Source organism: Cibotium barometz, chromosome 21 (genome assembly GCF_041138505.1).
Source record: "Cibotium barometz isolate CiBa-2024 chromosome 21, ASM4113850v1, whole genome shotgun sequence".
In the NCBI taxonomy this organism is placed as follows: domain Eukaryota; kingdom Viridiplantae; phylum Streptophyta; class Polypodiopsida; order Cyatheales; family Cibotiaceae; genus Cibotium; species Cibotium barometz.
In genome coordinates this window covers 29,366,283-29,438,371 of record NC_141066.1, presented here as the reverse complement: position 1 = coordinate 29,438,371, position 72,089 = coordinate 29,366,283, and the positions used below count along the sequence as shown (strand labels likewise).

At 42.3% G+C, this 72,089-nt stretch overlaps 1 protein-coding gene across 4 annotated transcripts; it reads left to right on the top strand.

The window, feature by feature from the left end:
* The first annotated feature begins 34,358 nt into the window (after nt 1–34,358).
* On the top strand, nt 34,359–67,940 carry LOC147627038 (Putative lysine decarboxylase family protein). 4 transcript variants are annotated; one of them, XM_086815619.1, is made up of 6 exons: nt 34,361–34,597; nt 34,698–35,086; nt 52,238–52,366; nt 52,506–52,690; nt 67,174–67,329; nt 67,904–67,940. In XM_086815619.1, exons 2-6 carry the CDS (start codon nt 34,784–34,786, stop codon nt 67,923–67,925), a joined length of 795 nt encoding a protein of 264 aa, XP_086671745.1. In that variant the 5' UTR covers nt 34,361–34,597; nt 34,698–34,783; the 3' UTR covers nt 67,926–67,940. The 4 variants fall into 4 exon arrangements, with proteins under 4 accessions (XP_086671747.1, XP_086671745.1, XP_086671746.1 ...); XM_086815620.1 differs by lacking the exon at nt 67,904–67,940 and adding an exon at nt 67,491–67,856; XM_086815617.1 differs by lacking the exon at nt 67,904–67,940 and adding an exon at nt 67,406–67,856.
* Nucleotides 67,941–72,089: the final 4,149 nt, after the last annotated feature.

Here is a 72,089-nt window from a genome sequence, read left to right as displayed (position 1 = left end):
GTGCAGACAGGGTTTGCACATGTATTGTTGATACTGGGTGTATGTACATGTACTCTGGTCACATTTGGTGACACACAGGGTGTGCTAAAGTACACTGTTGCAGCAATTACAGGAGATACTATTGTATTACAGGTTGCATATAGACGTTGTCTATTTGCAGGTTATTTGATTGCTGCAGGAAAACATGTCTATGGAATTAATCAGATTGTTAGTGAGAAGCTGGATAAGAATAACTTCCATGCCTGGAAGTTCCATGCCTGGAAGTTCAGAATGACCAATTTCCTAATGGGTAAAGGATTTTGGGATTATGTAGAAGGAGACAATGAGGAGCCTCCAGAGTTATCTATGGAGAATGCCACTCCATAAAGGCATTCCAAGGATTGGAATCAGGGTGCAAGAAAAGTCATGTACTGGCTTTCAATTAGTGTCGCAGACACTATGATAGGACACATACAGGATACAAACACTCCAGCAGTTGTATGGCAGAATCTGGTTTAGATGTTCTAGACTAACACAAGGGCAAGGAAGTTGCAATTAAAGCAAGAGTTGCATATTGTGGAAAAGAAAAGCATGTCCATCAATGAATATGCCATAAAGATCAAGGGCATTGTTGAATCCCTTGGGTCTATCAATGTATTAGTGGAGGATGATGATTTGGTGAGTGTCTGTCTGAATGGGCTTCGCAAAGAGTACCCATTCAAGACCTCCATTGCAGTTAGGGAGAATGTTCCCAACTTTTGGGACTTGATATCTATGCTGATCATAGAAGAAAAGGCTTTAGGTGAGGATTCTTCTTCACAAAGCAAGAACACATCGGAAAAGGCCTTCTACTCTAATTCAGGTAGAGGCAGAGGTAAAGGTCGTGGTTGAGGCCAAGGTAGTGGCCGACAAGGAAATCAGAATTCTAGACACAACAACAGTCCAATGATACATAGCAGCAATCATACAGAGGTGGAAGAGGCCAATTTAGAGGCAGGGGGAGCCAAACAGGCCGAGGTGGTTGTTTGGTAAAGAAATCAAAATGCAAATAGCATAGAGTGCTATTACTGTGGCAAACCACCAGGACACATGGCAAAGGACTGCTACAAAAAGCAGAATGACATTAAAAGTGGAAAGTTGTAGGCAAGGTAACTATGCATCATCTAGTAAACATGGAGGTGATGACAGAAGTGAGCAGCTGTTTATGATGTAGGCAAGGTAACTATGCATCATCTGCTGCTTATGATGTAGCACATGCTTAGTTCCATAACATGGGATGTGTCAGGATCTCAAGATATATGGTATGTGGATTCTGACGCCTCTAACCACATGACCAATCATGCTGAGTGCTTTAGAGATATGTAGAAAATGGAAAAGCAAAGTTATGTAGAAACAAGTGAATACTACGCATCCCATTGTGCATGTTGGTAAAGTGCCATTGTCTATGTGCAGGATGGCAAAATGAAGTACTTTGCTGATGTACTTCATGTTCCAAATATTACAAAGAACTTGGTTTTTGTTGGATAGATGGTTGAGCAGGGTCTGTAAGTGAGGTTTAATCCTCAAGGATGTTTTGTGGAAGACTTCAAAAATAAGTGTCGCTTGGTTGCAAAGGGTAATAGAAATGGCAAGATGTTTACTTTGGATGTGAACATGCCTGACATAAAGGTAGCCATGTTTGTGCATGGAACAGGTGTCATTGCAGATATTGACATATGGCACAAGCGCATTAGTCATGTGAATGTGTAGTGATCGAAGTCTATGCAAGCCCAAAATATTGTTGCCAAAGTTTAAGGTTGACGGTATGCATAAGGTATGTGAAGCATGCCAAACATGCTTTCCCACATGAAAAGCATGTCAGTACAAGGCAAATGGATGTCATACATTCAGATGTAAGGGGACCGACCAAGACTACAACAATTTGCAGGTTGCAGGTACTATGTTACATTCATTGATGACCATACTAGGAAAGTGTGGGTTTATTTCATGAAGAAGAAAAGTGCGGTGTTTGCTCACTTTCAGAGATTTAAAGCCGTGGTCGAGAAGGAAAAAGGCATGCAAACAAAATGCCTAAGATCAAATGGTGGGGGAGAATATTTCTCCAATGAGTTCAGCGATTTCCTGAGAAAGCAGGGAATGAAGAGGCAGTTTATGTGTAGGTACACTCCGTAACAGAATGGTGCTACACAAAAGGAAAAACAGGCACATTACAAAAGTGGCACGTGCCTTAATGTGGCTAAAAAGAATATGCCACATTACTTTTGGGCAAAAGCATTAGCAGCTGTTGTGTACATTATGAATAGGACACTCAGTAGAGCTGTTCATGGTATGACTCTCCTGAACAGAAGTTTATAGGCATAAGACCGGATGTGTCTCACTTGAAAGTGTTTGGGTGTATTGCATATGTACATGTTCCTAATGAAGTGAGAATAAATTTGGATCCAAAGATAGAGAAATGCATCTTCATTGGTTATGCTATGGAGCAAAAAGGTTATAGATGCTATAACCCTACCACTCGTGAGATGCGAGTAAGTAGAGATGTCTTCGATGAGATGAGTAGCTGGTATGCATAAGTAGTGAAGGCAACAGAAGATGCAGATGTAAGAAGTGTTGATGTTGCATCACATGTAGAGTAGCAATCAACAGGTGGTGCTGAGTGGACCTGGGGAGTCCTCGAGCAGTGGATCCAATGTTAGCCCATGGTCAGGCAGGTTGAGGAATGATGCAGGTACACATATATCACAGAAAGGGAAAGAAAAGGTAGATTAACCTTTTGTGCCTGATCTGTCAATGGCTTTGAGCAGAGCCTTGATGAGGAGCTTGGCATTCCGTTTGTGGTTACTCCTGGTGTAAGGAGAACCAGGGCTGTTTTGAGGCTGCTTGGCAGTGATCCAAGTGTATGTAGGTCTACGAGGGTTAGATAGCCTATTGAGACAGATTGAGATATGATGGATATACAACCCATCATTATGCTTACATGGTAAAAGCAATACAAGAGGTTGAGCCCACTTGCTTTGAGCAGGCAATTGGAAATAAGAAATGGGAAGATGCCATGGATGAGGAGATGGCAGCATTGGATGCAAATGCAACATGGGAGTTAGTGCCTTTGCTTAAGGAAAAGAAGGCAATTGGATGTAAGTGGGTGTATAAAGTCAAGCACAATGCTGATGGTTTAGTGAGCAGGTACAAGACAAGATTGGTTGCCAAGGGCTATGCGCAGACTTATGGCATAGACTATGAGGAGACATTCAACCCGGTTGCAAGAATGGCAACCGTGAGAGATGTCATTGCTATGGTTACAGAGCGACGGGTTGGTATTTACATTAAATGGATATAAAGAATGATTTCTTGCATGGTGATTTGCAAGAAGAAGTGTACATGATGTAGCCACGAGGTTATGAAAGTGATGCACATCGAGATTTTATATGCAGGTTATGCAAAGCCTTGTATGGATTGAAGCACACACCCACAACATGGTCAAACAAGATCGGGGAGTATCTTATTACCATTGGATTTCAGATATCCAATGTAGATTTTTCACTATTTATGAAAAAGATAGATAGAGGGATTATGCAGTTAGTCATCTATGTGGATGACTTGACTATCACTGGTGATAGTGATGACTTGATTATCACTGGTGATAGTGATAGTGATGCAGAGATACATGATGCCAAGATGTTTTTGAAGAAGAAGTTTGATGAAGGATTTGGGTGAGCTGCAGTATTTCTTGGGCATAGAGGTGGTGAGATCACCTCATGGCATTTTGCTATTTGTAGAGGCAATATGGCTTGGACATGTTGTCCAAGTATAGTATGATATGCTGTAAGCCTATTTCAGTGCCATTGGAGCAAAACACAAAGCTTTCCACAGATACAGGTGAGCTTTTGGGGAGGACCCCACTACATATAGGCGCATAGTGGGTAGTTTGATCTACATGACCATTACAAGGCTAGACTTGCACTATTGTGTTGGACTTGTGAGTCAATTTATGCAGGCCCCTAGGAAGCCACACTTGGATACAGCTAGACGGATCCTTAGGTACATAAAGTCCACAGTTGATTATGGACTTTTCTATGAGGCTTGTACTACAGAGATACAGTTGCATGGGTACACAGATGCTGATTGGGCTAGTAGTATTGCAGACAGGAGATCTACCAGTAGTTTTATGTTCTCATTTGGGAGTGCTGCTATGAGTTGTAGTAAGAAGTAGCCAACAGTTTCCTTATCGAGTACAGAGATAGAGTACAGGGGTGCTGCTATGGCAGCTTGTGAGGTAGCTTGCATTCAGAAGCTACTCAGTGACATGGGAGAGCCCGCGGATAGGGCAGTTGTCATATATTGTCACAACATGAGCAGCATACGATTGGCTAGTAACCCAGTATATCATGCTAGAATGAAGCACATTGAGGTGCATTATCACTTTGTGAGGGAGAAGGTTCTAGCAGGAGATGTAGATTTGGTATATGTCAGCACATAGGATTAGGTGACATCTTCACGAAGGCATTGGGTCACAGAGAAGCTCCACAAGTTTAGGAGCTTACTTGGAGTGTAGTGTGTGGAGTTGAGCTCGAAGGGGAGTGTCGAGATATCAAGCTCAACTAGTGCTATGAGATGGACATTGATGACCCGCTTGGGTGATAGCTTCCGCATCTACACCACTGGCATGGTTGGTGAGATTATGGGTGATATGCGGCTAGAGGGATGACAGGCTATGTGACAACCATTTTGGATTACTAGAGACTGGCATAGTTATAGCGCCAGCTCATTTAGTCGGGTTCACATTATGGAATGACCCTTGTATGTTGTAGTAGTTGTGTAGTAGTTGAGTACTAACCCATATAGTGTGTACTCTTACCTTTATGTTATGTTGGTTGAGTAGAGAAGAAGAAGATAGAAGAAAATTCAGCTATCCATCTCTCTCTTGTGTATTGCTCTCTTGTTTGTGTGTGTTTGCTTGCTAGGGTTTGAAGCTCTTTCTCTCCCCCACATTATCTTTAGACAAGGTAAATTCCTATGCTATAATGGAAATTAGATGGTCACAATTACAATGCAATACCACTATAAGTCTTGGAGGAATCATCACCTTCCATGGAGTAGAGGAAGATACATCCACAAAGGTTCCTACCTTATGGTCATCTCAAAAGAGGCTATGGGATTACAACTAGAGTGCAAGATCCCATACTCATAGGATCTAAAGTACCAAGAAGTCTACTTTGACTCACCATACCCCAAACACATTGATCCAACTTACATTCCCATTTGTAGAAGGTGGTTTGGAAAGAATTCCATGCCAAAATCAAAAGGAAGATCCACCAATTTTCTACAACTTTATCTATTTTCAAATTTTAGCCACCACCATTCTCTCAATGGACAAGGTACACCAGATGTAAGAATTCATTGATATCCAATATAATTTAATGTGCCAAATCTATATATCATTGCCACATGTAGATTTTTAAAGCTGGTGGTTGTGCTCATCATGCTCATTCTTCCTTGTATTAGTTGATCCACTACTATCCCACTATTATAGGCAAGTCATGTTTCTCCAAGGCCATTACATTAGCACATTTGAAGACATGGCATATACATCATTTGAAGACATGGCATATACATCATGCTAGCACTCCCATTCACTCTTATGGTAGATAATCAAGCAACTCTGCCACCATCAATAAACCTCTACTTCAACTCATGAGGTAGACGTTCATTCACTCTTATGGTAGACAAGCAAGAAACTCTCCTAAAATCCATTAATGACCCTCTACCTCAACTAATAAGGAGCCTACCCTAAGGATCACCAACAAATTCAAGGATTGAATCTAAATTAGGGAAAGGCCATGTCAACCCATTCCATGATTAACATGATTTTGTAATGCACCCATAGCTCTTATTTTGTTTTGGCAAAATGCACTCAATGATAAATTGTAACAATGGGAGGTTGAGCTTAAAAAGCTAGAGCACAATCTGTATTTGTTTGAGGACATTCATGTGAGGATGTTGTTAAGAGGATGAACTAGATGTAGTGCTGAAGTTCTTGAATAGATAGGTTCCAATCATAATGAACCATTGTTGCCCCCCAAGGAGGCTAAGATGAGAAAGGTGCAATACCCCAAGGGCAAGGTCCTCGTAGCAACAAAGAATACTTTCAACCCCTTGTGGCTCCACTAACTCCCACTAATTCCATCCAACCTCCTCCTCCTACTCTTTTTTTTTATCTTTTCCAATTTTTGTATTGATAGAACTTTGAATCCTTCTTCTACCACTCCTTGTACTCCCCTTTTTCTCTCTTTTGAACTTTTTATGGATAACTCTCTCAATCCTTTTGCTACTACTTAAAAATTTCTACTATATGAGGCTAAACCTATAATACCTTATCAAGATCAAAAGTATAAAACATGCTTCAAAGCTTTGGTACAACAACTGCTACCTCTTATCAATGAACTAATGCCTTCAATAAAGAAATCTATGTGGTGGTCTCAACTAAAATGTAATGCCACTATGAGTCATGGAAAAATTAACACACTTGAGACAAAGTAGCCCACAAAGTAGAGGATGATACATCCATAAAGATTGCTACCTTTATGGTCATGTAAGACAAGGCTATGGGATTAAAGCTACAGTGGTGGATATCATACCTTAGGGATACCTTAATAGCCTATTTTGACATGCCATGCCCTCAACACATTGTTTCAACCTATAGCCCATTTGCAGAAGGTGGCTTTGGAAAAAATGCTCATTTTCAAGTTTAAACAGTGTGAAATAAAGAGTTAATGGTAAATGAACACATTTGGTGCATCATGATTTAAATAGATACACTCCAAACAATACATAGATAGAACACAATGAGCAAAATAGACTAAACCATCAAGTAAAAGACAACATTAAGCTTTAAAATACTCAATCCAATTCTCACTAAGCAACATTAGATTCCTGACTCCATCGTTTGGTGAGACTAGCTGTCACCATATAGCAAGACTAATCTCTCACAAGATTAGAGTAATAGATATACATTGGTACTTAGTACAATCATGCCTATGCTTCCACACTATTCTCAACCTTTTTTTTGTCTATATTAGCTCTTATCTAGGTACTACCCATTACAATGTCTTACATAAATTCTTAGAGGTCTTCATTGACAACCTCTATGTGTGAACTCAAAGTTGACACGAGCTTAAAGTTGACACGAGAGCACAATGTCCTGATATAATTGAGAGGCAAAGGCCTCTCTCATTTCATCTTTGAGGCATACCAAGTTGGAATGTCATAGACTTGAGATTGTAGGTTCCTCCACCAAGCATGGGTATATCCCTCAACATGCAAAGTAGCAAAGTAAAAATTTTCTTTCTCACTTCTTGGATTCATCTCAAAGTAGAAGTCTAGTTTGTTCACCCACTCTTCAAGCTCCTCATTTGAAGTGGTTTCACCATTCAAGTTTGCCAAAAAAAACTTTGTCCTTTAATCCATTGAACTCGTTTCTCCCCATCATGTGTAGTGCCCTCATGCATCATCACACGATCATTCCAACGAGCTTATGGGATAAATATTTTGTGTTTACTGTCATTAAATGCCATTCTTGGTGGAGGTAGATTCACTATTATAGGCAAGTCATATATCTTCATGGAAATTGCATCATCACATTTGAAGACATAGCAGATACGTCCTTTTAGCCCTCACACTCACTCTTATGGAAGACAAGCAAGAACTATCTCAAAAACCATCAATGAATCTCTACTTGAACTCATGAAGAGCAGCCTACTCTTAGGATCACCAAAAAACCCAAGGAAATCTACATTAAGGAGGGGAAGGTTAACCCCTTCCATCATGAATAACATGATTTTTAATGCATGGAGTGCGCTGATAGCTCTTGTTTTGCTATTCACAATGCATTTAATGATAAATTGTAACAATGGGTCATCGAGTATAAAAAGATAGAGCATAATGTGTTTATTTTGAGGACACCCCATTGATATTGAGGAACTAGATGTGGTGTTGAAGTTATTTGATAGGATGGGGATTAAAAATCCTCCCCAAGGAGGCCAATATTACAAAGGTAAGTTTAGAAAGGTGCAATATCCCAAGAGCAATATCCTCGCACACCAACAAAGAAGACCTTCATGCCTATATGCCTTTACCAACTCCCACTACCTCCACCGAACCTCCTTGTTCTACTTTTCTCTTTGTATCTTCAAAATTTCCAATTGATAACTCTTTTAATCCTTATTTTTTACTTTTATACTATTGAAAATAACCCTATAGACCCTTATTAAGCTTGCGAGCATGAAACATGCTTCAAGACTTCACTACAACAACTTCTACCTCTTGTAAATGAGCTAGTGCCTTCAATAAACAAAGTGTACAAGAAGACCAAGAGATACATCCACTACCACCTATCCCCACCATATCTTTTGAGGACCTAGGTGAACACCCACCGATTTCCCACATATATGCCATTCATGGGGGGCAACTCATGGGAAACTCACCACATTGAATTATATGTGCCTCTCATGGACACATTCACATATATGGCTTAGCATGGGCATTTACATACTTTTTAGGCTCTATCATGGCCAAAGCATTGCACCTTCATACTATGAACATTACAATTGAGTCTAAACATAGACTTTCACACATAAAGTGTGACACACAAGGCCACACAAATACATATTCCTTAACACAATGCGGGCTTCACATGGCCCCATTGTGGTTTGACATGAACACCAAAAGCAACACATGCCTCATTCTGGGCATTTTCACATGAATATAGAATACCAAGGAAATCCCATGATAATAAATAGCCCAATTGTGTTGACATGACCACCAAAATTAACACATGCCTCATTTTGGGAATTTTCACACGAATATAGCATAACAAGGAAATCCAATTTATAAATGCACCGTTCCCAAATCCATGTGAACAACTTCCTAATACATGTGACCAACCCCTCAATAAGGATAATTTAAACCAAAACTAACTGTTAGGGTTTTCTCATTGCCATACAAAAAGAGGATAATAAGTGTCATGTGGTAGGGAAGATGCATATGAATTTGTTGGGAAGGGTGCCACTTACATACAGCTACATTCTGTTGAGAAGATGCCAAGGTATTGAAGCTATTTGTGAGCATTACACTTCTACTTCAGGGTAAGAGATGTTGGCTAGTGTGTGGAGACAGTCACAAGGAGAAGGTTGCAAGGACTATCTCTATCTTACAATAGGAGATAATGCTAGCATCAAAGATAGATCTCTCTCTCTCTCTCTCTCTCTCTCTCTCTCTCTCTCTCTCTCTCCACACCATATTGCAATAGAAGATAATGTTAGGGTCAAAGATGATGCTGTTGTGATGTTCTCTCTCTCTTAACCTCTTTCTGTACACTCTAGCTTAGCACTACATAATTCTTCTCCACATGATAGTGCATACACACTTGTATTTGCATATCACTTTGGTGCACTTATCCTATAATTTTGACATATGATACTTGGGTAGCATTGAGCTTCATTGAACTCACCTATACTCACCATGTGGTACTTATGCATATAGGATGGCCCTACATTTTACTATATATAGAGAGCATGGGTGAGGGAGAGGTCACTTTCCCTAGGCCAAGTAGTCTATCTTGTGTTCTTTCCCTTTGTGTAGGATTAATCTTGTTCTCCCCTCTCTTATCTTAGAGGTTGAGGTATCTCTTTTTAGGGTTTGCTAAGGGTTGAGTGAGGTCTTCTTTTGTTCATGAGAGAACTAGGGTGTGTTGTTTTGAGCATGGCTTACTCACTCTTGAGCACTCTCCTTATGTGAAAGGATTTTGGGAGAGCTTGTGTGTGGGTTTTCCATTTAATCATTGTGGTCATTTGCTTAAGCAGTGATATGTTGAGATATCGAGCTCAACTAGTGCTACAAACATTGATGACCCACTTGGGTGATAGGTTTCACACTCAATCCACTAGCATAGTTGGTGAGATTATGGTTGATATGCCACCAATGGACGACATGCTATGTTACAACACCCACTTTGGAGTACTAGAGTTATGGCATAGTTATAGCACCGGCTCATATAGTCGGGTTCATAGTATGGATCGACTACTATATGTTAAAGTAGGAGAGTAATTTCTCTTACAATATGTACTCTTATCTCTTTAGGTTATGGTTGTAGATAAGACAAGAAAATAGAAGAAAATTTAGCTATCCATCTCTCTCTTGTGTATGTGTGTTTGCTTGGAACTCAAGCTCTCCCTCTCCCCCACCGCATTCTCTTTATGGTATCAGAGATCTAGTTCGTGTGAGAGCTGAGGCAAGTAAGAGGCAAGAATAAGGAAATCAAGGAAGTGGCACATGGATAAGGGTTTTCCCTCTTTGATTTTAGAGCAACACCTTCTGTAGTTGTAAGAGCTACTACAAGTGGATAGGGAAGTCATTGTCTCAGATTTAAGGCATCCACCTAGGTGAAGGAAGAAGATCATATTGTGTGTAGGAAGAAGACCATATTGTGGGCATCCTCATTGAGTTTTGCATGTTTTGACATGATTCGAGTATATTTCTAGGCCCTGTTTTGTTGAGATGTTAAGCTCAACAACATGAGCTGACACTCTTGAGGCGCCTACATGATTGTTCAACATTTACATCACTGGTGGGTTTAGTAGCTGGCACCGACATATCTTCGCTAGAGATTTTACAGTTGGACTACATTGACTAGTCCACACCTACACACTCCACTTAGCATGTTCACATTATGGACCGCTTGTATATAGTCTATTATGTGTGTTAGTCACTTTATCTTCTTTGTAGACCTCTTTTGTTGCGTGAAGAAGAACAAGAATTTTGAGCCTCTCACCTTGTGTGTTCTCTTCTAGGGTTTGTGTGAGTGTGTGTGTGCTTGCTGCAAGAACTCAAAATCTCTTCTCCCCTGCATCTTTTCATGGTATTGGAGCCTGATTCATGTTAAGAGCTGAGCGGCAAGCAAGAGAAGCACAGGAAGTGGTACGAGGGTAAGAGCTTCATCTACTCTTCCTCCTTTGTGTTGGCTACTACACCCTTGTCCGAGAGCCCTTTGGGAGGCACCGGCAAACAAAATCCAATTGAGGAGCTTTCTTCATGGGGGAGAAGAGCTACAAGAAAACTATTTGAAAATATGTTTCAGGCACGTATGGACCTCCATTTTTCAATTCGTAGGCATTCACAGGCACTACGGGTAAGTTTCGATTCTTTGAAGAACTTATTTTTGGAATTGCAGGAAGAGCGATTGGTTGTGCAGACACTGTGTGTACTGAAAAGAGGTCTTAAAGTTGCCATTGGGTGTATGTATGCAAATTCAGGTAACTGGTTATGACAATTTGGTGTGCAGTATAGTACTGTTGTCTGTTGTGCAAAGAATACAACAATTTGTGTAGGTCAAACAAGAGTGTTATTTTTGGTAGATTTGTGTTGCAGACAAGATGTCGAATGATAGAATAAACCAGATTATTGTAAAGAATCTTGACAAGAACAACTGCCATGCTTGGAGGTCCAGATTAATAAATTTTCTGATGGGAAAAGGTTACTGGGACTACATTGAAGGTGAATATGAGGAGGCACTAGAGATACTGGAGATTAATCCAACTGCCAGATGTAAAAGAATTCAAGGATTAGAATCAAGGAACAAGGAAAGTCATGTATTGGCTTTCTATTAGTATATAGAACACCATGATTGGGCATATACAAGATGCCAAGTCACCTAAGGAGGCATGGGACACCTTGGTGAAGCTTTATAAAACCACAAAAGAATGAGCTTTATATTGTGGAGAAGAAAAATATGTCTGTGAATGATTATGCATTGAAGATCAAGGAAATTGTGGAATCCCTTGCATATCAATTTGTGTTTCTGATGAGATGATAAGGTGGAAGTGTGTCTACATGGTCTCGGGCCACAATACAAGGCATTCAAGATGTCTATTTAGACTTGGGAGAACATTCCCAACTTCACAGATTTAGTGTCAGTGCTGATGATTGAAGAGACAAATTTGGGTAAAGATCAATAGTCTTCACAAAACAAAAATAGTTCAGAGCAGCAAGCCTTCTACACAAGTTCAGGTAAAGGAATAGGTAGAGGTCGTAGATGTGGCCAAGGTGGTGGCCAAACAGGTAATCAAAATTATGGTTAGCAATATCAACAATGCCAGAATTCGCAACAACAACACACAGGTGGATGAGAATAGTTTAGAGCCAGGGGGAGTCAATGAGGTCGTGGTAATTGGCAAAGAAAACATAATGATACATGAGGCTATTTTATTGTGGTAAGCCTGGACATGTGCACGTAGATTGCTAAGAAGCAAAGTGACATGTGAAATGGAAAAGTGCAGCAAAACAACTACGCGTACTTTAGCAGAAATAATGAGAATAATGAGAGGTTGTTTGTTATGCAATATGTAGTTAATGTTGTGTCTGGAAATGATATAGCATGTAAGGATGATGTATGGTATGTTGATTCAAGTGCTTCAAACCACATGAAAAGTCATGGGGAGTGGTTCAAGGAAATGAAGAAAGACCATATCAAGGAGTTTGGAAAAATCTCATTACTTTGGAAATTTTCTTTTCAATATAATTCTTGGTGTATCTTCACCATACCAAATTGAAAGCTATCCAACAATAATGCCAGAGGAGAAGTTTACTGGCAAGAAACCTCATTCGTCTCACTTGAAAGTTTTTAGATGTATTACATATGTGCATGTGCCAGATGAGTTGCGTACTAAGTTGGATCCAAAGGTAGAAAAATGTGTGTTTATTGGGTATTCCCTTGAGCAAAAGGGATATAGATGCTATAATCCTGCTACACATGAAATGAGGGTAAGCAGGGATGTTTTATTTGATGAGATGAGTAGCTGACCGATGCTGCTAAAAAAGATGCTATTGGGGGGGATGATGTAAGTGGAAACGTGGTTGCATAGAATGCAAGTCAGCAAAAATCACAGTCATTGAGTGGACTAGGAGAGTCCTCATCCATCGGTTTTGTTGATAGACCATGAAGTGGTAGGCTATGTCATAATACCAGTCCTAGAAATGTAGTCAATATATCGCATAAAGGCAATGAGAAAGTGGTTGAGCCCCTTGGTATGCCTGATATTTCTACAGGGCATTCTCTTGTTGATGGAGAGTCTAGTGGCTCGGAGATGAGCCTTGGTGAGGAGAATCTTGGGATTCCAACAATGAGGACACCTAGTGTGAAGAAGCTATGGAAGTCATGAATGCAAAGTTATGAAGATCTGGAAGAGTCAAAAACCCTGTGCAAAGGTTGACTTATGAAGGTTATGTGGCACATCATTATGCTTATATGGAAAAAATTATGCAGGTTGTAGAACCCACATGTTTTGATGAGGCTATTGGATATGTGTGTTGGGAGAAAGCTATGGATGAGGAGATAGATGCATTGTAGGGAAATGAGACTTGGGATTTGGTGCCATTGCCAGGCAAGAAAGCTATTGGTTGTAAGTGGGAGTATAAGGTGAAACATAATAGTGATGGTAGCATAAGCATGTACGAGGCTAGATTGGTACCCAAAGGATACGCGCATACACATGGGATTGAGGGATGAGGAGACATTTACCCCAGAGCCGTGATCGGTGGCTATAGCTAAAGGCTCGTTTTTACATCAAATGGATGTAAAAAATAGGTTCTTGCATGGTAACTTGCAAGATGAGGTGTATATGGATCAGCCATTGGGCTTTGACGATACAGGTCACCCAGAGTATGTATGTAAGCTTTGTAAGGCCTTGTATATGGGCTGAAGCAAGCTCCACAAGAATGGCACAACAAGATTGCTGAGTATCTTGTCCCTATTGGTTTTCATATGGCAGATGGTAGATCACTCTTTGTATGTGCGCAAGAGTGATAAGGGTATTGTGATCATCACCATTTATGTAGATGATCTTATTATTGGGGGTGACAACTTGGATAAGATTGAGCATGTGTAAGGTCCCTTCCAAGTCATGTATGTGTCTCTTTTAATATAGATTTCAAGAAGGAAAGAGAGTGCACTTAGAGAAGAGTGAGACGATAAGGCTAGAAACATTAGGAAAGTGATAGAATAAAAATATTAGCTCCAAAAATCCTAAAAGAAATAAGAAGACAAGAATAGTTCTATGAGAGATAAGTATCTCCAAAAATAGAAATTTGAATTTAGGTGATAGGAGGTTGTATTTAGAGTACTTTTACATATTTAGAGTCCATGCATATGAAAAATGTGGAAAAGCAATGCATTTCTAAAGATGACGCGTTCGCGGCTATATACAGATGTTTTTGCCTATTCTACTTGCACGTAGGCTTGTAGACCAAATGCATTCCAGTTCTTTTGACTGGTTATATGACAATATTTTGAGTTTTTATCAGAGAATTATGGCCAAAAAAAAATTGTTAATTTTGTCAGGGTCTCTACATAGGGAAAACTGTAAGAAGGCAACAAGTAGCCTCAAGGTAATCCTAGAGCTAGAGATGTATATATCTCTTCATGGTTATCTAATCTCTGAGAAGAGAAGGTTAGATTGCTATGGTCTTTCAGGGAAGAGACCAAAACTCCATAGCTTTTCTTTTAAAGAAAGAAAAGGCAGAGTACGAGTAAGAGGAGATAAATCTTGGGGATGATCGGATGATTTTAATCCGTAGGAGGAGGTATTAGAAGACTCTCTATTCTCATATATCAAGTTGTGAAACTCTTATTAATGAGCAAAGACAACGATAAATGATAAATTTCTATAAGGTATATATATATATTTTGTTTTTCAATTATATATCCTTCTTGGGGGTTGAGGTATGGCCCTGGCTTCTCTATTAATTGTTACTAGTGATTTATTTGATTGATTTACTAGTTAAAGAATAAGAGAGCCGATTTGGCTTGTATGGAATTGATTCTTGTATAAACTTTTTTTCTATAAATCTTGTCTTTGGCATTATTATATTGTGGAAAGAGGCTATTTTAACGAACCTTGTGAAATGGTCTTAATTAAGGAACGTGTTTATTTATGTCAAACAGTGTGGTAGGATTAATTAGAAAATAAATTGACACGTGAGGAGGGTGGAAAGTGGGAGGATGGAATACCCTGACGGCATCATCCTACGGATGGGTGGACCCGATCGGGTAGCTTTTTAACAGATTAAGTGAAAGCCCTAAAGAGATTCTCGGGCAACTCTATTCTAGAAGACTAGGTCACTGACTGTGCTGCCTTGCATGGATGAGGAAAAAAGCATTCTCTAGAAAATCAAGATTAGTAGTTGCCCAAATTATGATCATTTACCCTATGGGTGATTTGATTTTTAGAAGACCACACTCCCTTTACGGGATAGGACTAGGTCTTACCTATGAAATGTATCCTTGAATCTATGCATGGTCAAGGTGTCGATGAGTACAAATTTTTCTCCAAGTTAAGACTTAGTGGACTATCTTAAGTGTTTTCCCTATTTTGGAAGGGGAGAACCTTACAGCATGTGAAAAGTCGTCTTAAAATGAAGTTTTGAGATGAAAGATTTGGGAGATCTGTGCTACTTTTTGGGAATTGAGGTCATTCGCACACCTGATGGTTTTTGGCTAGTACAGACATTATGTATTGGACATGTTGTGCAATTATGGGATGGTTGATTGTATTGGACATGTTGTGCAATTATGGGATGGTTGATTGTAAGTCAATCTCGATGCCATTAGATCAAAATGGCAAGCTTAGTACAGATACACTTTATGTGTTAGAGGATCCCATTATGTATAGGAAGATTGTGGGGAGTTTGATCTATGCTTTCAAGAAAAGGCAGAACACAGGTTTGCAGAATTTTGTTCTTTTTCATCTCTTGCATTAGCTACTTCACCTATAGCACAAGTTCTCCGGGGCTCATTTATGCCCTCGCGGTTTTCTTCTTTTTGTCCTTTCTTTTCTTTATTGCCATTGGAGTGTCTTGTGAGGTTTCACTTGAATCATCCTCCTCAGTTGTGACACTTTTCTTGTGCTTTCTCTTTTATCTTCTTTCTTAACTTCTTTTTTCTGCCATTTTGGCTAGCTTGACTAGTTCTTCGAACTCCTCTTTAGTTTCAGCTTGCCTTGTGATGACTGTTGCATGGATGTACGACTTAAGCCCTTGGATAAACTAATCTGCAACTATTTGCATTGAGGGTCAGGTTTGTTCCGCCACTCTTTGTCTCAAGCTCAGTAGTTTTATTGCATAGGCCACTACATCCATGTTTTCTTATTGGACTTCTCTCATTTGATCGCAGAGCTGAGTTGTAGACTTTATCTTGCGGAATCTCCCCAGAAAAGCAGTCATGACCTCTTCATAAGTCTGGAAATGGTTGTTTTGGTATCTTGACACGCACTTCATGGCTGTGTCTTTGAAGATGTTCATGAAAGCATCTCTGCAGATTTCACTCAGCTCTGGTTCTTCCACATCCCAAGGTCTGGCCACTTTCTAGTATTGCTCAAACCTCCTTATATGCAAATCTGTATCTTCCCCTTTCTCTCTCCTGAGAACACCCGAAAATTTTTGGCTAATGATGCCATGGCTCCCTTAAACCTTTTCTGGGGGTTTTATTGTTGTGGTTGTTCTTCCTTAAACCTTTTCTCTGGGTTTTATTGTTGTGGTTGTTCTTCCTGGTTTTGTTGCTCCACCCTTCTTGGACTTTCTAAACCTAGACTATGCACATCTTCTAGCTCTTGGCACTCCTTTTCTTGGTCCAAATTGTGCTTGAAATTTGATTTACCTTTGCGCAAGAAGAACACCAAATGCCATTGCAAATACAATTGCAATGGGATTGCCTAGAATAACCCCAAAAGTGTTTTCCTTTGCGAGAAGAACCCCAAATTCTGTTGCAAATACAATCGTTTCTACCCAGAATTTGGACCAGAGAAGGATTCTTCTTCATGGTAACTTCATTGAAACTAGACTTCAATTCAATACCATCATAGAGAATACCTAGAATTTGGACTAGAGAAGAATACTTCATGGTAACTTCATTGAATGTACTATAAATGCAAGAGCACATCGGATGCATGGTAAGCATTCAGGAACATGCCAAATAGAGATGTCGTCTCATGGAATGCCATTTTTCTACTTTTATATGTAGTCAAGCCTCTTGAGGAGCTCATCAAATCTTTTTGGAAAATGCAGAATGAAGGCATGAAGATGGAAGGGGTAACCTATGTGTGTGCTCTGAATGTATGTGCTAGTAAATCTAGGTAATTTGACCCATGCACATGTGCTTGAGGGGGGAATTGACTATGACATATTGTTGGGAATGGTCTTATTGATATGTATACCAGAGTTGGGAGTATAGAGTGTGCACAACAGGTTAGTGGTGTTAGTCTCACGCCTGAAGAAGAGAAGCCCCAGGAAAATAGGAAGGTTAATGAGGTGCTGTGAACTGATGTGAAATATGATGATATAGGGAGTTTTCGGGCTTCTGACTTGCTGCACTCGGTTTCTTTTCGTGGTATAAAGCTTTTCTACATGTTTGTCCCGGTTACCTTTTCTATCTGTGGTATATCACTTCTGCTACATGCCAGTCCATGGAAAATTCAGGCAAAGGGCACTGCGCTGTGTGTGTGTGTGTGTGTAAGAGAGAGAGAGCAAAGCACCATGCTGCAATTATTTGGGTCGTTCTCTTAACATAGAGTTTTGACTCTCACTCTTGTAAAGCTTGGTTCTTAACATAGAGTTTTGACTCTCACCCTTGTAAAGCATGGAAGAGAGAGAGAGAGAGAGAGAGAGAGAGAGTTGTTTCAAGTTGGGCTTGTGCTTATGATGCCATGACAATCAAGAGAATTTATGCCTTTCTTGCTTGCAAAGCCCCCTTGCAGTGCCGAAAGCACAAAATACATGAGCACAAGCCCCTAGCATGTATTTTGTGCAGAAAGCACAAAATACCTGTGCACAAGCCTCTAGCATGTAGAAAAGCTAATTATTAAGTGCTCTAGAAGCTTCAGGTCCACTAATTCCTATCGTTTACGACATAATATACTGTCTATAGCTTAATCGATTAAAAGATTTTACCAATTGATATGCACATAATTACTATATTTTTGTAAGTCTAGTTTATAAAGGTCCTTTCTCCACATTCAACTCGCACAAATAGTAAGAAGCAATATATATATATATATATATGAGGGAGTCTCCAATTGTGACAGGGTTGGTTGTTTGGCCTTGCCCGTATCCAAAAATCTCATAGGGCCAGTTGAAACTAGGTTCACTCCCTTATTCTGCCTCTCGAATTGGATAATTCTATGAATAACCTCACATATCATTTGTTGTTGTTCATCTAGAATGGTGGCACTAGATGTAGATCATATGACTTCTAACCAACCTACATGGTATGTGTAACCCGTGTATAGGTCGGTCAGAGTCCGTGTGTAGATCATATTCCCAATTTTCATTGAGAAATATCCCATCTAAACTTGGCGTGCCAAACGATTCTCTTGAAGTAGACGCAATGTCACTTCTTATGGATTGACTTCTAGGGACCTCTACTTTAGGAAGAGCGTTAGAAGGTGGGAGATCAGTAGGGCCTTCATTAAACGAAGTGGGTAGAATATCCACATGGACACTCTTTGGGAGGGTAGGGTCTACATGAGATGTGACTGGCGAATCTACTTCCCCTCCCCCTTCGTTTACTTCACTTGTCGCATATTCAGAGCGTGTAGCTCTACTAAAGGTCTCTATTAGACGACTAAACATGCTAGATCCGGGTTGTGGGGCCCAAACTAGCACATTTTGGCTTGCTTCCTCAGAGTTCTTGGTAGGGTGCCCTTCCATGACTTCAGAGTCACTAGCCGCTATTCGTGGATCTTGGGTTGCACTTCCTTGAAGGCCAAGATGCTAACGTGGAGGGATGGTGTGAGCCTGCGTAAACTGAAACGCTTTCTAGTTGCTGAGACTCTAGCACCCAACCAGAGCATAGATGCATGTGACGTGGGTACCCTACGGGCATTGGTAACTACCCTTAAAGCCCACACAAGTGGTTTCTTAGGTGTTTCTTACCTCGTTTTTACTTGTTTTTATATTGTTTTCAACCCGTTTTTTACCCCCTTCTTATGGTCGAACCTGGACTAGGGCGTGTGATAGCTCAGGACGAGCGTATCGTTCAAAGGATCCTAGCATGCTTTACAGCACAGTGTTCGCCTATTTAGAGCTCTCGTGGTCCTCAGAACACTCAATTTGCTTGTGGGGGGAAAGGTGAAGGCTTTATCCCACATGCCCACTCCACTCCTTGGGGGGTAGACTACATATAGAGCTCCACTCCCCTTAGGCTTTCACTTGAAAGAAAGCTATGGAGGCTCACTCTCCTTGAAAGAAAGCTATGGAGGCTCACTCTCCTATATATATATATCAAAAGATTGAGGCCGGGGCCAATGGGGGGTTTTTTCTTTTCAATTTTTTTTTCTCCAAATAAAAAATTTCTTTCCTCTCCATGCGGGTTTCGTTTTTCGTTTTTTTTATTTGTTTTTTTTTCAAAAAGAATATTTTCTAGGGTTTGGACTTGGCCGCGGTGCCTTGCTACTCGCACACACACGCAGCGCATACCTGACTAAGAAATCCCCTCACGCACACGCACACAGCACAGAAAACAGGGCGCGCACACACTTCTCGCGGAACAGAGAAATAACCGGGTAAAACCGAATTACAGAAAATGAAAATGTCAACACCATACACACAATCACACCTCTCTATGCCTTTCCTACAGTATAAATTTCGCTTCATGCAGCAGCCCGAGCTGCATTTGGAGCTTGGTGCAGGGCATTTCCCCGGTAGCGGCGCCTAAAATGTGCGCTTTTGCCGCACGAGTCGAAGCTAGGGACTTGCCGGGCACTGTAAGCCAGCCACGAATGGCTGCAAGCATACAACCAGAAACTAGCAAGCTCAACAGGGAGCAGAGGTGTGTCACTCACCGCTCAGACCGCCGTCGTGAAGGATTCTCGCACCGCAGTGAAGAAGGAGCCGCCGCCGCCGCCGCTCTGCCACCTCGCTGCCGTCGTGCCGCCATGCAGTGCTCGACCGCTACCTCTCTCTCTCTCTCTCTCACACACACACACACGCAGGAGAATGGGATGGAGAAGATAAGGCAAGAGCACTCCTTGTATTCAACACATTGAGATTGAGAGGTTTTAGGGTTACATTTGACTCTTATAGGTGACCTAGCCGTTCACACATGGCCGGCCGATCCTAACCCTTATCCTAATGACATTCGAGGTGCGCCTCTCATCGGCAATCACCCAATCCCTTTATCCTTTACATGTGGTACCAACAAGCCCGGCCCATGACTCAGAATACTTAAATTAATTACATGACGTAAAAAGTAGTACATCTCAATGTCCGTCATCATAGGTTAACAATCACCACCTGGCTACACAAGCATAGGAACGTGGTTAGCATCAAGGCGGGGAGAAGATGTACCTGTACTTTAATTTAGCAAGATAGTAACATAATAGTTTAATCCAACCGTATAAGATACAAGAAACCACATTATCTTTTTGAGAAAGTAACAATTCTACATGAGATTTGATATTTTCAAAACTAGGAAAAACAAATAGCATCCTTTATCTTTCTTAATTAATGCTAACATCAAGGATTAATCCAAAAACCCCTTTTAAATGACTTTTAAGCTAACCTGGCCATTTCCTCCATGAGAGACTCCCAACGGGAAGAATTGGGGCCGCGTTTGGAGCATTCCCTCTTGCGTCGTTGTCTCATGAACGCTTCCCAAGGTAACATTTTGGTGTCTTCGAGGAGGAGCCATACTATCAACCCTCTTGTAGCTCTCGCGCAATCGCGCAAACTCAACGCTCCAGACAAATTGATTTGGAGTTTGTTTGCTCACTTTATGAGCAAAATACTTTTCCGTAGAAACCACCTCTTTGGTTGATTCTCTTTATATGGGGGCAAAAAGTAGAGTGTCCTTAAGTTGGGAACAAGGGCTGGCTAGAAATTGAACCAGAGGGTTGGGGGGAGGAGAAGGGAGAGAGAGAGAGAGAGAGAGAGAGAGAGAGAGAGAGAGAGAGAGAGAGAAAGCAGTGTAGAACACCCCCTCCATGAAACTAGAGGGTTGGCTATGAGAGCATGGCTGGAGAGGGTTGTTGGACAGAGCTTGGCTGTATGGGGGCAAAAAGTAGAGTGTCCTTAAGTTGGGAACAAGGGCTGGCTAGAAATTGAACTAGAGGGTTGGGGGGAGGAGAAGGGAGAGAGAGAGAGAGAGAGAGAGAGAGAGAGAGAGAGCAGTGTAGAACACCCCCTCCATGAAACTAGAGGGTTGGCTATGAGAGCATGGCTGGAGAGGGTTGTTGGACAGAGCTTGGCTGTAGAGAGCCTTCGAGGAGAGCCTACACACACAGAGGTGGGCTGTGGGGCATAGGGGGTGCTGAGGGGGTTTATATAGGGGCTGGTATAGGCATGGGTAAGGAGTGAGCAAAGAGGGGTGCAAAGGATGGTGTATGGTGAAAGTACGTCAGTCTGTGGTGGCTGCATGAGTTTGAGAAAAGGGGTGGTGCCAGTACGCGGGCCAAAGGTGGGGTACGCATATACCTTCCAGGGTAGTGGTCGCATGGGTGTCCATGTGGCGGTCATACGCTAGGGCAGCCGGCCTTTGATCCATCGTTATGCATGCCCTGGTATGTGTACGTGCCAAGGAGGTATCTTTTTGGGGTGGACACCCCTTTTTTGGGACGTCAGCCTCGATATGCGTGCTGACGCATTTGACGACGATAGAATTTTTTTCGATGAAATTATCCAGGGTGTTTTCTTGGTCACAGGGGTGCAATCCGTTCGTCAATTAGACACTCGGACAAGCATTTATTAAGGTTGGAAGTTTACCATAAGTTAACTAAAAATTTACATAGAGGCTTATTTCGATGTCCGTTTTGAGTGCTGTAAAATCTACTAGGGTAAAATCGCGCGTAGATTTCAAATTTGGACTTAGAATTTTAAAATTCCAAGTAGAAATAGCTCAATTATTTAAAATGTTGATTTTTACACTATAAAAAGGACCATTCTATTAAATGGACATATATTATAATTGAAGATGGGCATGTTACATCCTTCCCCCCTTAAAGAAATCGAGATATCCTCATCTCGTCAAATTCGGGTTAATCTCTTAAGAGTGTAGCTTCATCTTTCCAAGTTGCATCCACTTTAGGATAGTTTTTCCATTGCACTAGATGTTCTATAAGAGTTCGATTTCGGAGTTGCCTTTCTCTAGAAACTATGATCCTACTAGGCTACACCTCAAGGACTCCTTGAGTTAGGATTCAATTTGCTCATCATCAAGAATATGATCGAGACTTGATACATAAGGCTTCAACAAGCTTATATGAAATACATTGTGGATCGTAACATGGGCTGGGAGCTATAGCTTCTAGGCACTTCTACCCAAATACTTGATAACTATATAGGGTCCACAATATCTTGGGCTAAGCTTCTATTATTTCCCAAGTGATAGAGAGCTATGCTTGGGTTGCACCTGTAGAGAAGAACTTTGAACCCTTTCTTAAAGATCCTTTCAGACCTCCTTATGTTGATGTAATGTTTCACTGATCTTGAGCACCTTTAATATCTTTCTGGATAGAGAGCTATGCTTGGGTTGCACCTATAGAGAAGAACTTTGAACCCTTTCTTAAAGATCATTTCAGACCTCCTTGTGTCGATGTAATGTTTCACTGATCTTGAGCACCTTTAATATCTTTCTGGATAGCCTTAGTTTGCTCTTCCACCTCCTTGAGCATTTTTCTAGAGGCTTCGACTCTTAAGGTTGGATCAAAGAAATTTAGAGGAGATAAGCATTCCTGCCCATAGAGTGTCTTAAATGGTGACGTCTCTATGCTTTGGTGATACATAAAATATATTATAGGTAAATTCTACTAAAGAAAGGTATTGAATCTATCTTTTTGGCTCCCGCCCACACTATGCTTTGAGAATGTCTTCAATTACTTGGCTGAGTCTCTCATTCTAGCCATTGGTCTCTAGATGGTAAGATGTACTAAAGCAAAGTTGAGTACCCAGGCTTGAAATAAGGACTTCCAGAACTTTGAAGCGAAGTCAAAGTCCCGATTTTGTTGACTATCCTTTTCAATAAACCATGAAGCTTGAAGACCTCCTTGATGAATAAAGAGACAATATCAGAAGCTTTTAAGGTTTTCTTTGCCGGTATAAGATGAGCTACTTTGGTGCGCAAGTCCACCACTACCAAAATAGAATCAAATCCTCTTGCACAGTAGGGAGACGTGACAAAATCCATACTAATACATTTCCACTTCATTTGAGGGTTAAAGCTTTCCAGGCATCTTTACTCTTTTAGCTTTGATCCTTTGACATAAAAGACATTGCTTGAAGTATCAATTACATCATTTTTCAAGCTTGGCCCAATGATAGCTCCTCCTTAGAGCATTCAAGGTCTTTGCATAGCTTGGGTGCCCTCCGCAAACGGGGCTATCATAAGCTCTTCATGGAGGATTAACTTCTTTAGGGAAGGGTCATTATGAATACATAGCCTGTGATGATTAAAGTAGAGACACCCATCATAGGTGAATTAATCCTAGATTAGATTTTTCTCTTTATCTAAAGTTTTCCCTTCTTCAACTAAGTTCACCATCCTTTGGTAGTCAGGATCATGAATTGAGACTTCTTTCACCTTGACCACTATGGGATCATTTGGCATGAAAATTTCACTCAAGAAAGATTTGCAGCAGCTAAGTGCATCTGCCACCCACATTATCCCCTCCAGGGTGGAATTCGATGTTGAAGTGATACTCCTGTAGGATTTCAACCCATCTTCTCTACCTCATATTGAGGTTAGGTTCGGTGAAATCCACTTTATACTCTTGTGGTCGGTTACAAGTTGGAACTCTTGTGGTCGGTTACAAGCTGGAACTCTTGTGGTCGGTTACAAGCTGGAACTTGAGGTAATGTCTCCATTACAACTGATAAAAGTTCCAAATCATGGGTGGCATAGTTGGCCTCATATTGCTTCATCTTACGAGAAGTATAAGCCACCAGCCTTCCTTCTTGGGCTAAGACACCACTAAGTGCTAGACTACTCAGATCAGTAATTAACCACCTCAAATTCCTTGGTGAAATCAGGAAGCTTTAGGACTGGTGCTGAGGTAATGATGCTTTGAGCTGATCAAAGTTGACTTAATGGATTGGCAACCACACTATTTTTCAACCTTCTTAAGAAGATCGAGAAGTTTTAGGACTTGTGCTAAGGTAGTGATGGCTTTGAGCTGATTAAAGCTGACTTGATGGATTGGCAACCACCCTATTTTGCAGTCCTTCTTAAGAAGATCGGTCAAGGATGCAGCTACCAGCAGGTAGCAAACTTCATGAACTGAATTAGGGGGTGGCCATTCTAGTATATCCTTGACGTTGGCGGGATCTACTAAGATACCATCTTGGGAGATAATGAATCCAAGATACTCAATCTAGTAAGTAAAGAAGGTGCACTTACTTTTCTTAGCATAGAGTTTATGCCTACAGTAATTGTCGAACTCTATACACATGCTCCTTATGCTCTTCCATCGACTTGGAGTAGACTAGAATGTCGTCAAAAAAGATAAGCACAAATTCATCCAAGTAGGGACGAAATATATCTTGCATTAGGCAGTTGAAAGTTGCAGGAGCATTGGTTAACCCAAACGACATCATAGTAAATTCATAGTGGCCATATATCAGGTGTTGATCGCTTTCTTGGATATATTTGTTTTCTTGACTCTGATTTGATAGTAGCTAGACTTTAAATCTATCTTAGAGAAAACATTGGCCCCATGAAGCTTGTCTGAAAGATCCCTACCCCCACTGCGCATCGAATTCGGGGGTGCTAGCAGCAAAAGTAGCACTTCTTGCGCAGGGCAGAGCCTCTCACTCGGGGCCTCACCGACGGATATCCGGCCAAGAGACTAATCCCTCGGTTCTTCCAAAACCGAACCCGATAAAAAACTTCCCTCACCCACAAAGCACGGGCGATTCCTCCAAGAAAATTTATTTTAACGTAGTCAAGAGCCTTAAATTTACCCATTGACATTCCAACCAAACTCACAGGTCACATGGCCAGGTCAAGGGAAGAACTTGCACTTGGATCATAGAGACCAACGCTTTTTTCCTCATCAAGAGGCACATCCGTTGATTCTTTTCCATAGAATAAGGATTATCTATAAGTTACTTCAACTATCCAAGGATTATCTGTAAGTTACTTCAACTATCCTAACATAACAAAATTGAGTCTTATTTTAGGGATCCATTAGTCCACCCTAACCCCATCCAATCCCATGGGTTAGCCAACCGCTCAACCACTGTATTGAGAGGATCCATTTAGAAATTTGGTTATGTTTTGCCCCGGGTACCGGGGAAGAAAGTTCCCAGGTCCCCCGGCACTTTAAGCAAAATTTAAGATAGTCACACCACTTACACACCCAATATGGAATTTAAGATAGTCACACCACTTACACACCCAATATGGAATTGCCTTTTTCACAGATTCAGCTGTCTTTAAAACAATCTTTTAATGAAACCATAATATCACTAATCATAATCCTCCAAAATATCTAGCTTGAATTCCAATTTCCAATCATTCCTTCATCAGTGTACCTATGGCATCATTTCCAATCATTCCTTCATCGGTGTACCTATGGCATCATTGGCAACTAGAATGCTCACCACCTGCTCACTCAGGGGCCTGTTCAATAGTTCCTAGCTCATAGTACCCGGAAATATAATCATATAAGAAAAATCCAAATGGACTCTCCGTTGAAGATTAACAAGATCAACCAATAGATCCATATAAAAAATCCATGGACTCATCCGTTGAGGACCAGCAAGGCCAATCAACCAGATCTATGCCCGTGTTCAGAAAACAACTCCAACTAATTGTTTCATTTTCTTCCTCAATGCACACATGGGTATCTTCGGTGACCTAGAGCCCGAGCACCGTATGGTCAGTACCCTCTAGGCTCCATCAGGTCACCTAGCTCTTCACTCATAGGCTGCTTCCTTGGTCTCTCATCCACCATATCGTAAGCTCACCATTTAAATCGAACCGAAGATGGTCAAGACCTCGGCCAACCTTGCCACGCGAGACATCCTCCATTGACTCTCCGTCTCAGCTGTTGCAACTTTTTCACTTAGGTCTCCACGACCTCATCATTCACAAGATGGTCAAAATGCTTCCCTAGCATTCTTGACATAAAACAGTCTTTTAAAGACAGGTTTCATAAATACAGTTTCTAACGAACTCTCATCTTTCCACATTGTCCACATCATTTCTCGTTATTCCACATTCTTCTACATTAATTCACATTGCTTATTCCACATCCAGTCATATCTATTCCCATCGTCCTTCATCCATTCTCATCCATTCTCATCCAATCACATCATATTACATCTCATCACATCTATCCACATCACATCACATCACGTCACATCCATCCTCATCACATCTCATCCATTCACATCTACCCAGATCCACATCACATCACATCACATCCATTCACATCTACCCAAATCCACATCATATCACATCACATCCATTCACATCACATCTCATCCATTCACATCTACCTAGATCCACATCACATCTATCCACATCGCATCTCATCCATTCACATCTACCTAGATCCACATCACATCACATTACATCTATCCACATCGCATTACATCTATCCACATCACATTACATCTATCCACATCGCATCTCATCCATTCACATCTACCCAGATCCACATCACATCTATCCACATCGCATCTCATCCATTCACATCTACCCAGATCCACATCACATCACATCTATCCACATCGCATCTCATCTATTCATATCTACCCAGATCCACATCACATCACATCACATCACATCCATCCATATTGTATCTCATCCACATATCATCATATCACATTCACATCCATTTACATCGTATCACATCCATTCACATCTCGTCTCACATCCATTCACATCTCATCACATCCACTCACATCTCATCACATCCATTCACATATCATCACATCCATTCACATCTCATCACATCCACTCACATATCATCACATCCACTCACATCTCATCACATCCATTCACATATCATCACATCTCATTCTCATCCATTCACATATCATCACATCTCATTCTCATCCATTTACATCACATCACATCCATTCACATATCATCACATCCATTCACATATCATCACATCCATTCATATATCATCACATCTCATTCTCATCCATTTACATCACATCTCATTCTCATCCATTTACATCACATCACATCCATTTACATCACATCACATCCATTCACATCTCATCACATCCATTCACATATGGTCACATCCATTCACATCTCATCACATCCATTCACATATTGTCACATCCATTCACATCTCATCACATCCATTCACATATCATCACATCTCATTCTCATCCATTTACATCACATCACATCCATTCACATATCATCACATCCGTTCACATATTGTCACATCCATTCACATCTCATCATATCCATTCACATGTCATCACATCCATTCACATCTCATCACATCCATTCACATATCATCACATCTCATTCTCATCCATTTACATCACATCACATCCATTCACATATCATCACATCTCATTCTCATCCATTTATATTACATCACATCCATTCACATCTCATCACGTCCATTCACATATCGTCACATCCATTCACATCACATCACATCTATTCATATCTCATCACATCCATTCACATATCGTCACATCCATTCACATCTCATCACATCCATTCACATATCATCACATCTCATTCTCATCCATATACATCACATCATGTCCATTCACATATCATCACATCTCATTCTCATCCATTTACATCCATTCACATATCATCACATCTCATTCTCATCCATTTACATCCATTCACATCCATTCACATATCATCACATCTCATTCTCATCTCATCCATTTACATCACATCACCATTCACATCCATTCACATATCATCACATCTTATTCTCATCTCATCCATTTACATCACATCACATCCATTCAGGTACGGTTACTCTACTTTCGATACTAATAGAACTTTTCTAAGTTTCTGTCAATTGCTTGGCTTAGTTAAAGGTAACTTTTTCTCGATCCCATCAAATCTAAGTATCAGAGTGTTGTTGAAGGTTTAAACAGGGAAAATAAACCTTATCAGAATTTTATAGTAAAAACTCAGAAAGAGCATCTAGGTATCGTGTTTTCATTCCTTAAGCTTCATTAATGAGGATTAAATCTAAACTTCCATCTTCTTATTGGATCCTTGATCCTCCCAGGGATTCCAGATTCCCTTTTCTGATTAAGAAATTATCCAAATTTTCTTGATGGATATTTTCACATTCTTTCTCAAATTTCTCAAATAAGATATATTCAATATTCTTCTTTTTGAATAAAAGATTCATGGGATTTACAGAAATCAGTTCTACCCATATTTCTCAATAAAAATAATAATACTCAAAATTTTACTTTTTATAAATACTCATATTTTGAATTATGCCAAAAAATCCTCTTTTAACATTTAATTGTTTGGATCTCGAATATCATGGGAATTCCTCTTTTTGCATAAAAATAAATTTATCAAAAATTACTCTTTTCTCTTAATTAAATATTTATACATAAAAAAGTATTCTTTCATGAATATGATGAAAATCATTCTTTTTGCATGCATAAGATCTCTAATCCTAGAATATGGTAGGAATTCCTCTTTTAGCATTATGCATAAAATAAGATATGTATTATTTTTTGAAAACTTTACCATATCTTCCCTCCTATTATTACTGATAATTCTCATTTTTTCTAAAAGAATAAAAGCTTATAATGAAAATATGATAGAAACTCTTCTTTTAAGCTTAAAATCAAACTACGTATATATATATCATAATTTTAACCATAATCATAAGCGTAATTATGATTATTCCCTTTGATTAGGCTAACTTAAACATTCATCTTTTCCCAATTTGTTGGGATAATCCTTTTCTCATTTAGAATGAGCTAAAGTAACTTTTTATCTACTCATAAACAATCTAAAAAGAAATAACCATATTTTTACTAACTCAAAATCATGAAAATATCAATTCTTATTCTCTAGAGCTCATTGAGCCTAGAGTTTAGATTTGAAATAAGAGACTATCATTGAGAAGCATCCTTTTTTCCAAAGATTTAGCCATAAAGATGACTACTCTTTTTAAGAGAGAGATTTACTTAAGGAAAGCATTAAAAATAAGCATAAAGATTAACTTAATTCTAATTAGACATTAAGAATCTTAGGGAAAGCTTGATTTGAATAAAAACCATCATTTTGAAAGCTTCTCAAGCTTAGGAGGGGTTGAGAAGAAGAAAGTCATTGAGATAATTGAAAAACCATAAAAATTAGTTTTATCTCCCAGTTTGGCTTGATTCTTAATTAGCAGTGAAGCCCCCAACCAATCAATTGGTCCACCAAGAGGAGAAGAGAAAACTTATCTCTTAATTTTTAACTAATAGACCTTGTACTCAGTCAACTCTTCATCTTATGTGAGCATTTACTCATTTTTGGGTACTATTTTCTTTTATTCTTTGGATTTCTCTCATCCCAACACTTAGATTAATCCAATTGGCCCATTGGAACCTTAATTGGACCATAATGTAATTTTTTTTGAAAATGTAGACCCTTAGGCTAAGGTCCCTTATACCATTTTCAATTAATTCCTAATGCACATTGGAAAGTTCATTTTGAACTTCTGTTTCAAGGGAATCCATTTTAGACACTAGGAAAATTTTTGTATCCAAAGATATCTCAATTTTTAATTCTCTCTCTCTCTAGGCCAAAACAGGGTAAAACAAGATCTTTCTTCCATTTCAGAGAGGGGATGATTACAAGAACAGAAGGGGAGGTTCTTACACCTTTACATCTGAAAAGCTGGAGGGAGGAATCTTACACTGTAAAGAAGCTTGTCGAGGCAAGGGATAGGGTACTTGTTCTTGAAAGTGACTTGATTTAGCCCCCGATAATCTATGCAGAGATGAAGAGTGCCGTTCTTCTTCTTTTGGAAAAGAACAGGTGCTCCCCAAGGAGAGCGACTAGGGTGTACAAATCCTTGCTCAATGAGTTGGCGAAGTTGCTCCTTGAGCTCGGTGGCTTTAGGGAGAGACATCTTATAGGGTCTTTTGGAGACAGGTTGAGCACGAGGAATTAGCTCGATCTCATGGTCAACTTCTCGAGGGGGTGGTAGTCCTGTAAGCTCATCAAGAAAGATATCAAAAAATTCTTGGAACCAAGAGGGTTTTGATGTTGAGCTTGACAAGGAAAACTTGTTGTCCCTTACATGCTCCCTTGAGAAGATGTTTTGCGACTACCCTAGACTTAGGTTTACCTGTCTTCCCTTGAACTAGGACTACTTGGTCGTGCTCATTTTTAAAAGTGATACTCCCCTGGTTACGGTGAATACTAGCATTGTTTGCGAGACTAACCAATCCATCCCAAGGATCCCATCATAAATGCCTAATGGCAGGACTCTAAAATGGCCATGAGATTGTTCACTACCCAATTCAAAATCAAGGTTTTCTACAGAGTGGTGAGATACTACTTCCTTTCCATTAGCTAGCTCTACAAACATTTTCCTAGTTGATTTTTAATCTAGGTTTAATTTTTGTAAACACCTTGGAGAAAGAAATGAATGGGTATTGCTGCAATCAATTAAAAGTTGGAATGGCTTACCATGATGAGCAACTAGGGTTTGAATAACACCGAATTGCTCATTTAGGACCTTGATGCTCTATTGCTGCATGGATGGTGGCACACTCTTCTTTGGCCATTTCCAAAGTTGGTTCTTCATTTATAACATAGGTGCGGGCAACTGTCCTACTGCAACCTCTACCATGTCCCCACTACCTCTTGCACCTTGGCGGATGGGGGTTCCATGACCCTGATTTGCTCTACCACTTTGAGGAAAAGATGTTGCAAGATTGGGGCAGTTGGCTTTAAAGTGTTTGAGCTCATTGCAATGGAAAACACACAAGGGTCTCCCTAGTAGTAGAAGTAATATATGTGCGGGGAACAAAGAGGTTGGTTGGCCGACCTCGACTGTAGTTGGGAGAATTTGGATGGGGCTTGTTATACCATGGCTTCCACCAGAGCTTTTCATCCCCCCAGTGAGGTGAAACCGTGCAAGCATGGATTGGTTCACAACTCTAGTACTAGCAGCTAAGAAGTAATCATCCATTGTTTCAATCCATACCTCGGCATCCTTCTCAATTTTTGAACCTTTCCCATTAAAGGAGGGAGGTTGCATCTGTTTGATTAGGAGCTTCTTCTCCTGTGTGTCTGTGTATAGCGCATTGGGGGGAGGAAACTAATCGTCCTGGCCATCATTCTGCAAGATCAAATTAAGGATCACAAGACTTATACTTTACAATACGCTCATGATATAAAAGTAAAATCTTAAAATCATTTTATTTCTCAATTCAAATATTTACAAGGACAAGATTGATTACAAGGATTTGAGACTAATGTATTTAGTCTTATTCATCATAAAAGAGACTTTTAGGCTTAACTAGGGCATAAGACTTGAGTGGTTCACATAGGTAAAATATGGGGGTTTCGTCGTGGTTTATAGGATACGAAAAATTGATGGTAGGGGAGGTAGACTATGGATTGTATTACGTTCCATAAAATGGCTACTCGTCCGGCGGGTAAGACTTGCATTACTTGGTCATACACCCAATGGTTTTGTGGTATATGGTTCCCTTCTATAGTCACATAACTGTTTGGTCTAGAGGTACCCATAAACTAGAATAAGCAAACCATCTTCAGCTTCTCAATCCAATGAACCCGCTTTGAATCGATGGTGAGATTCCCAATTTAGTTTGCTCGGATGGTGAGATTCCTAATTTAGTTTGCTCGGATGATAAAGTATCTCGGCCCCCACGATTCCAAAAATGGTCTCTTTCCCACCCTCTTTGGATATGAGAAGGGATGAGAGAGGGACAACTTCTCGTGTATTTGCATAATCGTATTGCGAAATTCAAAATTCGGGGAATGACAAGCTATCTCGAAGGTGCATTGGAAGACTAGGAAGTCTTCCTCCTCCTACAATCATTCATTCACCAATCAAGTTGTACTAGTAAGGTATTTTATAAAGCAACACCTAATTGAGGTAAAACATATACTTCAAAACAATCCTAAATAACAAATCCTAGGAACTAAAACTCTGCTCTGATACCAATTGTAAGGTGGTCCCCCAACCTAAAAGGTGGAATCCTTAAATAGTCTACTAAGTCTAAAAAATTTCCTATTCGTCGACACCTTGACTGTATAGAGATACAAGGATACGACTACTAGGTAAGATCATGCTTCTCCTGTGGGATAGAACTAGGTCATACCTGGTAGTCATATCCTCATATCTCTATACGGTTGAGGTGTCGACGAGACGAATAGGAATTTTTTTAAGACTTAGTAGACTATCTAAGGATTCCCCCTTTTAGGTTGGGGGACCTTAGTTAGGGCATAGGTGGGGGACAGTTTTATTATTGGCTTGGCATCTAATGCATTTTCCATTGCCAACTCCAAGTTCAATTGTTCTCGTATTGGTGGTATAAAAAACCTTATGCATGATAAGCTAAAGAAGAAATGACTTTTTACAAGGAGTATAGGGGGTCCAAATAGCTTTAAGTTTATCTCATAGAATCTTTCATTTAGCTCAACATGTAAGCCTTTCAAATCCTTATGTAGTTTATGAAAAGGTAAAAGAGGAGAATAATTTCCCCAAGTGAAGAAACTAGTTTCAATTTCAATTCTAGCATGTAAGACATGGATTTTATCTTGAGGTCATAGGGCTAGAGTGCCATGATTGAAAACATCATGTAGAGAAAGTATGTAGTCTTTCTTTAAGATTTCCACTGGAATCCAAGAATCGGTTTGGTTGTTAAAATGATTAGCCCAGCAATATGTTTTAAATTTGAAAGCATCCTTAAAGAAAGTATGTAGTCTTTCTTTAAGATTTCCACTGGAATCCAAGAATCGGTTTGGTTGTTAAAATGATTAGCCCAGCAATATGTTTTAAATTTGAAAGCATCCTTAAGATAGACACATGTCACACAAATAAAGTCTCATTTTCCAAACCGAATAAACCGATGGGATCCTAGGGTTTTCTATGGGAACGAAGATCTTTATACATACTTCTTCGGGTTGATCCGCCTCATCTTTAGCAACATTGAAACCATAAGATAGACACCCGCCTCATCTTTAGCAACATTGAAACCATAAGATAGACACCCGTCACATCTAAGTCCCATCCAACAAGTTAATCATTTGTTTTTAAGCTTGAAAGCATCCCAAAGCTAGATAGCTGTCACATTTAAGTCCCCTCTGCGAGTTAATAATTAGTCTTTAAGTTTGAAAGCATCCTAAGATAGACACCTTTCACATCGAAGTCTCATGTAGCAAAAAAATAGATAGAGTCTTGGAAATCACAATGGTGGAAAGTGAAACCTTGCCACCTAAAATGAGACTTGAAAAAAGAAAACCAATTATTTGAGATGGTCTTGGTGAGATAAGAACTCATAGGAAAATTTTAACTTGACTAAGTAAATTGCCACTTTAAGGGGCTTTTTCTAGTGAGTCATCTTGGTAAGTTTGAAATTTAGAAAATGTCACATAAAAAGAATACTCTAGTCCTCTCAAGGTCTTTGCAAAGAACAAATAATCCAGTGAGTCAAGTGGCCATGTTAGTGATATTCAATCCACCATCCTCTCTCAATCTATTAAAAATCCACATCCTAGAGGTCACTTTTTGAAGGCTTCCAATAGACTAGATATTGGACCGAGGATATGGAAAAGCACGAAAGTGTATCATGCAACATGCATATCTTTCCATATGCCAAACTTGGAATGTATCTTAGCCAAAGTCCAACTTCATCTTTATTTCATGGAAATGCTAATGCCCTATCTATTCCAAGAAATTTGAAAATAATTTCACACCCTTGTGCTGAAGGAGCGAAGCAAGAGGGCCTTTGATGAGAGTTTTTGATTAGTGTTTTTGCAGGGTTGATAATGGAGCCCGATCATTATGCAGAAGTTCACTAGCATCATTAGCAAATTGTTGGGGACACAAGGCCCCTTGGTTATTGAGCAGAGAGTGTGCCAAGGCGATCAGCCATGATGGCAAATAGGATTAAAGCTAAGGAACAACCTTATCTAATGGATCTAACCATTAATCGATACTCACTGGATGAAGCATGGACCCGAACCCCATGGTGTGGACACTAGAGAGAGAGAGAGAGAGAGAGAGAGAGAGAGAGAGAGAGAGAGAGAGCATGGTATGCATTGGAGAGGGATCGATCACTGGTGGGTAGAGTGTGGGCCCAACCCCATGGTGTGTACACTAGAAAGAAAGAAAGAAAAGATGTATTAAGCGTCTACTCAAGACCCAATGGGCCTATGAGACCAAAGTGATTCCATGGCATATCGCATCATGGAATGGAAAATAAAAGAGAGAGAGAGAGTCCTTTCTCGGAAAAGTGGCCTCCTTCCAAATACCTTCAAATGACAGTGCCTGCAGTTTGTTTGCTTCCTCTTCGGCTACTCTCTCTTTTAATCCACACGCACTTGTCACCCCGCACGTAAACGTACTCGTTCTATGGACCAGCAAAGGTAATTTTTGCTCTACTTAAAAACATAATAATTCTGATTATCTACAATCTGCATGCCATACTTGAATTCACACGTATGAGATCTCTGTGCTTCTGTGCAGTATAAAGCCACTTTGCACAAAAACAATGGTGGAAGCTCGTTGATTTAAATGCTCATGCTGTACTAGTTTGACAGGGAAGACATAACATGACAGTTATCGACCACACTGACATATCTACACTCAGACACACACACATCCACATGGACATGACATTGGTTGGCTGTTATGGAGAATGGGTATCCAAACATACCACGCATGCATGCTCCCCATTCCAAGTGCTTCCAGGCAAAAGGCAGGTACCTGAGTCCACAAGCAAAAGGGATAAAACAAGTATGCCATTGGAATGCCTTCCGACTGTCAAGAAAGGCTTCAGGTGCATGTGTTTCAATGCAGATAAAGCACCGACTTTTTTCACTCAAGAATATGCCACAAGATCAAGTGCAGAGGAGGTTGGTTTTGTGTGTGTGTGTGAGAGAGAGAGAGAGAGAGAGAGAGAGAGAGAGAGAGAGAGAGATTAAGTGTCTACTAAAGACCCAATGGGCATGTGAGACCAAAGTGATATAATAATGGTCATGGCATATCTCATAATATTTCACTTGGGTGATACAAAATTGTCCATGGAATCTCATCATGAAATACCAGGAACGTGGAACATGAGTGGAACATCAACCCCCAATAGATGGTATACTACTCTCCAAAATATCAAGCATGGGGTTAGAGAGAGAGAGAGAGAGAGAGAGAGAGAGAGAGAGAGAGAGAGGAATGTTACATTATTGGCTAGAGAGAGAGAGAGAGAGAGAGAGAGAGAGAGAGAGGGATGTTACATTATTGGCTCTCTATGGTCTATTGGGGACGCCCGTCCGACCATTGTGCCATGCTTGCAATTAGTATCGTGAGTGATGTCATATTAAATACTAAACTGTAAGTGCGATAGGCATATGTTTTGCGGGTCTATGCTATGTATGCTGTGATTGGGTGATGCCATGCTAGTGTTGTTGATATTGGTGTTTGATTGCCTCACCTAACCTGTTGACTTGTTGAGTATAGGTGATGAGTACGAGGATGCCGAATGAGTCGTCGTACCTGTGCGAGGGTCGAGAGAGAGAGTCTACTAAAGACCCAATAGGCTTATGAGACCAAAGTGATATAATAATGTCCATGGCATATCTCATCATGGAGCAGAAAATAAAATAGAAACAAATCAAAACTATCTCACTAGAGTGATACAAGACTGTCCATGGAAATCTCATCATGGAATACCGAAACATGAGAGGAGCATTAGTCTCCAATAGATGGTATATCACTCTCCAAAATATCAAGCATGTAGCTAGTGAGTATGGCCGAGACAGCTACGTCATGTGGAAAGGTAGCTGGATGGCAATGGAGCATGTTCTGGATCTGGAGCTAATATGAGGGGATCGTGGCCGACATCTAGGGGCGTTGGGCACGCTGGAATGTGGAGACTCGGTCCGAGATAACTTTCTCGTGTGAGATGGGTCTGTAGCAGTTGAAGGTGGGTCCATGGGATCCATTGTATGGGTGTTCTCCTCCTCCTGGATCCGGAAGAAGCTAGTGATGGTTGGCTGGTGAGAGAGGGGTCAGGGTGGTTGGGGCCGAAGCTCTCTCAAAAGAGCGTCCCTGTGTCTGTGGAGCTCAATGTCACTGTGCACAGTGTGTATCTACCGTGTGTTACATGCACACAAGACTAGCTTCGAGGTTTGGGGAAGCTTGGAGCTAGGCAGGCTGATTGGCGAGCTGAGTTAGGGATAGACCAACGGGCGGGTATCCAAGTATGGACGGGCGGGTGTCCAAGTGTGGACGTTCGATGACCGGCCAAGAGCCTATAAAAGAGTGGCCAAGGTTAGTCATTAGTTAGTTCATAGAGTCTCGCGTGTTTTTGTGAGAGCTCTATGGTCAGGAGCCTGGATCTAGTGCAGATGTGCACCTGCTTTATGCAGCCGAGGCCGGCAGCAATCTCGAGGCCCGCGAGGGCAGCTTCGTGGCGGTATGGGACGTCACGAGGTAGAGATTGGTCGGTACGTCCATCTAGTTAGCTCAGCTCGTGGCTCGGTGGGGACAACCAAGACTAGTGGGCTTGCCCACGGCTGTCAAGGTTGGGAGGTGAGTCAGGCCTGCACTCCCTTCACGTTTGTTTGGTTTGTTTTGCAGGTTTCGAGTCTTGTACCAGGAGCGTTCTACGAGGAGATCCTATGGGGATTTGACACCCAAGCAGGAAGAGCCTTAGGCAACGTTGGCCCGAGAAGTCAGTGATCTTGGAGAGTGGGCCAAATCCATCATGGAACAGACTGTGAAACCTTTCGTAGATCTCATATTATACTAGGCAGTGACATGTAATGCTCCTCAGTCTCAACGTCTGTGTAGCACAATTGGCTCTCCTCCTTGGGTCTTCGTATGAACTCCCCGGCTCTGAAGATGCACTCAGCTCTTCCTGTCTTCACTTTGAGGCGGTGGGATGAAACTTGTATCTGGCCAATCGCAATCCGTATGCCATGGGACATGTGAACACTTAGGTAACCCGGCTACTAGATAAATCCATCTTCAATGAGCCTAAAGAAGTGATCTCCGTAGAAGTGCATCTTCGGGAGCTCCGAAGGTGTGATCCATGTGCAGTGGGTGCAAAGGCGGAGAAGATCTAATCGGATAATCCAATTGGTGTCCTACTGAGAGAGCTGGAGAGAAGGGGAGCCCAAATTGTACTGAAGGGAGGCGGTCCGTGCGGAGCCCATATCCTGAGAACCAAGTAGAAACTCAAGTGTACCATACTCTAGGGTGGCCCTCGAGTGCTAGCTGTCTCGAGGACTCTAGGGCAAGCCTCAGGTAAGCATGGGAATCCATGTGGTTGATGTGATGGAGGTATATATTTGTTTGGAAGAGTGCATCCATTATCATGGTGTTGCAACGAACTTTGCTGTTGGCTGTAATTCATGCTCTTTCTACATGGAAACACTATTTGCTTGGGACTGATTTCACTGTGCAGACAGATCATCAGACCTTGCGTTACTTCCTCACGCAAACTAAGCTTTCAGAGAAGCATATGCGATGGGCCAACTTTTTGTCTATGTTCCACTTCCAGATTGTGCATGTGGAAGGCAAAAAGAATGTTGTGGCAGATGCTTTGTCACGCAAGCCACAGGTCTCAGCAGTTTCACTCGCTTATCATCATGAGCTTGATGAAATGAAAGAGCAGTATGCCCATGATGAGGACTTTGAAAGGTTGTATGATCAGATGTCTGAGGGTCAGCAGCATGAGCACTATACCTTTCAGAGATGGGTTTTTGTTGATGCATGGTAGACTGTGTGTTACCAGGCAATTGCGACTCAAGGTTATGATTGAAAGTCATGCTCCACCGTATGCAGGTCATAGAGGAATTGACGCCACGGTAAAAGCAGTGGAGACTTTCTTTTATTGGCCAATCTTGAGAAGAGATGTTGATGCCTTTGTTAGACAATGCATCGTATGTCAGAAGGTAAAGTTTGACCGTGGAAAGACACTAGGGTTCTTACAGTCTTTACCTATTCCAGATAGACCATGGGAGAGCATTGCCATGGATTTTATATTTGATCTTCCACGTACACAAACGGGGAATGATGGCATTTGGACTGTAATATGCAGGTTCAGTAAGCAGGCTCATTTCATTCCCATGCGTAAGACGATCAAAGTTGATCATATGGTGAAGTTGTTCATGGTGAACATCTTCAAGTATCATGGCTTGCCTACGTCTATCATTAGTGACCGTGATCCACGGATGACAAGTTTATTCTGGAGAGGATTGTTTGACAACATGGGTATAACTCTCAAGTTTTCATCTTCATGTCATCCACAAACAGATGGTCAATCGGAAGAGGCTAACTCTACAGTGTTAGATCTTCTTAAGTGTTATGTGTCAGAGCACAAGCAACAATGGGAAAAGTATCTTCCTTTGGTGGAGTTTGCATATAACAACACTGTCCATACCTCGACGGGCAAGGCGCCTTTTGAGATTGTGGAAGGAGGGAAGAAGGTACCACCTATTTTGCATACAAAGGATAAGATCTTTGAGGCTGATCAGTATGTGGAAAACATGGATGAAGCTTATCGGAGAGTTAAGTTGGCACTCCAGAAAACTCAGCAAAAGCAAAAGAAAGTCGCAGACCGTCACAGACGTGCATTAGAGTTTGCATTGGGAGATTGGGTTCTTTTGCGATTTGAAAAGGCTAGGCTCAATGTCATGGCCCTGTGAAAATGGAACAGCACAAGTGTGGGCATGGTGGTTGCTGAGTCAAAATATTGAATGATTCACATGGGGGGTGCTCGGACAGAGTTAATGATGTGTGGACATCCCTAGGTGTGAAGGGGGGAACTAGAACATTAGAATTCTAATGTTTCATTAAAAGTTGCCCCTAGGCCTTAGTGGCCCCTAGGGAACTTTAATAACTTTTAAAGTTGGGGCCCTAGGATTATTATGGGGAGGGGGGCACTCCACTTTTGGAGTGTAAGCTTCTCTCTCCTCTCTCTCTCTCTTCTTTTTGGGAAAAAAGAAACGTGGAGCATAGGTACTCTTGTTGGGAAGCGTGGAAAAGCTAGAGAAGAGCAAGTCGGCTGCTGCAGGTTTTCTGGCTGCTGTGTTCTCTGTGCAAACCAGCCGTACAGCCCTGTACGGACAGGCTGCAGGCAGCAGGTATTCTCTTCTGGAACAAGCTGCGCACAGTTTGCTGCGAGCTTATCTGCTGTATAGCAGGCGATTAACACAGGTGGCTGCTGGTCCTGGTACAGGCCGTACAGCACTGTACGACTGCCGTACAGCGTACGGACAGTTCAGGTACAACTGCGCTGGACAGTACAGCTGTTGGTGGCGCTGGACAGATCTGGTACAGGTTGGCTGCACAGGTACAGTCGTGTACAGATACTGGCTGCAGGCGGCATATGCAAGGACAGCTTCTGGCACGTGTTCCAAGGCAGTACAGACTGGTACAGTGCTGTTTTTCAGGACTGTACAGACAGGTACAGCACTGAGGTGGATACAAGGAGGAGGGTACAGACAAGTACATACACACGTGTGAAGCAGGATTGTGGAAACAAGTGCCTGCAAGTACAGATTGGTACCGTTACTTCCTCCAGTGCAGATACACGGGCTGATTTTGGTAAGCTCCGCATCTGTTCATCTATCTCTCTTTCTACTGCTATATGTCTGTGCAGATTTGAGCTATCTGGCCCCTTGTGAGAGGAGGGGTATGGCAGATTGACAAGGGTGGAGACAGAGGTTGAACAGTACATGTATGTATGAGCTGAGATGTTGAATCATGTGCACTGAGGTGGATACAAGGAGGAGGGTACAGACAAGTACATACACACGTGTGAAGCAGGGTTGTGGAAACAAGTGCCTGCAAAGTACAGATTGGTACTGTTACTTCCTCCAGTGCAGATCCACGGGCTGATTTTGGTAAGCTCCGCATCTGTTCATCTATCTCTCTTTCTACTGCTTTATGTCTGTTGCAGATTTGAGTTATCTAGCCCCTTGTGAGAGGAGGGGTATGGCAGATTGACAAGGGTGGAGACAGAGGTTGAACAGTACATGTATGTATGAGCTGAGATGTTGAATCATGTGCTTGAGTTATGCCAGATGTATGCTCATGGCTGCCCTGCTTAGTGGTCTTGGCTGATCAGAGGGAGGCACAGTGTGTTGCTTTGAGACACAGATCTGTGTGCGTGGATCCTCTGTGCTAAGAGGTATTGTGGGCTGTCAGATTGGACATACAGGTGTAATCTCTTGGCTGATTTTGGTTGTACTCAGCCTTTCATACTTTTGGAATTGAATAAAGAAATACCGCAAGGGGCGCCAAGCTTTGGGGCCAACAGGTGTCGCTTTGTTTTCAGATTTGGGCACTCTAGCCCCAATCTTTTCTGTTTTTCATATCTAGACTACAAGTGGACGGGTGACTGGTAGTCTACCGCACTCTGGTTTCTATCAGAGGCCGGTTTCAAGGTTCCGTTGCCGGGACCAATCATTAACTTTCTGAAGGGGGTGAGCTCGAAGAAAGCCATCGCTGAAAAATTCAGCAAACATGTCTTCGTGGCTGCCTCGAAGAAAGCCATCGCTGAAAAATTCAGCAAACATGTCTGATACAGAGGATGAGTACTTTTATCATGAAGAGGAAGAGCAAGAGACTTCTCCTGAGAGAGATGTATGTGAGGATATTCATGTAGGAGAATAGGCTGCAGATGTTGAGCCTTATGAGGATGTAACACAACCAGAGGATGTACATGGTAAAGAGGATGCTGATGCTCGGTTCAAAGATCGTTTGGCTAGTGTTATGGATGTATTTATGCAGCTCACACAGAGTGAGAGATTTGCTGAATTTATGAGATCCCGTACAGAGCCCGAGAAAAAGAAGAAGAAGGTTCGTTCTAAGAATCTTCCACAGGGTCATAGTGGTGCCATCCCACAGGAACCATCTTTGGCCAGTTTCCGAACATGCAGCATGCTTATGGTGCAAACTCTCAGAGTTCCTTCTATGGACAGCCACCTATTCCTCAGCAGAATATGCATCCAGGTTATTTTGGTGGTGGCTCGCTGTTCCAATCTATGACTGGGGGTTACCCTCCGGGAGGCATGGGTATGCAAGGGACTTTTGGAGCTAATTTTCAGCCTGGTATGCAGGGGAATATGTATGGTGGTATGCAGTCCGGTATGCAAGGAAAAATGTTTGGGGGCATGCAACCTGGAATGCAAGGCAATATGTTTGGTGGTATGCAGCCAGGTATGCATAACGGAATGTTTGGAAACATGGCTGGAATGTATGGTATGCCTGGTGTGGGAATGGGAAATGTTGACCCAATGATGGGCATGAATGTTGGGGGTAGCAATCTTGCGAAGCCACTTCCATATGATAATCTAACGCCTATGGGAAAGGCGAAGGATTATGTATGAGAGAAGAGAATTAGGGTTAGGTCATGTGGGAGACATACACAGAGAAGAACAAGGGAGAGAGAGAGAGAGAGAGTTGTGGGGATAAGTCAACTCACCAATAGCATGAGTGTGTGACTCCCCTATCACACATGTATATTGCACTAGTACACAGTGCACTTAGTACATTAAAAGTACTAAGTGTACTATGTACTATAACTTATGGGCTTGTACACACTATAAGGGTGGGCATAACGCCTTTACCCCAACAACCTCCCACTTAAAGGCAAAGTGCCCTTAAATGAAGGAAAAGAAAAATCAGCATGTACATGATAATATACAAGGCCATATCAAGGCTGAAACTGGCCTCATCCAATGCCCATCAAGTGTCTGCAATGAGTAAACCGCTCCGGAGGCAAACTCTTTGTCAACAGATCAGCCGGGTTGTCATCCGTATGAATCTTAACAAGCTGAATTTGCTTGTTCTCTATCACCTCTCTGATGAAGTGATACTTCACATCCACATGCTTCGTCTTTGCATGAAAGACAGGGTTCTTTGCCAACTGGATGGCACTCTGACTCTCACAATGCAACAATGGAATATCCCCTGTATAACCCAAATCAACCACTAACCGAGATAGCCATAATGCCTCCTTGCAAGCCTCTGTGGCTGCAATATACTCGGCCTCTGTAGTAGATAAGGCTGTGCACTTCTGCATCCTGGATATCCATGACACAGTACCTTCTGTGAATGTAAACACATAACCGGTAGTAGACTTCCGGTTATCTGGATGACCGGCATAATCCGAATCCGTGTAACCATGCACTAATGCATCCTGTTTGCCAAAACATATGCACATATCCTGTGTGTCCTTCATGTATCTCATGACACCTTTCACTGCTTCCCAATGCTTCTTGCCAGGGTTGGCCATGAGTGTGTGACTCGCCTATCACACATGTATATTGCACTAGTACACATAGTGCACTTAGTACATTAAAAGTACTAAGTGTACTATGTACTATAACTTATGGGCTTGTACACACTATAAGGGTGGGCATAACGCCTTTACCCCAACAACCTCCCACTTAAAGGCAAAGTGTCCTTAAATGAAGGAAAAGAAAAATCAGCATGTACATGATAATATACAAGGCCATATCAAGGCTGAAACTGGCCTCATCCAATGCCCATCAAGTGTCTGCAATGAGCAAACCGCTCCGGAGGCAAACTCTTTGTCAACAGATCAGCCGGGTTGTCATCCGTATGAATCTTAACAAGCTGAATTTGCTTGTTCTCTATCACCTCTCTGATGAAGTGATACTTCACATCCACATGCTTCGTCTTTGCATGAAAGACAGGGTTCTTTGCCAACTGGATGGCACTCTGACTGTCACAATGCAACAATGGAATATCCCCTGTATAACCCAAATCAACCACTAACCGAGATAGCCATAATGCCTCCTTGCAAGCCTCTGTGGCTGCAATATACTCGGCCTCTGTAGTAGATAAAGCTGTGCACTTCTGCATCCTGCATATCCATGACACAGCACCTCCTGTGAATGTAAACACATAACCGGTAGTAGACTTCCGGTTATCTGGATGACCGGCATAATCCGAATCCGTGTAACCATGCACTAATGCATCCTGTTTGCCAAAACATATGCACATATCCTGTGTGCCCTTCAGGTATCTCATGACACCTTTCAATGCTTCCCAATGCTTCTTGCCAGGGTTGGCCATGTATCTAGAAACCACTCCCACTGCAAATGCAATGTCCGGCCTAGTAGCAACCATGGCATACATGAGATTGCCACAAGCTGAAGCATACGGAATCTTGGCCATATCAGCCCTGTCTCACTATCCGACTGGGGGCTGTCCATAGCACTGAGTTTCACATATGGAGGCAAAGGAGTACTAGTCTTCTTCCCCCCATCCATATTGAACCTCTGCAAGACTTTGCCAATGTATTCCTTCTGAGACAAATACAACACATGCTGATTTCTGTCCCGAAGTATCCGCATACCCAAGATGTGATTTGCATCACCCAAATCCTTCATATCAAAGGTTTGATGCAGCCTCTGCTTCAAGGCATCCATCTCCTTACGAGATTTCCCGGCAATCAACATATCATCAACATACAAGATGAGGATCATTAGACTGCCATCCAAAGCTTTCTTGGTGTACAAGCAGTGATCTATGTCACTTCTCCTGAATTTCTGAGATTTCATGAATGTATCAAATTTATGATACCATTCTCTTGGTGCCTGTTTGAGCCCATAAAGACTCTTTTTCAGCTTGCATACAAGCTTCTCCTTTCCACTCACTGCATAACCCTCTGGCTGCTGCATATATATCTCCTCATGGAGATCACCGTGAAGAAAAGCAGTCTTCACATCCATCTGAATCAAGTCCAGATCATCATGCGCAACCAAAGCCAACACAGCTCTAAGTGTGGTCATTTTGACCACTGGAGAGAAGATCTCCTCAAAGTCCACACCATATTCCTGCTTGAAGCCCTTAGCCACTAACCTGGCTTTGTATCTTGGCTTTGCATCAGGTGCAACTTTGAGCCTGTATACCCACTTGCATGGCAAAACTTTCTTGCCTGCAGGCAAATGCACCAACTTCCAAGTTCCATTTTTATGCAGAGAATCCATCTCTGACTTCATGGCACGCTCCCAAAGAGCCTTATCTGCCCTCTGTAAAGCCTCCTTGTAACATGAGGGCTCCCCACAGTCAGTAAGCATCAAATAGTCAACCCCTGGAACAAACCTGTCTCAGGGGCTCTGGAGGGTCTTGTGGACCTCCGTACCCAATGACCATCATTTGCAGGTTGCTGTCCAGCCTGCATATCACCCATTGGTGGCTCCTGTTCCATGCCATAAGGCTGAAAAATCATGCCCGGTATCTCCTCTAACTGTGGTATATCCATAGGGATATCTTCTGCCATCTCTGGCTGTCCATTTGGACCATTTTCAGCACCATTTAAGGGCTGGTTTTCCTGCTGTAATGGCTGATTTACAGCCCTTTGTTGTTGTCCATGATGTCCATCATCATCAAAGATGACTCTGCCAGGCTCCTGTTGCCTTGCAGGCTCCTTATACATGCATGTTTCATCAAAAATGACATCATTGCTGCGTATGATCTTTCTATTCACGGGATCCCAAAGTCTATACCCCATTTCACCTCTGTCACCATATCCTAGGAATATGCATTTGTGAGACTTAGGATCAAGTTTGGTGCGCATTTCCCTGCGTATGTGCACGTACGCAACGCAACCAAACACTCTCAAGTGCTTGTATGACGGAGGCTTCCCTGTCCATACTTCCTCTGGCACTTTCCCACCAAGCCTCGTGTTAGGTGACCTGTTTATAAGGTGAACGGCTGTCATAACAGCTTCAGCCCAAAAACCATGAGGTAATGCAGCATGTGACAACATAGAACGGACCTTCTCCAGAATGGTCCTGTTCATCCTCTCTGCTGTTCCGTTTTGTGGAGGATCATAAGGAGTAGAGAGCTCCCTCTTGATGCCTTTAGCATCACAAAAGTCCTGAAACTGTTTGGACATATACTCTCCACCATTGTCGGAACGCAAAGCCTTCAGTGTTTTGCTAGTTTGATTCTCAACAAGAGCAACAAACTTCTCAAACACTGAGAATGTATCACTCTTCAAACGAAGAGGATAAACCCACACCTTGCGTGTGGCATCATCTATAAAAGACACAAAGTATTTTGCCCCTCCCAAAGAAAGCTGAGGCATCTCACATACATCTGTATGCATAAGCTCTAACTGAGCATCTTTCTGTCCAAGAGCTTTCTTGTGGGGGCACTGCAGTTGCCTGCCATATATACAATGCTCACAAAACTGAAAACTTGAAAACTTTAGAGAAGGCAAGTAACCCAAACGAGACAATTGCTCCATTCCCTTGACACTCATGTGTCCCAACCGACTATGCCACACAGAGATTTCCGGCAGCTCGGTTGCATTTACATTAGCATGGTGACAAACACCTGCATGCATAAAGTAAAGAGCATAAGCTGTGAGCCATCTGAAAACACAAGCCTCACATCACCTCTGCCAAGTATCTTGCATGCATGGTTATCACCCAAATAAACCACTCCTTCATTGCCAGCAGTATACCTTTGCTGCAATTTGCTGCAATTTTGCCCAAGTGTGCGATTTCTCACATCATACAGCATGTATGAGTGCTTGATTGCACAATTACATCAAAAGCCCCAAATTTCGACATCCAATTTCCTGCAAATTAATCCTGATTGTGACCAATTTCCTGCAAATTGATCCTGATTGTGACCAATGTCACCCAATTTTGCCAATTTTGCTCAAAATTGAGCAATTCGACACCTGTATCTGCTCAATTGATTACTGTACTTGCTCAATTGCAAATCCCAAAAAAAAATTTGAAGCAGAATACCTTGTAATTTTCTGATTTTTTCTCTGATCTGCAGGCTGATTTTTTAGTTGTTGCAGGAATCGTGATGCAGAGAGGGGGGGGCGCTTCTGATGCTGATGCTCGTCAGGCTTCTTTAGTCGTATTGAAACGGAGGAGGCGCCCGTGGCTAGTTGTGCAGAATAGGAGGTTGGGCAGACCAGCGTGGCTGTTGGGGAGGCGGATTGTTGACCAGTCGTACAGAGAGAGTCGGAGCAGCGTGGCTGTTGGAGAGGCGGACATGTCATAGTACAGCGGGCTACCGTGGCACGTCAGAAGGCGGCAGCTTTGTCTGCGAGGTCGATCTGAGAGGCGATCCGGTCGAGCTGGCCTTTGACGCTCATATCGATGAGGCGAGAGCCGTCCTTGCCGAAGCGGACGATGAAGCCGGCAATGATTCAACGGCCGCTGCCTTCGCCACGTTTGCACGGTTGACGCCCGCCTTGTGGACTTCGTTCGCCTAGCGTTTGTTCGCCAACGCTCACTTCGCCTTCTCCGCCAGCAGTGCTAGGACTCCACGTCACTTAACTTGAGCGCCGCCTGCTCTTCGCTCCTCGCTCGACGTCTGGTTGAATGCGCTGGCTTTTGCCACCTCCGCCTAGCTGCTGCGACTTTGCTGCCTTTGCCGTGTAAGCTGAAACCTGCTTGTCGCTTCTGGCCTCTTCACACACAGGCTGCGCCCAGCCCTAGACCGAGCACAAAGGCTCTCCCACAAAGACCGAGCACAAAGGCTCTGATACCAGTTGTATGAGAGAAGAGAATTAGGGTTAGGTCATGTGGGAGACATACACAGAGAAGAACAAGGGAGAGAGAGAGAGAGAGAGTTGTGGGGATAAGTCAACTCACCAATAGCATGAGTGTGTGACTCCCCTATCACACATGTATATTGCACTAGTACACAGTGCACTTAGTACATTAAAAGTACTAAGTGTACTATGTACTATAACTTATGGGCTTGTACACATTATACGGGTGGGCATAACGCCTTTACCCCAACAGATTACAAGGAAGGGGGAGCTGCAGTGAAGTTTGATACATTCAGTGGGGCCAAAGATAAATTGAAAGCACTTACCTTTTTACAGCAGTTTGATGCTGCTTTTTCTGGTGGAAATTACATAGAGTCCTCTAAGGTGAGGAAAGCTGCCACTTTTCTCAAGGGCAATGCTTTGCAGTGGTGGTCTACTCTTCTTTTGCAGGGCATAGCACCCACCACTTGGGTACAATTTAAACAGGTTTTCTCTTCCGTATGGCTTACATCTACATTTGAGGTGGATGTTATGACTGCATGGCACAAATTGGATGCTTCAAAATGTGAAAATTTGGAAGATTACAACAAGAAGTTTTGGGAAGCTTTACTCCCTGTGACTTCTTATCGTGCAATGCCATTGTCTGAGCAGGTAGAGAAGTATTGTTGTGGGCTGCCCAAAGAGGTGCGAGATTATTGTATCAAGACAAGAGTAACGAACATGTCACAGATGATTGAAAATGCTATGACAGCCAATGCGTTACTCACTGGTGGATCATCTGGGTTTAAAGGCAGTAAGAACTTGAGCAAGAAAGCTGAAAAATTTGGGCATGCTTCTCGTGATGCTAAAGGGTCTTTAGAGACGAAGTATAAGAAGTTGCCAATGCCCAAGAGGACTTCTGAGGAAAGACAGGCTTTGAGAGATGCTCATAAGTTTTTTTACTGTACTGAAGAGGGGCATATGTCATTCAATTGTCCCAAAAGAAAGTCCCAAAAGGACTCTGACAATAAAGGAGAGCCCAAGCCAAAGAAACCAAAGCCTTCTGCAGGGTTAGTTCCTGATCTTGTGGGGGAACAGCCAGGTGGTGAAGAGACAGAGTTGTGCAGGGCATGGGGCAAAGTGAGAGATCAGAATGCCTTGATCTTCTTTGACACAGGTGCTAGAGCCAACTTCATTTCACCAGATTTGGCTGGCCGATTGGGGATTCGCGCGGAGGAGATGGGGCCGTTACATGAGGCTAATATGGCTTGTCCAAGGTATGCAGAACCCGTTACTCCTATCATTGGGAGGCTTCGGCTTCATTTGCAGGGTTATGTGGACAGCGAAGAGTTCTTTATCATGCCACTTGATGGCTGTGATGTTTTGTTAGGGATGCCATGGTGCCACAGAGTATAGTGGTGGATACAGTAGGAAAATCACTCTGACTCATAGAGGGAAAGAACATGCATTGGATGTAAAACTCAAAGGGAAATCTGTTCCTATTGTATCCGCTTCGGCGATTTCATCAGATGAAAAAGCATCTTTCCGCGTACTTGATTTATGTAAAGGATGCACAAGATGATGATTCTAAGTCTAATTTGTCTATGTTAGATAAGGACAGGACTGATTTCTTATGTGGGTTTCAAGATTGTTTTTCTGAGTCATTGCCAGGAGAACTTCCTCCTGAGAGGCCAGAGGATCATGCCATTGATCTGATTCCTGGTAGTAGTCCACCGAATAGACCGCCGTACCGTGTTAGTGCAGCCCAACAAGAAGAGATTATGAGTTAGGTGCAGGAGCTTTTGAATAATGGGTTGATACAGCCTAGCTCATCACCCTTTTGCTCACCTGTGCTCTTAGTGCAGAAGAAGGATGGTTCTTGGCGCATGTGTATTGATTACAGGGCTCTGAACAAGAATACCATCAAGAATCGATTCCCCATACCGAGGATCGATGACATTTTGGACCGCTTACAGGGCTCCACAGTTTTTAGTCGTATTGACTTGAAAAGCGGGTATCATCAGATACGCATTAGACCCGAGGATGTGCATAAGACAGCATTCCGAACCACGTTTGGGTTGTATGAGTTCTTGGTTATGCCCTTTGGTTTGACAAATGCGCCTGCCACATTTAACAGAATGATGGACAGGATTTTCAAGCCGCATAGAGAGTTTGTGGGCACATTCTTTGATGATATGATTGTGCATTTACAAACTGAGGAAGAGCATAGAAGGCATTTGGCCATTGTGTTTGCAGAACTCAGGAACCATAGGCTGGTTGTTAATGGCAAAAAGAGTGAGTTCTTTTTGCAAGAGATACATTTCTTGGGGCATATTGTGTCTAAGTCTGGAGTCCGTATGGATCCAGCAAAGGTGGAAGCAATTCTTAATTGGCCAGCTTTGAGGACTGTGCATGATTGACGCAGCTTTCTAGGATTGTGCTCCTATTACAGACGGTACATTCGGTACTTTGCTGAAATTGCTTCGCCTCTTCATGCCTTGACAAAGAAGGCAACTCTGTTTAGGTGGGCTGATCGGGAAATTACAGCATTCAAAAAGCTTACTTCGGATCCCGTATTGGTGTTATCGGACCTCCGAAAGGCTTTTGTTGTCCAGTGTGATGCATGCGGAAGTAGCATTGGTGCCGTTCTCATGCAAGAGGGACATGTGATAGCCTATGAGAGTAGAATATTGCAAGATGCCGAGAAGCATTTACAGGTTTATGAGAAAGAGATGTTGGCTGTAATTCACGCTCTTTCTACATGGAAACACTACTTGCTTGGGGCTGATTTCACTGTGCAGACAGATCATCAGACCTTGTGTTATTTCCTTACGCAGACTAAGCTTTCAGAGAAGCATATGCGTTGGGCAAACTTTTTGTCTATGTTTCACTTCCAGATTGTGCATGTGGAAGGCAAAAAGAATGTAGCGGTAGATGCTTTGTCACGCAAGCCACAGGTCTCTGCAGTTTCACTTGCTTATCATCATGAGCTTGATGAAATGAAAGAGCAGTATGCCCATGATGAGGACTTTGAAAGGTTGTATGATCAGATGTCTGAGGGTCAGCGGCATCATGAGCACTATACTCTCAGAGATGGGTTTGTATTGATGCATGGCAGACTGTTGTTACCAGGCCATTGCGACTCAAGGCTATGATTGAAAGTCATGCTCCACCGTATGCAGGTCATAGAGGTATTGACGCCACGGTCAAAGCAGTGGAGACTTTCTTTTATTGGCCAACCTTGAGAAGAGATGTTGATGCCTTTGTGAGGCAATGCATCGTATGTCAGAAGGTAAAGTTTGACCGTCAGAAGACACTCGGGTTATTACAGCCTTTACCTATTCCAGATAGACCTTGGGAGAGCATTGCCATGGATTTTATATTTGATCTTCCGCGGACACAAACGGGAAATGATGGCATCTGGACTATCATATGCAGGTTCAGTAAGCAGGCTCATTTCATTCCCGTGCGTAAGATGATCAAAGTGGATCATATGGTGAAGTTGTTCATGCCGAACATCTTCAGATATCATGGCTTGCCTACGTCCATCATTAGTGACCGTGCAACAATGGGAAAACTATCTTCCTTTGGTGGAGTTTGCATATAACAACACTGTACATACCTCGACAGGCAAGGCGCCTTTTGAGATTGTAGGAGGAGGGAAAAAGGTACAACCCATTTTGCATACAAAGGATAAGATCTTTGAGGCTGATCAGTATGTGGAAAGTTTGGATGAAGCTTATCAGAGGGTTAAGTTGGCACTCCAGAAAACTCAGCAGAAGCAAAAGAAAGCCGCAGATCGTCACAGACGTGATTTACAGTTTGCATTGGGAGATTGGGTTCTTTTGCGCTTTGAAAAGGCTAGACTCAAGAAGATGAAGGGTAAAGAGCGCTTATTCCCTAAGTTGAGCATGCGTTATTATGGGCCTTTTTAGGTATTGGAAAGATTGGTGAGGTAGCCTATCGCTTGAAGCTACCAGATCATTGGAGGATTCACAATGCTTTTCACGTGAGTCTCCTTAAACCTTTCCGTGGGGATGTGCCTGAGGATGTATCAGATGAGGCTCAGCCGGAAGTTGAGGAACTTGATGAGGTTCTGATTCCAGAGCAGATACCGGCACATAAAGAAAGGAAGGTACGAGGTAAAGTTTCCCGTCGCTATCTTGTGAAGTTCAAGAACTATTCACCGATGGATGCGAAGTGGATGGAGGAAGGTGACTTAACAGATTCACCTCAGGTTTTGTAGCTTTATCTCGATGCCTTTGAGTTAGAGCCGACTCTTGTTGTGGCTCATTCAGGTTTAGCAGAGCATGGGTCTGGAGCATTACCTGATGCTCAAGAGGGGGGTAGCACCTCCACTCCCTTGATACAGACAGGCTCAGATGACATCTAGAGGTCGCTTGGTGCAGTTTTTATCTCACCCGAAGGTACTGAGGCTGACAGTATATCTGTTTATGGGACTTCTATGATATATGTGAGCATAAGTGGGGGATGAGGGAGACCATAGGGCAATGTGTCCCATATAGGAGGGCTGTGAAGGCCGAAACCCACTATGTGGGTTATAGCTGCGAAGAACACCTGCTGATGTTGCAGCGAGGAGAGAGGCAGACGACGAAATCCAATGTCAACAGAGTGCATCATCCTCTTGTAGATTGCCCAGTTATCTTTTGTCGGCACACTCCATCACATTTTTGAGCCTTGAGGGGATGTGACAAAGCTACAGGAAAGGACGGTTTCATAAATCAGGAACACCAAAATGTCCTTTCCTTAAGGGTTGGTGTTTTCAATTCCATTTTCCAATCCTAATCTGAGCTCAAGATATGCCCAACTGTTTTTCCCCACTTAATGCCCGTGAAGTTTTGATTTTCACCACTCTCCTCATTACCCCCCCAGATTATGGTCTATCCCAAATTGTTTCTCTATTTCCCCCCCCCCCCCATTTTCAATGATTCTAAATATTTAGACTTGATATCTTTTGTTTCATAGCTGTTATGGGTTCCAAGAGGGGATGTGACAAAGCTACAGGAAAGGACGGTTTCATAAATCAGGAACACCAAAATGTCCTTTCCTTAAGGGTCGGTGTTTTCAATTCCATTTTCCAATCCTAATCTGAGCTCAAGATATGCCCAACTGTTTTTCCCCACTTAATCCCCGTGAAGTTTTGATTTTCACCACTCTCCTCATTACCCCCCCAGATTATGGTCTATCCCAAATTGTTTCTCTATTTTCCCCCCCCATTTTCAATGATTCTAAATATTTAGACTTGATATCTTTTGTTTCATAGCTGTTATGGGTTCCAAATTTGAGCCTTTTTTGTTTTCCAGTATGTCATGACTCCTCTTCCCTTCCTCCCTTTTCTTGTCTCACCGTTGCCTTTTATGCTGTTTCCTCAGCATGGGTGTTCTTAAGACTAAGTACCTTAATGTACTATAAGTTTTTCTTAGAGCCTATTTTGCTGAATGCTCGTATTCTCCATTTAAAACACTATTTATGGCAAATCTTACATCATCTTTGTGTGTTTCAGGTGAGGAAAGAAATTCATAGGTGTTATGAGCTGATTCAGAAACTTGGAAAGGGTGTGGTCTACCTAGGTTCATCAAGAACAAAGCCCGACCACCCGCATTTTTTGCGGGCAGTGGAGCTTGGAAGAGAGGTGGAAGCATTGTTAGCTTGGTCAATTGCGTGTGTTAATTTCTCTTTTTTTAATGTAAAGGTTTTATATAGTTGATATTTATTTTGTTTTCTTATGGTTTTCAAGGCCATCTGTACCAACAACAATAAAATCTTTACAGGTGGCTGCACTATTAGACTGCACTACGTGGACAGGTGTAGGGCCAGGGATGATGGACGCTGTCATAAAAGGAGCACTGGAAGCAGAGAAGCCCGTGGGTGGTTTCAAAATATCCAAAGAGGCTGGACAGTGGACAAGTTCAAATATCCATCCGTACTTAGAGAATCATGTCTACTTTACTTGCAGGTATAGCCTTATTTGCTTCGCTAAAAAATTCTCTATTTTAAAACTTGGTGAGGTATTGGTGACTTGTGCCATGCTAGAAGCGGTGAAGGATGATCTATTCCGAAATCAATACTTCGGCCTCATCAATGACTTCTGCCTAGGGCTTATCTAAAACAGCAATAGAAAGCGGTCCTACATATGCCTTCAACTAACTGACATGAAACAAGTTGTGCATAGTCCAACTTGGCAGAAGGTGGAGCTCATGAGGACCTCATTGACATTCTTGACAATGGGGAATGGATCAAACCGTCTGAAAGATAATTTTGGGCACGTTTTGAGTGGTGCTTCATAATCCAAAGATATGCCCAATCACCCTCGTCAAAGTCAACATCTCTGCGTTGTCTGGTATAGGCCTTGCACGCTTTATCCAACCTATCCTTCATAGACTCCAAAGCTCTTTTGATAAGATTCAAACACATGGTTAGATCCAAGCAAATGAGCAATTGTTTGAGTCAAAGAGACTAAAAGGGTTGTCCAAAAGTCCCTCTGTACTTTATTTCCTGCAAAGAGAAGAGGAAAAAGAGTCTTGGATAATTGCTTGAATTAAAGGCAAAAACTGCTTGTTAGTCAATGTTATAGCAGTTGAGCACATCCAAGGCAAGCTGATTGTTGATCACCATTTGCATATCGGCTTGTGGATTCTATGCAAGCCAAATATTGGGCACCAAAAACGAATAAACAACGAGAAACATCTTTGCCTGTTACATTATGCCTGCAAGGAATCAGCTAACAAACTTACTAGATCTATCCATAGTAGAAGTACTAAAGCTTTCCATAGTAGTCAAGTAACCCACATTTTGTCTTCCTCGCTCTTTTAGGAAGGTTTGTGTCAAAGTCCATAGAAGCTAGGGTTTGTAATTAGGATTTGCACTTTTTGTTGTTGCAGCCGGTTTTGCAGGTCATCCAGGGCATCAAGACAGCCTAGGAGTCCGCATTTTTCAGTTTTCACATGTATGTTTGCAGTCCAGTAGTGCGTTTGCAGGTGTATATGCCTTGTTCAGTGTTATGGCCCTATGAAAATGGAACAGCACAAGTGTGGGCATGGTGGTTGCTGAGTCAAAATATTAAATGATTCACATGTGGGGTGCCCGGACAGAGATAATGATGTGTGGACATCTCCAGGTGTGAAGGGGGGAACTAGAACATTAATATTTTAATGTTTTATGTATGGTTGCCCCTAGGCCTTAGTGGCCCCTAGGGAACTTTAATAATTATTAAAGTTGGGGCCCTAGGACAAGTTTGGAGAGGGGGCAACTCCACTTTTGGAGTGCATGCCTCTCTCTCTTCACTCTCTCTCTCTAGCTTTTGGGCAATCGTGCAAGTCTAGGCATGGAGGAGAGGAGAAGCAACGTGGGACTACTGTTTTGCTGTTTTCTGTGCAAACCAGCGGTACAGTCCACGTGTGCAGCCCGTACAGCCCTGTACGACTGCAAGTGCAGTACGGCTGTCTTCTCTGCTGCATGACTTGCTGGTACAAGCGGCGTAGATAGGGGTTTGAGCAGGTACAGGCGGCGCTGTACAACTGTACGGACAGCAGGTACAGTTACCTGTACGACTGCTGTGAACAGGTGGCTTTACTGTAGGTACAGAACTGTACCATCAGGCACAGTCGGGTACAGCAAGAGCAGACGCACCAGTACAGCTGCTGCAGCAGGCGGCGTTTTTCCTGGTACAGACAGAGCCGCACAGCTGCAGGCGGTGTTTTTCTTGATACAGGCGGCGTTTTCTTGGTACAGTCGGTGCAGTATCAAAGGGCTGCAGGTACAGCACTGAGGTGGATGCAGAGAGGAAGGTACAGATAGGTACACCCACACGTGTGAAGCAGAGTTGTTGAAACAAGTGTGCAAGTACAGACTGGTACAACTACTTCCTCCGGTGCAGATCCACGAGCTGATTTTGGTAAGCTCTAAATTTGTTCATGTATCTCTCTTTCCATTGGCTTATGTCTGTTGCAGATTTGAGTTATCTGGCCCCTTGTGAGAGGAGGGGTATGGCAGATTGAAAAGGGTGGAAACAGAGAGATTGGACAGTGAATGTATGCTTGTGCTGAGTTGTGGAATCATGTGCATGAGATATACGAGATGTATGTTCAAGGTTGTCCTGCTGAATAGTCTTGGCTGATCAGAGGGGAGCACAGAGTGTTGCTTTGAGACACAGATCTGTGTGTGAATCCTCTGTGCTGAGAGGTATTGTGGGCTGCCAAATTGGCCATACAGGTGTATTCTCTTGGCTGGTTTTTGGTGTACTCAGCCTTTCATATTTGTGGAATTGAATAAAGAAATACCGCAAGGGGCGCCAAGCTTTGGGGCCAACTGGTGTCGTTTTATTTTCAGATTTGGGGCACTCTAGCTCCAATCATTTTTGTTTTCATATCTAGACTACAAGTGGAAGGGTGACTGCTAGTCCACCGCACTTTGGTTTCTATCAGAGGCCGGTTTCAAGGTTCCGCTGCCGGGATCAATCATCAACTTTCTTAAGGGGGTGAGCTCGTGGTTGCCTCGAGGAAAGTCATCGCTGAAAAATTCAGCAATATGTCTGATACAGAGGATGAGTACTTTTATCATGAAGAGGAAGAGCAAGAGACCTCTCCTGAGAGAAATGCATCTGAGGATATTTTTGCAGGGGAACAGGCTGCAGATGATGAGCATTATGAGGATGTTACACAGCCAGAAGATGTACTTGGTAAAGAGGATGATGATGCTCGGTTTAAAGATCGTTTGGCTGGTGTTATGAATGTATTTATGCAGCTCACACAAAGTGAGAAGTTTGTTGAATTTATGAGATCCCGTACAGAGCCCGAAGAAGGTGCGATCTAAGAACCTTCCTCAAGGTCATAGTGGTGCCATCCCACAGGATCCATCTTTTGGCCAGTTTCCGAACATGCAGCATGCTTATGGTGCAAACTCTCAGAGTTCCTTCTTTGGACAGCCATCCATTCCTCAGCAGACTATGCATCCAGGTTATTTTGGTGGTGGCTCGGTGTTCCAATCTATGACTGGGGGTTATCCTCAGGGAGGCATGGGTATGCCAGGGCCTTTTGGAGCTAATTTTCAGCCTGGAATGCAGGGGAATATGTATGGTGGTATGCAGTCCCGTATGCAAGGAAATATGTTTGGGGGCATGCAAACTGGAATGCAAGCGAATATGTATGGTGGCATGCAGCCAGGTATGCATAATGGTATGTTTGGAAACATGGCTGGAATGTATGGCATGCCGGGTGGGGGAATGGGTAATGTTGACCCAATGATGGGCATGAATGTTGGGGGCATCTTGCGAAGCCACTTCCATATGATAATCTAACGCCTTTGGGTAAGGCGAAAGATTATAAGGAAGGGGGAGCTGCAGTGAAGTTTGATACATTCAGTGGAGCCAAAGATAAATTGAAAGCACTTACCTTTTTACAGCAGTTTGATGCTGCTTTTTCTGGTGGGAATTACACATAGTCCTCTAAGGTGAGGAAAGCTGCCACTTTTCTCAAAGGCAATGCTTTGCAGTGGTGGTCTACTCTTCTTTTGCAGGACATAGCACCCACTACTTGGGTACAATTTAAACAGGTCTTCTCTTCCGTATGGCTCACATCTACATTTGAGGTGGATGTTATGACTGCGTGGCACAAGTTGGATGCTTCAAAATGTGAAAATTTGGAAGGGTGACTGCTAGTCCACCGCACTTTGGTTTCTACCAGAGGCCAGTTTCAAGGTTCCGTTGCTCGGGAAGTAATGAGCATGTCACAGATGATTGAAAATGCTATGACAGCTAATGCGTTACTCACTGGAGGATCATCTGGGTTCAAAGGCAGTAAGAACTTGAGCAAGAAAGCTGAAAAATCTGGGCATGCTTCACGTGATGCTAAAGGATCTTCAGAGACGCGGTATAAGAAGTTGCTAATGCCTAAGAGAACTTCTGAGGAAAGACAGGCTTTGAGAGATGCTCGTAAATGTTTTTACTGTACTGAAGAGGGACACATGTCATTTAATTGTCCCAAGAGAAAATCCCAAAAGGACTCTGACAATAAAGGAGAGCCCAAGTCAAAGAAACCAAAACCTTCTGCGGGGTTAGTTGCTGATCTTGTGGGGGAACAGCCAGATGGTGAGGAGACAGAGTTGTGCAGGGCATGGGGCAAAGTGAGAGATCAGAATGCCTTGATATTCTTTGACACAGGTGCTAGAGCCAACTTCATTTCACCAGATTTGGCTGGCCGATTGGGAATTCGTGCAGAGGAGATGGGGCCGTTACATGAGGCTAACATGGCTTGTCCAGGGTCTGCAGAACCTGTTACTCCTATCATTGGGAAGCTTCGGCTTCATTTGCAGGGTTATGTGGACAGCGAAGAGTTTTTCATCATGCCACTTAATGGCTGTGATGTTTTGTTGGGGATGCCATGGTGCCACAGAGTACATGCGGTGGTGGATACATATAATAGGAAAATCACTCTGACTCATAGAGGGAAAGAACATGTATTGGATGTGAAACTTAAAGGGGAATCTGTTCCTATTGTATCTGCTTCGGCAATTTCATCAGTAATGAAGAAGCATCTTTCTGCGTACTTGATTTATGTAAAGGATGCACAAGATGATGAGTCTAAGTCTAATTTGTCTACGTTAGATAAGGACATGATTGATTTCTTATGTGGGTTCCAAGATTGTTTTTTCCGAGTCATTGCCAAGAGAACTTCCTCCTGAGAGGCCAGAAGATCATGCCATTGATCTAATTCCTGGTAGTACTCCACCAAATAGACCGCCGTACCATGTTAGTGCAGCCCAACAGGAAGAGATTATGAGTCAGGTGCAGGAGCTTTTGAATAAAGGGTTGATACAGCCTAGCTCATCACCCTTTTGCTCACCTGTACTCCTAGTGCAAAAGAAGGATGGTTCTTGGCGCATGTGTATTGACTACAGGGCGCTGAATAAGAATACCATCAAGAATCGATTCCCCATACCGAGGATCGATGACATTTTGGACCGCTTACAGGGCTCCACAGTTTTTAGTCGCATTGACTTGAAAAGCGGGTATCATCAGATACGTATTAGACCCGAGGATGTGCATAAGACAGCTTTCCGAACCACGTTTGGGTTGTATGAGTTCTTGGTTATGCCCTTTGGTTTGACAAATGCACCTGCCACATTTAACAGAATGATGGACAGGATTTTCAGGCCTCATAGAGCGTTTGTGGGCACATTCTTTGATGATATGATTGTGCATTCACAAACTGAGGAAGAGCATAGAAGGCATTTGGCCATTGTGTTTGCAGAACTCAGGAACCATAGGCTGGTTGTTAATGGCAAAAAGAGTGAGTTCTTTTTGCAAGAGATACATTTCTTGGGGCATATTGTGTCTAAGTATGGAGTCCGTATGGATCCAGCAAAGGTGGAAGCAATTCTTAATTGGCCAGCTTTGAGGACTGTGCATGATTGACGCAGCTTTCTAGGATTGTGCTCCTATTACAGACGGTACATTCGGTACTTTGCTGAAATTGCTTCGCCTCTTCATGCCTTGACAAAGAAGGCAACTCCGTTTAGATGGGCTGATCGGGAAATTACAGCATTCAAAAAGCTCAAAGAAAAGCTTACTTCGGATCCCGTATTGGTGTTATCGGACCTCCGAAAGGCTTTTGTTGTCCAGTGTGATGCATGCGGAAGTAGCATTGGTGCCGTTCTCATGCAAGAGGGACATGTGATAGCCTATGAGAGTAGAATATTGCAAGATGCCGAGAAGCATTTACAGGTTTATGAGAAAGAGATGTTGGCTGTAATTCACGCTCTTTCTACATGGAAACACTACTTGCTTGGGGCTGATTTCACTGTGGAGACAGATCATCAGACCTTGTGTTATTTCCTCACGCAGACTAAGCTTTCAGAGAAGCATATGCGTTGGGCAAACTTTTTGTCTATGTTTCACTTCCAGATTGTGCATGTGGAAGACAAAAAGAATGTAGTGGTAGATGCTTTGTCACGCAAGCCACAGGTTTCTGCAGTTTCACTTGCTTATCATCATAGCTTGATGAAATGAAAGAGCAGTATGCCCATGATGAGGACTTTGAAAAGTTGTATGATCAGATGTCTGAGGGTCAGCGGCATGAGCACTATACTCTCAGAGATGGGTTTTTATTGATGCATGGCAGACGGTAAAAGCAGTGGAGACTTTCTTTTATTGGCCAACCTTGAGAAGAGATGTTGATGCCTTTGTGAGGCAATGCATCGTCTGTCAGAAGGTAAAGTTTGACCGTCAGAAGACACCAGGGTTATTACAGCCTTTACCTATTCCAGATAGACCTTGGGAGAGCATTGCCATGGATTTTATATTTGATCTTCCACAGACACAAACGGGCAATGATGGCATTTGGACTATCATATGCAGGTTCAGTAAGCAGGCTCATTTCATTCCCGTGCGTAAGACGATCAAAGTGGATCATATGGTGAAGTCGTTCATGGCGAACATCTTCAAGTATCGTGGCTTGCCTTCGTCTATCATTAGTGACCGTGATCCACGGATGACGAGTTTATTCTGGAGAGGGTTGTTTGACAACATGGGTACAACTCTCAAGTTTTCATCGTCATTTCATCCACAAACAGATGGTCAGTCGGAAGAGGCTAACTCTACAGTGTTGGGTCTTCTTAAGTGTTATGTGTCTTCTTAAGTGTTATGTGTCAGAGCACAAGCAACAATGGGAAAAGTATCTTCCTTTAGTGGAGTTTGCATATAACAACACTGTCCATACCTCGATAGGCAAAGCGCCTTTTGAGATTGTGGAAGGGGGGAAGAAGGTACCACCCATTTTGCACACAAAGGATAAGATTTTTGAGGCTGATCAGTATGTGGAAAACATGGATGAAGCTTATCGGAGAGTTAAGTTGGCACTCCAGAAAACTCAGCAGAAGCTAAAGAAAGCCGCAGACCGTCACAGATGTGTTTTAGAGTTTGCATTGGGTGATTGGGTTCTTTTGCGCTTGCTTTGAAAAGGCTAGACTCAAGAAGATGAAGGGTAAGGAGCGCTTATTCCCTAAGTTGAGCATGCGTTATTATGGGCCTTTTCAGGTATTGGAAAAGATTGGTGAGGTAGCCTATCGTTTGAAGCTACCAGATCACTGGAGGATTCACAATGCTTTTCACGTGAGTCTTCTTAGACCTTTCCGTGGGGATGTGCCTGAGGATGTATCAGATGAGGCTCAGCCGGAAGTTGAGGAACTTGATGAGGTTCTGATTCCAGAGCAGATACTGGCACATAAAGAAAGGAAGGTACGAGGTAAAGTTTCCCGTCGCTATCTTGTGAAGTTCAAGAACTATTCACCGATGGATGCGAAGTGGATGGAGGAAGGTGACTTAACAGATTCACCTCAGGTTTTGCAGCTTTATCTCGATGCCTTTGAGTTAGAGCCGACTCTTGTTGTGGCTCATTCAGGTTCAGCAGAGCATGGGTCTGGAGCATTACCTGATGCTCAAGAGGGGGGTAGCACCTCCACTTCCTTGACACAGATAGGTTCAGATGACATCTAGAGGTCGCTTGGTGCAGTTTTTATCTCACCCGAAGGTATTGATGGGTGACAGTACATTTGTTTATGGGACTTCTATGATATAGGTGTACTAGTCACATGGAATGTTGTGGTTATGTATGGTTCTCAGTGGTATACAACTTGGACTGTTATTACGCCATTGGTTTGCAGTGAATGTTGATACATGTGCATGGCTTAGAGATTGGGACGCTGATCTTGCCATATTGTATATTTCACTTTGGATATTTTGCTGTATCACCAGAATGCAATCGAGGACGGTTGCCATTTTTCAAGAGGGGGGTATGTTATGGCCCTGTGAAAATGGAACAGCACAAGTGTGGGCATGGTGGTTGCTGAGTCAAAATATTAAATGATTCACATGTGGGGTACCCGGACAGAGATAATGATGTGTGGACATCCCCAGGTGTGAAGGGGGGATCTAGAACATTAATATTTTAATGTTTTATGTATGGTTGTCCCTAGGCCTTAGTGGCCCCTAGGGAACTTTAATAATTATTAAAGTTGGGGCCCTAGGACAAGTTTGGAGAGGGGGCAACTCCACTTTTGGAGTGCATGCCTCTCTCTCTTCACTCTCTCTCTCTAGCTTTTGGGCAATCGTGCAAGTCTAGGCGTGGAGGAGAGGAGAAGCAACGTGGGACTACTGTTTTGCTGTTTTCTGCTGCTGTTTTTCTGTGCAAACCAGCCGTACAGTCCACGTGTGCAGCCCGTACAGCCCTGTACGACTGCAAGTATAGTACGACTGTCTTCTCTGCTGCATGATTTGCTGGTACAGGCGGCGTAGACAGGGGTTTGAGTAGGTACATGCGGCGCTGTACAACTGTACGGACAGCAGGTACAGTTACTTGTACGACTGCTGACAGGTGGCTATACTGCAGGTACAGAACTGTACCATCAGGCACGGTCGGGTACAGCAGGAGCAGGCGCACCAGTACAGCTGCAGGCGGCGTTTTTCCTGGTACAGACAGAGCCGTACAGCTGCAGGCGGTGTTTTTCTTGATACAGGCGGCGTTTTCTTGGTACAGTCGGTGCAGTATCAAAGGGGGGCAGGTACAGCACTGAGGTGGATGCAGAGAGGAAGGTACAGACAGGTACATCCACACGTGTGAAGCAGAGTTGTTGAAACAAGTGTGCAAGTACAGACTGGTACAACTACTTCCTCCGCCGGTGCAGATCCACGAGCTGATTTTGGTAAGCTCTGAATTTGTTCATGTATCTCTCTTTCCATTGGCTTATGTCTGTTGCAGATTTGAGTTATCTGGCCCCTTGTGAGAGGAGGGGTATGGGAGATTGAAAAGGGTGGAAACAGAGAGATTGGACAGTGAATGTATGCTTGTGCTAGGTTGTGGAATCATGTGCATGAGATATACCAGATGTATGTTCAAGGTTGTCCTGCTGAATAGTCTTGGCTGATCAGAGGGGAGCACAGAGTGTTGCTTTGAGACACAGATCTGTGTGTGTGAATCCTCTGTGCTGAGAGGTATTGTGGGCTGCCAGATTGGCCATACAGGTGTATTCTCTTGGCTGGTTTTTGGTGTACTCAGCCTTTCATATTTGTGGAATTGAATAAAGAAATACCGCAAGGGGCGCCAAGCTTTGGGGCCAACAGGTGTCGTTTTATTTTCAGATTTGGGGCACTCTAGCTCCAATCATTTTTGTTTTCATATCTAGACTACAAGTGGAAGGGTGACTGCTAGTCACTGCACTTTGGTTTCTACCAGAGGCCGGTTTCATTCAGTTCAAGTCAGTTGCATGTGCGTTTTTGCCCAGGTTGTAGGTTGGCCAGTTACATCAGCAGGTACAGGTGCCATTTTCAGCCATCTTATCTGTTGTGGCAGCTCATACATGTGCGTTTTCCCCATTCAGTCATCAACATCCAGGTGTATTGGGGTTATCAGCCACCAAGTCGCTAAGGGAAGCCGTATGTATACCACAGTTTGACTAGTTCAAGTCAAGTCAAAGTCTAACCCTAGGTCTAGCATAGGGTTTCCAGCACATCATGGATCCTCATTGGGAAGAGATAATCGTCAATACCATGAAAGCGATGGCAGAGTTACATGCCATACAAATGAAGGCATTTAGAGAACAAAGCAAGGAGTTATTAGCCATGATTGCCTCTTATAGGAGACTAGAACCAAGAAGAAGAAGAAGAAGAATATATTATCGTCCTCGGGAGGCCGAAAAACGGCCCATGGGACCCCCACGAAGTAAGTACAAAAGCTGTAAACAAAGCCTCCTCCTTTCATGGGAGGGAAAAAAAAAAGACTAGTGTGTGGCCAATTGCGTTACAAGGTAGTCACGGTGCTTGAGAATTTTGATGAAGTATATGCCAAGGGCAGCAAGTTGGCCATGCGAGAGCAAATTCACTAAGTCGGTGTATCCTTCTAAAGTGGTGCTGAAATCTCTCCTTATGTGCTGATATTGTGGGCATGTTAAAAGAACATGCTCCTCTGTCTCCACTGCTCGCAGACTACATAGCCGGCATAATCTTTTCTCTCTCGAGACACCGCTCCATGCTCCTCTCTCAATCTTTAGAGTGCGGATGAGCGCAAGACCTCGCCTGGCATTAGTAGGAATGGGTGTGCTTATGTATTTCTGAGCATTATCTTCTTCTTGTGAGTATGTGACCCAGTGGTTTGGATTAATGTGCGAACTGTAGTATTCATATTTAGCCCTTTTTTCTGCTGATTGCCATTGGCAATGTAGTGCTTCCAATAATGCTTGGTGGAATGCTATCTCGTCTGCTTTGTCTGGTGATGTATCTAGGTACGAGGCTACACCCCATCTTTGGAACCAGCCCTTGATGTCATGCATCCATCCTGATGATAGCATCTTACTTTTGTTTGTCTTTTGTGGTCTCTTACTTGCTTCCCATGCTTTCCGCGGTAGTCTCTCTACCTTCATGGATTTGACCTGCCTTATGTACTTAAAAACCCTTTCAAGTGCTCGGAGCTCAATGGGTCTACTGCCTGTTTCAAGGAGTAATATAGAGTAAGTGTTGGTAATTTTGACTCCCAAGTGTCTTCTAAGGAATGCCTTTTGCATTTTCTCAATGTCATTCCATGTTGATGGAGAGATACTGCCACCCCATACCTCAATTCCATAGAGCACTGTTTGTAAGAATATGCGCCTAATGTGCCATCTCTTGGTGTTACTGCTGCTGCAATCATTCTCAAAGTGGTAATATTTCCCCCACCCAGCATCAATCCTTCTTTGTACACACTGATTCCACCTGTGATTTGCCGGGACATCAACTCCCAGATACTTGAATGACTGCACCATCTCAATTTGCTGTCCATTATACAGAATACATGGATAGTTTTGGTGACATTGACTGCTAGGCCACTTTCCTTACAAAACTCATGGAGCATGTGCATCATCCGCTGCATGTTTTCTACTGTGTATGAAAAAAATACTACATCATCTGCATATAGTAGTAGTAATATAGTGTATCCAAAAATTTGAGGGGCATCCTTAGTTCAGCAGGCTCTGTTTCCCTGACCAACTCTTCCAATCTATCAATGCATAGGCCAAACAAAGTTGGTGACAGAGGGTAGCCCTGTTTGACACCCATATTGCTGTAAAAAGAGGTTGACATTCCATTTGTGCCTTTGAGTTGACAGACCACCTTCTCATAGAGTTTATAGACTGCCACCCCAGGCTTAGTTCCGTACGTCGTACGGATCAGATCGTACGTACGATTCGTACCGTTCGTATCCGTACGATCAGGTACGATTTTGCTATTTTGTAACTTGTCTACAATTTTTAAGTTTAGGAAGTATTTTTTTTAAAAACATACGAATATCGTACCGTACCTCAAAAATTTTAAGGTACCAATTAGTACGGTATTTTATCGTACCGTACCATACCTTTCGTACTAACTAAGCCTGTGCCCACTGCCACCCTTAGGTCATTTGGCACCCCTAAGTGCACCATTCTCTCCCATAGGCTGTTCCTTGGCACGGTGTCAAATGCTTTCTTAAAATCTACAAAGCAGCAAAAGAGGGGTTTTCCTTGTGAACGGCTCTCCTCCATTAGAACCTGTATTGTGACAAAGTGATCTACTTTGTTATGGTCTCTCCGGAACCCGGCTTGTCCAATGGCTCTCTTCTCATTCATCTCTGCCCATAAGCTGAGTTTGCTCTCAACAATTGTACTAAATAGCTTGGCCATAGTGGATCCAACCATAATGGTTCTGTAGTTGGTGAGTTGGTTCTATAGGCTTTATCCAATTCTCTTGCCATTCTGGTGGGAAACTGATGGGTATCAAACGTTTGCCAAGAAGGAGCTTCTCAAATATCCAAGACACACTTAGCTTATAGCTTCCGTATGGGGCAAGGACCGGGTGCAAGGTAGGATGCAGGCAAGAGAAAAATCCTTCCATGGCTCTACCCCTAGCTGGAGGCTCTAGACAATAAGCTTGCCCGATAAAAGCTTTGCTCTGAATTTCTGGGTCGATGAAGCAGCCTCCCTCTGTGGAGGAGTTGGGTGATGAATCCCCAGGCCATATTGGCGTGTGCTGCTCGGCTGTCACTACCAGCCCACAAGAAGAAATGGATGAGGCGCTGAATGTGGCCAATGGTGGACGGGTTGTGAGAATGCCGACCACAATGCGATGTACCACATGGTGGCCAAGAAAATCTTGTTGGCCACTACCACACGGCTTGCCAATGACAATCTCACCGAGCTCCAATGTAGAAGTTTCCTATGCATGCTGAGGGGAATAATCTGCGAATGATGTGAGTTCTCTCCTAGTATCCAAGATATCAAGGTGTAGTGCCTGTGGGGATCCATTGGAACGCATTAATAGGTTGCTCTGGGATGATGTCAATTTCCCCCTAGCATCCAAGATATCAAGGCGTGGTGCCTGTGGGGATCCATTGGAAAGCATCAATTGGTTGCAAGTTGGAGTGGGGAGCCAGAACCCATATGACTTGTGCTAGTTGATGTGTGCGCTGGAGGTAAGGCAAAACACCTTGATGCCAGACGTTAGAACGAAGTGTTGGAGATTCCCTTCGGAAGTGGTAAGGCAAGCTGTGGTGTCATCCATGAACTTCTCGTCCAAGAGTTCCTCTAGGGTGCGGATAGGGAGACTGAGTCCCTGAAGCATTGTGTCCTGCAAGTGCAAAAAACTACTCATGGTGTCAGTGGGCAGCCTTAGTGCTCTGAGCAGGGGATAGGGAATACTCCCCTTTTCCCACCTGAACACCCCTGAATGAGGACATGGCTGTGGGCTGACAAGTAGAGGACGAGACACCCAGAATCATGGATGCCGTGCCCTCTAAGAATGTTTTGCAAATTGTGCTAGAATGGTGTGGCGTGTGACGGAGCATTTGTAGAGTATGAGTTGTGGGTACATCATAGGCGTACTCAAAGTCCAGGAGAAAAACCGTAAAATCCTCGTCTTGAATGTGCATCCAAAGAGGTGGAGAGATTATCCAGGATGCTCTGTTCCTGGGCAAAATCTGTTTTGTGTGCCATGAATGAGGTTGGGGAGGTGGGGCTGAAGGCTGAAGCTAACGATTGATCTCTTTGGTGAGGACTTTCTGAGTGGTACCAAGGAGGGTGATGAGGTGCTATTGTTGCACCTTGAGCCGATTAGATTGTTATGTCCAATAGCGTAGGTCTTTAGATTACCCTTTTGGAAGGCCAAAGCCCACAGATTTTGTACAATCATATTGACACTTTTTGTACCATACAATATACTGAAAATACAGCTCTCTCTCTCCCTCTTCTCTCTCTGTCTTTGTGGGTGACTTGCATCAAGGATCCTATTCAGCTACTTAGGCTGAAAGAAGACACGCAAAGTTTGTGACAATTGTCTTTGGCATGCAATCAAGAATCTGCTGGACACCCTGCAGTTTGCAACTATGTTTGGATCTACACTTTATTGCCATTGGGTTGTTGTGTTGTAGCTTGGGCACTGAGTTGTTTGCAGTTTCCCATTGTTATACATCATTTTCATATCTTGGGCATGTTTATGAAAGTTAGGGGATGGAAACTATGTATGTACCATTGGAGATCTGTAAAGGAAAGTAACCTTCTTCTTTGAGTCCACTTCGGTAATTACAAGTCCACCTGATTACCAAGTTGAGCACAGGTTGTGAACTCTGTGGCTAACCACGATAGTCATTCTTGAGGTGGTTGGGTACTGTGGCAGCAGGAAACACCATTTCAGAAGCTTTGTCTATAAAATGACAAGCAACTAGAATGAGCTTGTCCTTTTTGGACCTTTGGACCGCAGAGAATTGTGCCTCAACTGTTACAGCTAAAAATGAAGAGTGGAGGGATTGAGCTTGCCATCATATTTTATTGAAAGTGATCTTCTTGGGCATGAAGGATTACTAGGAGGTCCTGATGGTCCTGTTTAGAATCAAATTGCCACAAGGACTTGAAAGGGCTAGGCCATTGCTTGAGGTAGACAATGTGAAGAAGGAATGTCCAATGGACGTCCAAGGCACTTATTAGATTGTTGAGGTGAAGACCCAAAAGGGGTTTTTTAGTCCTAGAAGACCATATTAAGGAGTTTGGGAAAATTCCAATTCTCTTTTTGCAAGATAAAAAAATTTGGGACAACCCTTTTTAAAATTTTGTCAAAACCAGCTCATTTGATATATTGTTGGAAAGCTCTGGAAGAGTCGGTTCTAAATCCACATTCTCCAACAACTTTGGATTTGGTATGCTAAAGATACACCAAAAAATATATTGAAAGGTAAATTCTCAAAGTAATGCGATTTTTCCAAACTCCCTTATACACTCTTTTAGGAAGTATTTGGCTACATGGCAAACATTGGCCTGGCCCTCTAGATCCCCTAGACATGCATCTTCCCTTAAGGGGAACACAAATACAAGATATATACGAAAACTTATGTAGATAACTATGGATAGGCGAGAAGTTTGTCTCTCTTCTCAGTGAGATGATGGTTTGCTATGCAGATTTTTTTCGGCTAGAAAGCATGGTCTAGTTGATGCTGCTGTACGGGACCGTCTAAGTGAAAGGACCGCCTTTGTGGCACTCCCTGGTGGGATTGGTACAATGGACGAAATTTTTGAGATTCTGACCTTAATGCAGCTTCAACGCATTGGATCCAGGTATCCTGTTCCTTTCCTTTTGATGAATTATGATGGGTTTTATACCAAGCTTTTAGAATTTCTAAGCACTTGCAAGGTGTGGGGCAACATTGCTGAGGGGGAAGTTGAGAAATTATGGACTGTCTGTGACAACAACAATGAAGCATTGGATTATCTGGCAGACTTTTACAGCATTGACGAGGAAGCCTGCAAATTTTAGGATTAATAATGGGTAATCTTGACCTGCAGAAGAAGCTCAAAGTTCTAGTGTAATTGCTTTATAAATAAGGACTCCCTTGTATGTGTTGTGAAGAGACATGAAGCATAGTTGTTGGGTATTAAGGTATTAACATGCAGATCTCGAGTTCAAATCCCACAGGCCTTGCCAAGCTCGATTGATTCTTAGGAGATATAGATAGATGGACCCAGCAGGATTATACCATTGCCCATTTGATTTGAGTTTCATTGGATTGATGGTGTATGTTCTTTAATCAGAATACTTGGAAGGCTTGAAGCCTCTTTGTGCTTTATATGGTTAATTCTATGCATTAGGGTGGTTGTCTTCATATATTAAAAAGGTGCTATAAACTTCCAGATCGGTGGTTGGAAAATTTTGAGAAAAGCTTGACTTGAATTTGTAGCGGTGACTTATGATTGTGACTGGAGGCAGCCCCATCAACCCAGGCTAAACCATTCAAGGGAGATGTGATGACTGTAGTATTATAGAGCATGCCATTGTATAAAGCATGATAAATAGGTAATGTTTTACATAGTTGTTCTTGATACTGACCCTCTTATATCAGTATAAGGGATGTGTTTTAAATTGTTGGTATTATACAAAAACTCGTGTTACCTTTTCATGAGCTTTTAATGTAGGGATTAACAGGATGTAATTTTATTAACAAAGGGAAGTAACCAGAACTGCAACTGCAGGAAAAGTAACCATAACTGCAACACCACCAATTGTTACTCCTCCCGTGTCATGTACTGCATGTGTTTTCCAAGTAATACATGATTATATATAAAGCACATAGATCAAGCAACATAAACTACAAAGACGCAGAGCCCTACACCACTAATTATTACTTCTCCTGTGTCATGCTTTTCGTGTGTTTTCTAAGTAATACATGATTATATATAAAGCACACGGATCAAGCAACATAGACCACAAAGAAGCATTCAGAGCCCTACACACGCAAGCAGTGAGCTTATTATGCCTTTCGATTATCTAGATACTTCTCAAGCAGTTAAATGCATGCTATTGCATTTCATAACCAAAGCTATCCATTGTGGCACTCACAACCCATTTATCTTCTTGGATTGCTGGGTGTTTCCCCTTGCTGGTTCCTTGCAATACATTGATAGAAATTCTCCAACATGAGGACAATGTAGTTGGTAATGGAAGCACTATTGACACGGTTGTTTTTATATGGAAGCATAATTTCTTCTATTGGATGTAATTATGTAACTAGTGTGCTTGAGTAACTGTGTTTTGCGTGTCAAAAATGAAGTAAAGTTCATTAAATAGCAATGTAGTGTACATGTCAACAGTACCAAAGAGCACCACTCTAGGTTCTCATGTGTCATTAGTACTAAATGAAATCTAGTCTTATGGAAATCTCTCACTGTAATTGCCATTGTGGGTTCTAATCTTCGATAATTTTAGTGACACAAACATGTTGAAACCATATAGCATGCAACTTTCATTGACAGTGTTCATCTTAGACTCCTTGCATTATGAAAAATGAGCAACCTATATAGTTGATGACATGATGCAATTGAATAGAGTTAATAAACGAAGGAGCAAGAAAATAATGGTGTGTCAACATGTGCATACATGCAAAGACCAAACTAAGTAAGATGCCTGAAATAGTAAGCATGCATAGAAGTATAGAAAGATACATCAAAGCAAGTTAGATACATGTAAAGATTGAGCTAGGTGAAATACACACAATAGTATGCATACATAGTAGTAAAGGAAGATACATGAAAGCAAATATGATGGCACACATGGTATATAAACTAAGATCGAAAGATATGACCAAGTAAGATGCATACATGGTAGATATAGAGATCATACCAAGTATACATAGATGAAACCATGCAAGTAAACATACATGGTTTATATATCTACACAATGCTTTTATATGGAACTATACATGTAGCTTCATAGTAACAAAAAACTAAAGAGACTAGATAGCGGTATGGTAAGGAGGTAGCACAAGTCTTTCCTTGAATTTATAATCATAGAGAAATGTGCCATTGCTTTATTTAGTCATATGAACACTTTCAAAGTTGAAAGTGGATGATAAAAACTTTTAGTGTTGAAAGTGGATAGTGTTACAAAGTTATATACGTGTGACGATGTACTTGCATGGTGAGCACTCACTTTAAAATTGTTTTGTAGCATTTTCATTTGCAATAATCATTGCACATGCAAGTAGCATGTTCAAGTTTTTAATGGTTTAGGATTTATGTCACACAACAATGATTTTTCTATGGCATTTTCATTAGCTCATTGTGCATGCAAGCAGTGTTCAAGTTTTCTAATCGTTTAGAAGTTAGGATATATGTGTAAAATATGTGTGTGTGTGTGTGTGTGTGTATAAATATAAATATAAATATATATACATACATATATATATATATATATATATATATATATATATATATATTAAAGACATTTAGAGTAAATATATAATAATATATTATAAATATGATAATTTAATAGTAATATATACAATATAATGTAAAATAAAAAATAAGATATATAATAATATATACAATAATGATATATAAACCAGTATACATATAGTAAATATCTAAAAATATTATATTACTACTGTTATATATAAACACATTCACACATATGCGTACAAGTACAATGCGTAATCACATGGGCATGTGGAGGGTGTGTGTGTGTGTGAGAGAGAGAGAGAGAGAGAGAGAGAGAGAGAGAGAGAGAGAGAGAGAGTTTCTATGTGTGTGAGTGTGTATACGAGACGGGTGTGAGAAGAGAGAGTGCATATGCACATGTATGTGTGTGAGAGAGGGTGGTCTCTATCCACATGACACAAACATAGAGAGAATGCATGTGAGAGAGACACACACAAATGCACTCCAAGTAAGCTCCTAAACAAGTGGAGCTTCTCTGTGCCCAATGCCTTCGTGAAGATGTCAGCTACTTGATCCTCTATGCTGACATATACCAGATCTACATCTCCTGCTACTAGAACCTTCTTCTTCACAAAGTGATAATGTACCTCAATGTGCTTCGTTCTAGCATGATATACTGGGTTACTGGCCAACTGTATGCTGCTCATGTTGTCACAGTATATGACAACTACCCTATCCATGAGCTCTCCCATGTCACCAAGTAGCTTCTGAAACCAAGTTACCTCACAAGCTGCCATAGCAGCACCCCTGTACTTTGCCTGTATACACGACAAGGCAACTGTTGCTGCTTCTTACTGCTCCAACTCACAGCAAGCAGCACTCTCAAATGAGAACATAAAACCACTGGTAGATCTCCTGTCTGCAATACTATCAATACAACTGTATCTCTGTATACCATCCTCATAGAAAAGCCCATAATCAACTGTGGACTTTATGTACCTGAGGATCCATCTAGCCGCATCCAAGTGTGGCTTCCTAGGGGCCTGCATAAACTAACTCACAAGTCCAACAACATAGCTCAAGTCTGGCCTTGTAATGGTCATGTAGATCAAACTACCCACTATGTGCTTGTATGTAGTGGGGTCCTCCAAAAGCTCACCTGTATCTGCGGAAAGCTTTGTGTTCTACTCCAATGGCACTGAAATAGGCTTATAGCCTGTTATACCATACTTGAACAACAAGTCCAAGCCATACTGCCTTTGCAATAGCAAAATGCCATGAGGTAATCTCACCACCTCTATGCCCAAGAAATATTGCAGCTCACCCAAATCCTTCATCTCAAACTTCTGCTTCAAAAGCCTCTTGACATCATGTATGTCTGCATCACTATCACTAGTGATAATCAAGTCATCCACATAGATGACTAATAGCATGATCCCTCTATCTGTCTTTTCACATATAGTGAAAAATCTGCTTTGGATATCTGAAATCCAATGGTAACAAGATACTCTCCGATCTTGTTTGACCATACTCTGGGTGCTTGCTTCAAGCCATACAAGGCTTTGCGTAACCTGCACACAAAATCTGGATGTGCATCACTCTCATAACCTGGTGGCTGCATCATGTACACTTCTTCTTGCAAATCACCATGCAAGAAAGCATTCTTTATATCCATTTGATGTAAAGACCAACCCTTCGCTGCAGCCATAGCAATGTGATAGCTCTCACGGTTGCCATTCTTGCAACCGGGCTGAATGTCTCCTCATAGTCTATGCCATAAGTCTGCGCATAGCCCTTGGCAACCAATCTTGCCTCGTACGTGCTCACTGAACCATCAGCATTGTGCTTGACTTTATACAACCCCACTTATATCCAATTGCGTTCTTTTCCTTAGGCTAAGGCACTAACTCCCATGTTGCATTTGCATCCAATGTTACCATCTCCTCATCCATGGCTTCTTCCCATTTCTTATTTCCAATTGCTTGCTCAAAGCAAGTGGGATCAACCTCATGTATTGCTTTTACCATTCTTGCAACCGGGCTGAATGTCTCCTCATAGTCTATGCCATAAGTCTGCGCATAGCCCTTGGCAACCAATCTTGCCTTGTACCTGCTCACTGAACCATTAGCATTGTGCTTGACTTTATACAACCCCACTTATATCCA

Coding starts and splice junctions, on each gene's coding strand:
- LOC147627038 (XM_086815621.1), top strand. CDS start 34,784: ATGACAGTTATCGACCACACTGACATATCTACACTCAGACACACACAC. Junction 35,087..52,237: donor CAAGATCAAGTGCAGAGGAG/GTTGGTTTTGTG, acceptor TGTGTGTTTCAG/GTGAGGAAAGAAATTCATAG. Junction 52,691..67,173: donor CATGTCTACTTTACTTGCAG/GTATAGCCTTAT, acceptor TTTGCTATGCAG/ATTTTTTTCGGCTAGAAAGC.